Genomic DNA, 72,089 nt, shown 5'->3' on the forward strand with positions numbered 1-72,089 from the left:
TGCGTTGTTAGCAAATTAGTGGCTAGTGGATTTGAGATTCTTACCAAACGATCATTTGGCTATTAGGAACATTTTGGATTTAATGTACACAACTAGTTTTGTTAATGTTGGGATTTTTTTTGTACTTTCGATGGAGTCGCCACCAAACAAGTTTTCAGGTCTGGTTTGGAAAGACCATGTATGACTCCGGATAAGGCATAGGACTTGAAACCGTTAGAAACTCGGGTAAGGAAACAAGACACTTATTTGAGAAAAAATTGCAATTGGTTCAAATAATACAAGCATCATTTTCAGAGTAAAATCCTAACATGACACTAATATTTAGCGGGTGAGCATGCTTGATTAGAACCAATTTGCTAAGTTTGTAAGATGATCACTTTGCTTTAAGTCAAATTTAAGGGAACCTAAGCCGGTTTGTCCAAAAATTATATTTGTTAAGCGTGATTAGAACTTGTATTTTGTTGATTTAACATGTTAGGTGTGTTAGGTTATGAATAATACAATAATATAATTCATGCGGAAAAACCATAAAGCCAGAATCCAAATTAATTGTCACATAGTCAATTAGCATAATTTAGGTGACATACAATGTGATGCGTGCCTTCCCTAGCTGCTCCCGAACCGAACAAGAACAAGAACAAGTCTTTAGAGCCCCAAACGTTGCCCCTCCGTAGAAAGTCCACAACACGTTCGGATCCGCCTTAGGTTTAACCAACTAGGATTTTACTGAAGGTTTTATGTACTCGGGTTAGGCTTGTATTATGTTCTCCTTTGAACACAATGGGAATAAAGAATATGATTTCAATTCAATTGATGTGTATAATTATGAGGGCATAGCCTCATATTTATAATGTAGGAAATAAGGAATTTGAGTCTTGCAAGGAATAGAATTACCAACCCTTCTAGGATTGAAATTCTTATTCAATTAGAACTGCAATATTAATTAAACTCTTAATTATTTGAATTCTAATAAGACTAGGAATAATTAATCCAAGGTTACTTGGGAATTATGCAATCGGATATTTCTTGGAGCCCAAGACGAAACAACCCAACGCAGCCACAACGGGCCACGTTGTTGTGCTTGCTGCCTAGGCCCAATGCGGTGTGGGCCTCGCCTCGGTAGGCCTTGCACTCGCTGCTCGCTGGCTGGGCGGAGTCCATGAGCTGCTGCCTTGCCGCAGGCTTGGCGCGACCCTTGAGCTGCTACCTCGCTTGCTGCTTGGCGCGACCCATGGCTGCTGCCTTGCTCGTAGCATGGTGCGGCCCATGAGGCTGTTGCCATGCTTGTAGCTTGGAGCGGCCCATGGCTGATGCCTTGCTCGCAGGGCGCGCCCCATGGTGCTGCCTTGCTTGTCGAGCGATGGGCCGACTCGCTTGCCGTCTTGTCGCTCGTCGAGCTTCCGATTGTTTTGCGATTCCGGAATTCATTTTCATTTCGAACAAATATTTACGTTTCAGTTAATATTTCCAATTTCGGAAAAAAATTTGCTTTTCCAATAATATTTCCGATTCCGGTAATATTTCCGTTTCCGGCAATATTTCTAATTCCGTCATATTTCTACTTCCGATGATATTTTCCGATGCGAGTCATGTTTCCGTTTCCGGCAACATCTACGACTTGGATAATATTTATATTACCGTCATGAACCATATTTCCGTTTTCGGCAATATCATCATTTTCGGAGTATTCTTTATTTTGCCTTTTGACGATTTTAGCTCCCACTGGAACCGAGATCCATCGTTTTCGAAATGTTCACAAATGGAGTACTTAATGAATAATATATTCACTTAAATACTTGATCCGTTCACGTACTATTTGTGTGACCCTACGGGTTCAGTTAAGAGTAAGTTGTGGATTAATATTATTAATTCCACTTGAACTGAAGAGGCCTCTAGCTAGGCATTCAGTTCACTTGATCTCACCGAATTTATTAACTTGTTAATAAATACTGAACCGCATTTATTATACTTTGCTTTAAATGCATACTTAGACCAAGGGCATTGTTTCCTTCAGTCTCCCACTTGTCCTTAGGGACAAGTGTGCATTTCCTAATTCCTTTGTCGCTTGATGCATGCTCTTGAACATAACGTAACAGAAGTCATCCTTATTATGTCTAGAGGTATTTCTCGGTTTCAGAGTTCAACTGATCAAATAAACAGATAATCATAGCCTATGATTCATCTGAGCACGACCATGCATTTTTCAGTTTCTAGCTCCCTGAGTGGCCTTGTACAACTTTCGGCATCTCATCTCGATTTATGGGAGGACAATCCCAATTTTGTGATCTTGAGGTTAGACTTCGTTTGATAGGTGATTACCTGAGCGTTGCCGTTATAGTCTCCTTTTACGGTGCGATGCTTGACAACATCAAACTAACTAGTTCTCAAACAAGTAATCACAAATCACTCAGGTATTGAGGATTAGTGTCTAATAATGTAATGAAATTTACTTATGACAGATTTTCATCTCTTACAGTAAAGTTTCATAGGTCTGTCCGATACTAATCTTCTTAAGTAAGTATGTATGCAAATGATTGCGACATTGCCATGTCCACATAGTTTAAGAAACAAAACTACTAGTCATCTTGTATTCTAGTCGTCTAGCGTTTTCTATGCGTCCACCTTTATATAAAACTTCCGACCAGGGACCATTTTCAACTTTTAACATTCAAGTTCACTTGATAAGCATTTCTTAGTCACAGGACTGGTCCTGACAGTCTATCTTGAATATATCGTTAAATTGAAAGGACTCATCATTGAATAAAGCACAAAATTAAATGGAAAAATGAATTTCTATTCATTTATATGAATGGTTAACCAAAATATTTTTACAAAGTATTAAACTCTAAAACTTTAAAACATTTATTTAGGACATCAAAGCCATTTTCCAACATGCTTGATTCCCATAGCTGCATTGTGCGAGTTGTGCTTCGCTTGCGGCAGAGGTTTAGTCAATGGATCTGAGATGTTGTCGTCAGTTCCAATCTTGCTTATCTCGACTTCTTTTTCTTTCCACGAACTCTCGTAGAAGGTGAAACCTACGAAGTACATGCTTGACTCTCTGGTGGTGTCTAGGCTCCTTTGCCGGTGCAATAGCTCCATTATTGTCACAATATAGAGCTACTGGTCCTTTAATGGAGGGGACTATACCAATTTCACCTATAAAATTCCTTAGCCAAATAGCTTCCTTTGCTGCTTCATGCATAGTAATGTACTCCGCTTCAGTTGTAGAATCCGCAATGGTGCTCTATTTAGCACTTTTCCAGCTTACTGCACCTCCGTTGAGGCAGAAGACAAACCTAGACTGTGATCTGAATCATCTTTGTCGGTTTGGAAACTTGCGTCCGTATAGCTTTAACAATTAATTCATCATCTCCACCATAGACCAGGAAATCATCTTTGTGCCTTTTCAAGTACTTCAGAATATTTTTGGCAGCAGTCCAATGTGCCTCTTCTGGGTCTGACTGGTATCTGCTCGTAGCACTGAGTGCATACGCAACATCCGGGCGTGTACATATTAAAGCACACATTATTGAACCAATCAATGATGCATATGGAATCCCACTCATTCGTCTACGCTCATCCAGTGTTTTTGGGCACTGAGTCTTGCTTAGAGTCATTCCATGAGACATGGGTAGGTAGCCTCGCTTAAAGTCAGCCATATTGAACCTTTCAAGCACCTTATTGATATAAGTGCTTTGACTAAGTCCAATCATCTTTTTAGATCTATCTCTGTAGATCTTGATGCTCAGTATGTATTGTGATTCTCATTGATCCTTCATCGAAAAACATTTCCCAAGCCAAATCTTGACAGAGTTCAACATAGGAATGTCATTTCCGATAAGCAATATGTCGTCGACATATAACACTAAAAAAGCAGTTTTGCTCCCATTGACTTTCTTGTATACACAAGAGTCGTCTTCGTTCTTGACGAAGCCAAAGTCACTAACTGCTTGTTACAATCCATAAATGGATTTCTTAATCTTGCATACCTTTTTAGCATTACTTGGATCCCCAAAACCCTCAGGTTGTGCCATAAACACAGTTTCCGTTAAAACGCCGTTTAAGAAAGCGGTTTTGACATCCGGCCATCTGCCATATTTCGTAATCGTAATATGCAGCGATTGCTAATATTATCCGAATAGACTTTAGCATTGCAACTGGTGAAAAGGTTTCATCATAATCCACACCGTGGACTTGCCTGTATCCTTATGCAACCAATCTAGCTTTGAAAACTTTTAGTTTCCCATCCTTGTCCTTTTTCAGTTTGAAAACCCATTTGCTTCCCATGGCTTGGTAGCCATCTGGCAAATCGACTAAATCCCAAACTTGGTTTTCAGACATGGAGTCTAATTTAGATTGCATGGATTCTTGCCACTGCTTAGAGCTAGGGCTCGTCATAGCTTGTTTGTAAGTCGCAGGTTCGTCATAGCTTCTTTCCACTGCTTACAGCTAGGGCTCGTCATAGTAATAGAATTTCATGGCTCTCATTTGTGAAAATACCTATGTATCTTTCTGGTTGAGACCTATATCTCTGCGATCTACGCGGGGTTACATTTCTAGTTGGTTCTTGATTCTCACCAGATACTTCTAAAGATCTATGAGTTTCAACCTGAATGTCATCTTGAGCATTCTCTAGAGTTTGTTGTTCGACTCGAATTTCTTCGAGCTCTACTTTTCTCCCACTTGTCATTTTGGAAATATGATCTCTTTCCAAAAAGATACCATCTCGAGCAACAAACACCTTGTTCTCAGATGTATTGTAGAAGTAATACCCCTTTGTTTCCTTTGGGTAGCCCACAAGGATACATTTATCAGATTTCGGTTGAAGTTTGTCTGAAATTAATTGTTTGACGTATACTTCACATTCCCAAATCTTAAGAAAAGACACATAATGGAGTCTTTTCAACATCTTTAGACGGAGCTCTAATTAGTGTGAGTGCAACTGTGTTTAGTGCATGTCCCCTAAATTCTATTGGAAGTGGGCCTGACCCATCATTGATCGAACCATGTCTAGCAAGGTCTTGTTCGTCCATTCTGACACACCGTTCCATTGAGGTTTTACGGGAGGAGTCAATTCTGACAACATTCCACTTCTTTCAGATGGTCATCAAATTCATAGCTCAGATATTCACTGCCTCTATCAGACCGCAGTGCTTTAATCTTCTTGCCTAATTGATTCTCTACTTCACTCTGAAAATCCTTGAATTTGTCAAAGGATTCAGAGTTACGCTTCATTAGGTTGACATAACCATATCTACTGAAGTCATGAGTGAAAGTGATAAAGTAGCTGAAACCACCTCTAGAATTTGAACTCATTGGTCCACATACATCTGTATGGATTAAACCCAATAGATCAGTTGCTCTTTCTCCAACTTTAGAGAAAGGTTGCTTTGTCATTTTGCCAAGTAAGCATGATTCGCATTTACCATAATCCTCTAAGTCAAATGGTTCTAGAATTCCTTCCTTTTGAAGTTTTTCTATGCGTTTCATGTTAATATGGCCTAATCGACAATGCCACAGATAGGTGAGATCTGAATCATTCTTTTTGGCCTTGTTGGTATTTATGTTATAAACTTGTTTGTCATTATCTAGCACATAAAGTCCATTGACTAATTTAGCAGATCCATAAAACATCTCTTTAAAATAAAACGAGCAACTATTGTCTTTTATTAAAAAGATAAATCCCTTAGCATCTAAGCAAGAAATAGAAAAGATGTTTTCAGTAAGACTTGGAACATGGAAACACTCTTCCAGTTCCAAAACTAGCCAAGAGGGCAACGACAAATAATAAGTTCCTACAGCTAATGCAGCAATCATTCCTCTATTTCCCGCTCGTAGGTCGACTTCACCCGTGCTTAACCATCTACTTTTTCTAGTCCCCGTGATTCAGAACATAAGTGTGAGCCACAACCTGTATCTAATAATTAAGAAGTTGAATTTGCAAGTATACACTATAACGAAAATACCTGAAGATGGAATGACAGTTCCGTTCTTCTGATCTTCCTTATATTTGGGACATTCTCTTTTGTAATGGCCAATTCCATCACAATAAAGACATCTTGATGTGGACTTGTCCTGCTCTGTCTTCTTTCTGGGAACTGACTCAACATTTCCCTTGGACTTTCCACCTTTCTTGAAAGGTCTCCCTTTAGCCTTGAGTAAATCTTTGGCTTCACAGTCGAGTACTATTTCAGCATTTTTGACTAGCCGAATAAACTCACCGATTGTTTCTTCTCTTGGTTCACTCATGTAGTACTGCCTGAAGTGTCTAAAACCTTCATAAAGTTAATTGAGTAAGATGGAGACAATGATTCTTTCACTTATTGGTGAACCTAGCAGACTCAAGTGATCAAACAATGATAACATGTAGTTCACATGATCCCTAAGTGGTTTACCAACTCTTTGTTTAGAGCGAAGGACTTGAGCAAGTGTTTCTTGGACTTCTTGCCTAAAACATCTATTATGAAGATCAACCTTTAGCCCTTTCATTGATTCAATCAATTCATGGACATTAAGGTCTCTTTCTTCCGTGCTTCCACGACAGATATCCCTTAGATGCCCGAGAAGCATATATGGTTCGTAAGCTACAAACCTTCTGTGCCAATCGTCAGGGATGTTGCTCAGCACGAGACTCATGACTTTGTTGAGATCCGCTTCCCATGCGGCGTGTCTTTCAGGAGTCATGTCTCTTGCATAATATCTTGGAATGGGGTAGAACAGTGCATACTCAATTCCATTGAGGTTCACTACTTCAACTAGCTTATCTTGCCATTTAAGAAAATTTGTTAGGTTCAACTTGATCATAAGTTCAGAACCCTTGATGATGTTTTGATTGTTGTTTTCCATAGTTAAAACTACAATTGAAAAGAATAAATAAATAAATAACCATTCATAATTTCTCTTAATAAACTTAAGTTCTAACATACATGCATAATTAAATATTTATTAAGCATTTTATTCAAGTTTTTGTGTTCCGACAGGTGTGAATAAAATGAATCCAAGATCCTTAAATCATTAAAGAATTAAGCACATTATGTATTCTGACTAAATTCTAAAATATTTTAGGTAAGCAAATCCTTTGCTAATAGTCTAGAAGCTACTCTTGGTTGATAGGTACGTCTAAGAACTTATTGTAAACCTATCTCATTTTCCACGACATAAAAGGACTCCTTACTTATATCGTTGAGTTTTACCAAAACTAACATGTACTCACAATTCTTTGTGTACCTTACCCCTTTAGAATCACCAAGTAACACCTCACTATGGCGGAAAACTATTATTAAGATTGATGTAAAGGTTGTCCAAGTAAGCGGTATTTTGGAATGGCACCTTTTAACTCAATTTTTAAAGTTTGGAACTTAAGGCTCTACTATATTGGTTAGATTTTAAGTGAACTAAAATCCTTAATCATGCAACATAATCAAGCCATAATCTCATGCATTATTAAGACATATTTAAAGCAATAAATAACTTAAAGCATGCATAAGATTTAAATGTGATCTAGTATGGCCCGACTTCATCTTGAAGCTTCAACTTCAAAATCCGTCTTGAAAATGGATTGGAAACTCCGTCTTGAATTTCACCATGGGAGGCGCCATTTTCTTCAAATAGGATATGCTAGAATTAAAACTAATAACAACTATTTGGTGGTACAAACTTTGGTGCATAAGACCAATTTTACATTCAAATTAATGGTACGCAGACCATATTTACTATCCTATTTGGGCCATACTAGTCACTTTCCATAACCTGCAAAACAGTACATTTACAATATACCATTCATCCATTCATTTATCAATGAATGGCCCACATAGCAAGTTAGTAGAAAAATCATGCATCACATAAACATTTGCAGCAACTAATTAAGGTTCCAACAATCTGCAAATTATTCAACCTTATTAGTTTTAATCGAGTTGTTTTAAAGGAATAAAGACCTAATCAAGAGCTTAATGACTAAAAGCTCCCACCAAAACCAAGAATTTACATGCTTTACAAGTTTTAAACATAAAATTGTATTTCCTAATCCAACCGGAAACTTACAAATTTAATTAAAATTTAAAGCTCATATAAAATAATTTTTAAATCCCTCAATATTATTTTTAGTTGATTAAAATTAATTAATTATAATTTTACCAAGGTTTTAATTTTATTAAAATCATTAGTATAAAATAATTTATAATACTTAAATTAATCAAAATTAAATTCCGAGAAAAATTAAAATTATGAAATTTAATTAAAATCGACGCTTAACCGAAAATCACATAAACGACCCAATGTGCCAAGGCAAGGCCGTAGGCCAAAACCCACGCCTCGCCTAAGCAAGCCACACCGCAGCGCCTATGGGCCGCGTGCACAAGTGCAGCACCCATGGCCTGCTTGTCGTTGGCCGAGTGACGCATCACAGCGAGCAGCGCAACATCCCACGCTGTGCTTGCTGCTGTGCGATGGGCAGGGGGCTTGGCGCAACGACGCGCGAGCTCCCTTGCTCGTTGTGTTGTTGCCCTGCCTCTTGCCTTGCGCTTTGACGCTTGTCGCCTTGCTCGATCACATTGCAAAAAACACACCGCACAAGCCCGTGCCCGCGCGCGCGTGCTCGTGCTTGCTCGCTGCCTAGTGCATGCCCGCACTATGCAACACCCCTTAAGGGTAACACTTAGCTTCCATTGCTTCGTGCGTGCAAGTTTGTGAACGATTTATAAAAATAAAAACTTTTATATTTAAATTTAACGACAAATTAATAATCCATAATAATTTCACTAAATTTAGGCGAAAAATCAAAAATTTATTATTCAAATTAATTCCCGATTACATATTTTCTTAGGAATTAAAATCTAGGTCATAAAATTTTAAAACTTTTCAATTTTTATAAATTTTATGGTGGTTTTTAATCATAGGATCCTAATTAAATTATCAATTAATTATGAAAATCAAAACAAATTCTAAATTATTTGAAATTCAACAAATTAATTATAATTACAAATTAGGTTGTATAATTAACAAAATTAGACCTTAAAATTGTGAAACATATACAGTATGTCAATCATGGATTCAAGATTTACATACAAGATTCGCAAATATTTAATTTAACATCATACAAATTACAAATTTTGCATTCGAAAAACGAAAACCTCTAAAAAGTCATAGTTAGGCTTCGAATTTGGGATTTTTGGTTTCGGCGTCAAAGCTCTGATTTTTATCAAAATTTTAAAACGTCGTTTACATGCAAAATTCTCTATAAAAACATAAAATTTCGACCATTATTGACAAAACTGCCGAAAAATCCTGCGAACATATAATAAAATGATCATAAGAATTTGCAATCAATTACATTCGCGAAATTAATCACCCCTTTAATTCATTGCAAAATTTAATACATGTTAACTATAATTGAATATCGAATTAATTAGAGGCTCATGATACCACTGTTAGGTTATGAATAATACAACAATATAATTCATGCGGAAAAACCATAAAGCCAGAATCCAAATTAATTGCCACATAGTAAATTAGCATAATTTAGGTGACATATAATGTGATGCGTGCCTTCCCTAGCTGCTCCCGAACCGAACAAGAACAAGTCTTTAGAGCCCCAAACGTCGCCCCTCCGTAGAAATTCCACAACACGTTCGGATCCGCCTTAGGTTTAACCAACTAGGATTTTACTTAAGGTTTTATGTATTCAGGTTAGGCTTGTATTCTGTTCTCCCTTGAACACAATGGGAATAAAGAATATGATTTAAATTCAATTGATGTGTATAATTATGAGGACCTAGCCTCATATTTTTAGTGTAGGAAATAAGGAATTCGAGTCTTGCTAGGAATAGAATTACCAACCCTTCTAGGATTGAAATTTTATTAAATTAGAATTGCAATATTAATTTAACTCTTAATTATTTTAATTCTAGTAAGACTAGGAATACTTAATCCAAGGTTACTTGGGAATCAAGCAATTGGATATTTCTTTGAGCCCAAGACGAAACAACCCAACGCAGCCACAACGAGCCACGTTGGTGTGCGTGCTGCCTAGGCCCAGGGCGCTGTGGCCCTCGCCTCGGTAGGCCTTGCACTCGATGCTCGGTGGCTGCGCGCAGCACATGAGGTGCTGCCTTGCCGCAGGTTTGGCGCGGCCCATGAGCTGCTGCATTGCTTGCAGCTTGGCGCGGCCCATGGCAGCTGCCTTGCTCAAAGCTTCTGCCTTGCTTGTAGCTTGGTGCGGCCAATGGCTGCTGCCTTGCTCGCAGGGCGCGGCCCATGGTGCTGCCTTGCTTGTAGAGCGATGGGCATACTCGCTTGTCGGCTTGTCGCTCGTCGAGCTTCCGATTCGTTTTCTGATTCCGGAATTCATTTCCGTTTCGAACAAATATTAACGTTTCGGTTAATATTTCCGATTCCATAAATAATTTCCTTTTCCGACAATATTTCCGATTCCGGTAATATTTCCGTTTCCGGCAATATTTCCGATTCCGGCAATATTTATATTTCCTATAATATTTTCCGATGCGAGCCATGTTTCCGTTTCCGGCAACATCTTCGACTTGGATAATATTTATATTTCCGTCATGAACCATATTTCCGTTTCCAGCAATATCATCATTTTCGGAGTATTCTTTATTTTGCTTTTTGACGATTTCAGCTCCCATTGGAACCGAGATCCGTTGTTTCCGAATGTTCATAAATGGAGTACTTGATGAATAATATATTCACTTAGATACTTGATCCGTTCACGTACTATTTGTGTGACCCTACGGTTTTAGTCAAGAGTAAGTTGTGGATTAATATTATTAATTCCACTTGAACTGAAGCGGCCTCTAGCTAGGCATTCAGTTCACTTGATCTCACTGAATTTATTAACTTGTTAATTAATACTGAACCGCATTTATTAGACTTTGCATTAAATGCATACTTGGATCAAGGGCATTATTTCCTTCAAGGTGATGAAAGCAATAAACAAGTAAAGCATCATCACAACATAAATTTAAAGTTCGGAGTTAGTAAAGATTATACAACACTTAGAAAAAGGACTAGGTGTAAACCACATTGCCTAGAAGGACTAGACAAGTAAAGTTGCATAAATAGTAAGTGAAAAATTGAAAGTTGCAATGTTTAAAGGTGCGGAATTCAAATAAGCAATAAATAAGCAATAAAACATTGGACTTGTATGATAGAAATTGCGTAACTTGAATATTGAAAATTCGATTGAGGAACACTTGCTCAAAAGTTATTTGGCTCCCCATCAAATCCAATCGTGTAAAACAATCTCACTTTAAAATGAGTTGCTCATTAAAAAGTATCATCGATTTTGTATATTGAATATTTAAATAGAACTTGAATATAGATCTTGAATAATGAAATTGGGAGGTTTTTATTCTCAAAGGCCAAGATTTTATGTAAAGGCTCCACCTTTTGAAAGCTCCATACTTGTATTTGATTCTAGTTTGAAGGGAAATGGTTCCCAATAAAACATCATCGAATATTTGAACTTTAAAAATGGCATCTGTACATGAAGTTAAATGATTTATGTGTTATGACTTAAAGAAGCCGTTGCACTTCTTTAAATATCATAGAACTTGTATAAAGATTGAAGCTTTTTGAAAACTTGAGTCATGGTTGATAGAAGGAGTATTTACAATCATGAAAACCTCACTTTCTTAACCAAGTTTTATAGAAAATAATGCATAAAGATTGAATTATGAACTTGAAATGGGGTTTGGAAGATCATTTGAGCGGGGTTTCAAGTATAAAATCCCCTCAAAGATTACCCCTTTATCACATAACCTAGTTCAAATGAGTATGAACATCATATCATATGAACATCCTTGGCTTTTAGAAATTAGCAACTAGATTAGAAAAATAGTAGATTAGAAGGGCCTCGGATTACCTAAGTAGGCTAGATTGATTTCTCCAAGGTGATTTCCCAATTGCAAGGTATTAGAAGAACTTGTATTTTTAGATTTTTTAGGATTTTGAGAGGACTTATTAATTATAGAATTATTTTGGCATTACGACGTTGTGGTCCATTTTTTATTTTCTGTCCCCAATGCTGGAAAATGAGGGTTTATATAGAAATGCGGCTGAAAAGCCGACAAAAGGATCACTAGTGCAAAAACGTTTAATTGCATCGCTGCATTTGCATCGCCAATCTAAACATGTGACGCAAATGATAAATTTTAGCATAAAATTTAGTCATTTGCGTCGCAGCTTTATTAAACAGCGAGGCAAATGACTCTAAAATGCTCCCAGAGTCATTTGCGTCGCAGATTAGTAAAACAGCGACGCAATTTAATCAATCAAGTGCGTCGCAGTTTTATTAATCTGCGACGCAAATGACTCTGAGAACATCTTAGAGTCATTTGCCTCGCAGTTTAATAAAGCTGCGACGCACAGCTGCGACGCAATTGTTTTCTTCAATATTCTGACTTGCTCCAAATGACCTAAATCTATCGAAACCAGTTAAGCCCAAAACATCCGTTCTCACCGGCTTCACCCTTCCGTTTACCAGCTTCACTGCCGTCGTCTTCCCTCCTTCTGCGTCGTTCTCTCCTTCCCCTGCGCCGTTCAACTTGTTGTTCGTTCTCCTCTTCAACCTGCTGCTCGTTCTCTTCTTCCCCTGCGTCGTTCAACTCAAACTAATCAGTGTCGCTGCTCCGTGTTAACGCCGCCTTCCACGGCAGCCGCCCACGCCGCCGCCCACTCCTCCGCTCCTGGTCACTGTCTTCTCTCCTCTCCTAGGTATATTTAAAGATTGAATTTTAATTTTGATATTAAGATTGAATTTTTGTGGATATTGAATTTTAATTGTTCATTTTAATTTGAATTGTGCATTGTCTCTTGACTGTTAAGGTTTTGAGTTCGTTTGATTTTTGACGGAAAAATGCACTGATAATTCTTAGAATTTCGTTGTTTAGAATTTTACTTTTTTGGCATTGGACTACTATTCTGTAGGTTTTAGGCACGGAATTGCTATTATTTTGTGAGATTTGGATGTATTTGGGAGAAATGTGTTATGATTTTGATTGTTGTTTAAATTAATTTTCAGCTTTACCCTTATATCCTCGTAGTATTGGTCTTCTGACTTGTATTGGTCTGGTTTCCTGAAAAAATCAAAATGTTGAGGGTGAAGTGCAATTTCTCTTGCTGCAATATATTTTTTATATCATCAAATGTATGGATAATATTAATGCAATTTGCCAAATTCGGTTGCTCTCATTTTTGTACTCCATGTTTTAATTGGGAACTTGTGAAGAAACCCTTTCGTTGGCAACTTGGCATTATTTTCTTTATTTTTCTTTCAGGTAAAGAGCTTCACTATTATTTTCTGTTATGTTAAATACTAGATGTTGTTAAGGTCCCGTAAGGATTTTCATGTGGTTGCCACAGAAGCTGTTTGGTAATATGTGCTTGAATATTACGTATACTACCTCCGTAGATGCTGAAGATAACATACAAGAGTTGTTTGTGTTAGGTGTAGAAGCAATCCCGGATTGACAGAGGTTTCCTCTAGTTCTGTTGGCTTCTCCTTTTTGTGTTCTTGTTTTATTTATTTTCTTCAAATTTTGTGAAGACTTAACAAAAGATAGTTGTCGAACACTTGCATATCATTGCATTGAACATGATCGAACACTGTAATTTTCAATTGTTGTTGGTAATTAGATCACGAAACTGGTGATTTGGCAATTAGACATGTAACCAATGTATAAATTTCGTAGTTATGAAGTGGACTCGGAGCAGTTGTCTTGGCATATGCTCCTTTTGGTGATTAAAGTTTCTACACGACCTTTCTTTCTGTGGCAATTTGGAATTACTTATTAGTTACAATCGTTGTCAGAAACTCTGTGGAGTTGGATGTTTTAATAGTGATTTATCGCTTTTTAAATTGGAGTTCACTCTTTGAATAATCTATAATATGTAGACAGGGCACTGACGTGTCTCTGAAGGATCTTGACTACCTTTTGTCTCTACTTGAGGAAAAGAAGAGAAAGATGGCCGGAGCAAGAAGAAGCTAGGGTTTGAAGCCAGTAAACTCGCTAAGAATACAAGGAAATGGTTAAGATTGAAGCCAGTAAACTCGCTAAGAAGCATCCACGTGTCTTGCAGATGGAATGAGCTACTAGGACGGTGGTTGACTGGTACTTTCATTCCGGCAGAAATATTAAAAGTACAAGAGGTTGTGTCAATGAGATCAATCAGTATATTTCGCAACATAATCAGCTTTTGTTGGATCACATAACTGACCTTTGGAGCTCTCTGATGCCCAGTTTGTGTTCTGTGATGTTTACCAAGGCTTCATGCGTATCTTGTCCAACCCTAAACACTATGGTAAGCACTTTCATTACATTACATTGGTGGAACTGTTTTTAACCTATGATCTTGTAACAATGCTGGTTATAATGTTGTACAATACTTAGTGTTACTTATGCAGTTATATATGCATAATTATGTCTCTAAGCTGATTCTGTTGTGATGTTGGTAGTGATGGTATGTGAATTTTTGGGTGGTAGGCATCAAGGAAACAAGAGGAGCATGTTGTGGAATAGGGTGGCATGGAGCAGCATCGGGGTGCGACACCATGGAGATGGTTTGCAACCAAAGTACAGCTCATGTAATCCTTCTAAGGCCGTCAATTATCTGCTGGCCGACTCTGCCTGGTTCGGTCATCCATTGGGTGACATCTTTCATCCCTTGAGCGTCCGAGCACTGGTGAACATAGCTTCAGCAGCAGCAGCAGCAGCAGCAGGTGTTCTGGCAACAACAGTTATCGATTACAAGCTAGAAGCAGCAGCAGCAGTTCTGGCAGAAGTAGAAAGCAGCAATTCTGGCAGCAGCCAGTTGAAACAAGAACAAAACCAAGCCAGCCTAAAGAGTGTTTATTTTCACCAGTTGCTGGACTTTCTTGAAGTTCTCTGCCTTAACTGTGACTATCACCGTTGGTAATGCATCCCATCTTTGTATTGAAAGTCATATCTTGATTTGTCATAGATTTGATTTCTAACATCTTCCATTTTTATATCCAGGATAGAGATATTTACTTAAACTTTTATGTTTAAAGTGTAGTTAGGTTATCAACATGTTGGTTGATCTATGGTGAATTTGCCTTTTATTGGGTTGTAAACTGTTTTGACAGGTATATATTAATGTATTATAACATTCCCGGTATTGGGGAGGGTCAAATTACAAAGGAAATATTGTCAAAATTTTCACCTAGTTTACTTTTATTTTTATGCTCTGAATATACTAGTACGGAAAGCTGCTTATTTTATTTAATCTATGGATTAAATAAAATCAGCAGCTCATTTTTTTTAGAATATCCAAAAGTCATTTGCGTCGCACATTTAGCTAATGTGCGTTGCAAATGACATTTTTTTAACATATTGAAAAGTCATTTGCGTCGCACATTTAGCTAATGTGCGTTGCAAATGACATTTTTGAAAAGTCATTTGCGTCGCACATTTAGCTAATGTGCGTTGCAAATGACATTTTTTTTAACATATTGAAAAGTCATTTGCGTCGCACATTTAGCTAATGTGCGTTGCAAATGACTTTTCAGCACCATGCCTGAAAAGTTATTTGCGTCGCACATTAGCTAATTGTGCGACGCAAATAAGGTTCATTTGCGTCGCACAAATGTGCGACGCAAATGACTTTTAGTCATTTGCGTCGAGAGCTTTTGCCACGCACGATGTGCGACGCAAATGTGCTTAAAAGTGCGATGCAAATGACCCTTTTTCCACTAGCGATGACGCCAGGTGCTGGTGCTGAGCTGGGATCTGATGGTAGTAGACGCTGAAAAAAAAGGACGATGACACCATCCTTTTGAGGCGCGTTATTGGCACGTTGTACCTTTTTGTATTATAGTGGGGGAGGCTTGCTTAAGGAGGTTGATTTGCTTGTTTTTAGACGCAAACCTCTTGAACATTTGTACAGTTTGAATCCAGTTTTATTGGTCGGTGCCCGGGATGCTCGGTTTTGTGGGTCGGCGCCCGAATTCGGATTGCTTAGTGTCATTTTGACTAGAAATATGGCTCGGAGACCAATGGAGGGGTCCGTTTTGAGAGTTTGTATTTGTAATTTTGAATTTGTGTTTAGGAATTGAATTTTGTACCAAGTTCAGGATTGGGAACTGACTTGGGGATTGGTTTTTGGATTTTGGACTTGGAATATTTTAGCAATTGGGACTTCCACTCGAAGTTTTACCAATCTTGGCGCTTGGCTAATGGTTTCTTCATCGTTCCTAAAGGGGAGACACAAATTTGGTGTCTACAGAAGCCCCCACTTTGACTGAGCGTTCTGCAAGGAAAGCGAAAGTCAAAGTATTTGAAATAGGAAGGAGAACGTTCAAGATGTTCTGCAATTGAGACCATTCTTTGCTTGTGGGTACCTGCATAATACAAGCGTTAGGAAAAAGGTCGAGTCTACCTCAGGTTGGTTTTGACAACTCGACTTTTTACTGTTTGAACGTCCCCGACCCTAGCTTGAGACGGAGCTTGGCATAGAAAATTTTGAATTTTGAATGTTGAATAAGCCGTTTGAGTTTTTCCCGGCTTGATCTCAAAATTTTGAATTTTGAGTTATGAGTATGCCGTCTGAGTTTTACCCGACTTGATTCAATAGGGAGTGATTTTTAAAGTTTCCGCTGGGGACAAGAGCATTGGAGCACAATATTTTTTTACTATCCCGGAGCATAAGTCCGTTAGGAGTGCCTTGACCAATCATGCATATTTTTTGGAGCTTGGATACTTGATATACTTATATGTTGTTGTAGCCGAAATAGACGTATACCGCATTTGTTGGAAAAGAATCTTAATTTGATGTTTGATGCTTGGCGCAGAAAATCGTAGCAACAAAGTACGTATAAGCAGTACGAAGGACCGTGCGGATATTCCCTCATGCGCCAACAGTGGCACGCAAGCGCCTAGCGCCGGCCCAACGTCTGGCGCAGGGCTGGTGTATATATAGCCCCTCCTCCGTGAGCTGACTTGCTCACTCTTGCTCATTTGCTTCTCAAATTTTGCTCGTGTTCTTGCTCTTGCTCGAGGTTTGTTCTTTGCTTCCCCTACCTCAACCAATGTAAGTATTTCAAGTTTGCTTTTGAAATTACCTTAGGTGCATGTGTAGGATATTTTCTTGTATTTTGAATTGCTTTTGTATGTATGAGGCCTAGAAATGTTGCTCCCTTGGGTATATATGATGAAGGGCTCTTGAATTTGTGTGTAGAATTGGGAAACGTTAAAATTTTGACCACTTTTGGTAGGAGACCACCCACACCTACAGGATAGGTATATTGGAAAGGGGGGTGATGGTATCTTGTATTTTTGAATGTTGGCTCATTGATGGTAGTAGGTGCTAGGTTTTTGTACTTGTATTGGAAATTGCTTGGTAGCCATCTTTGAACATGAACTTTTTGGAACTTGGGACTTGAAATTTCGTACTTTATATTTGAATTTCGTATAGGGAATTCGTAGATGCCTTTCTTGATATACTCCTGTAGGAATCTTGTACGTGGGCCCTGGGTGGTTGTTTTTTGGAAATAAACCTTGAGGAGTCTTGAAGAGTTTAGATAGCCTAGGCGTTGATGTAGACTCGGAACAACTGTTTAGGCACGGATATCCTAGACGTTGGTGTAGAATTTGAACATTTGTATGAGGATCCATGGCTGTACTTGTAAGGCCACTGGGGATATTGGTCTTAGGAACTTTGTAGGAGATAGTCCCGCAATATTAAACGTTGACTTTGTACTTGAATATTTTAGTATGCCTCTTCGTCGTACTCGGAGGAATATTGTCGAGAGCTATCCAAGTTGAGCTGTCGAGGACGATGCCTCCGATGTGGAAGTTGGGGAGCTGGAGGATGTAGAGGTTGGTGGTTTGGTCCAACAAGAGAAAACTGCCTTTGACAATAGTGGCTGGAGGCCGGAAGATTTGGTTTTCAACTGGATTCATCACTTGTCTCATCTGCCATCTATGGGCGTGGTATAATTATTGTATTTTGCCTAGATTTTCTTTTTCCCCTTTTGATCATGCTTATTTGTATTGACTTGTCCTTGTTCGTAGACCGAGGCTACGGGTGTAGACACCTACTTTTGTCCCCGTTCCCGCAAGGGAAAGGTTCGATGATGAAAGCATAAAAACTCCACTTGACAACGCATCTCCTATAAAATAAACGAATCTCGATTCCCCCCTTTACCCGAAACCTGCTATTTATGGAAACCCGCTAAAAATAGTAACTGCCGTAAAAGGTAGCTTCTAAAAGTGGCAAATCATAAAAGATAGAAACCTGTCAGAATTAGGTGTTGCATTCCAACATAAATCCTAAATGAGATAGAAAACCGCGAGAATCCTATTCCTAATAGGATTCGGAAATAAGAGTTACGTATTAATTAAAATCCTAAGGAGCCTAGAGTTCGTAACGGGCCCAGACGCATTCCGTCATGAAATTGATACGCGCTAAAAGACTCGAATTAATCTCAAACTCTACGGATTTTAGGAATCCGAATCTGACTAAACAAAATTGCCCAGACCCTATTTTCAACGCCTGGCTCTGGGCGCCGAAATCTGGCTCTGGGCGCTGAAAATACCTGGGTACGTTTCTTTTCCTAATTCTTTGCGGATTAGAACTCTGCAATTCTATCTTTCCACGAACTCTTCCCTATAAATAGGCCCCTAGTTTCGACGTGAAAACAGACAACAACACATAATATATTCTGAGTATTGACTCTAAACCCCTTAGCCTAAGCCTCTCGCTGCGAAACTGTTCACGCGTTCTGTCGCAATCGATCCATAAATCGAACAGAACGTATCCTGTCCCATAATCGAGATTCGTTAAAAAAAAAGGAGAAATAGCAAAGTCAAAGTGGTTAGTTTTCTGAGAACCGTGACGCACCTCTCAAGGGTACGTCGTAATGTGTCCCTTTTCGATGATTTAACCGCTTTCCTCGCCCTTTTTATGAACTGTTAAACTAACCTAATTTGAATGTTCTATCACGCCTAACAAATATAATATTTTTGGGAAATCGGATTATCATGCTAGGTCCCTTAATGTTATTTAAATCAGATAATCACGATCGAATTAGTATTATATGTTGCATATTGCTAAAATCAATTCAGATTAGTTTAATAGTTAACGCATGTCCCTTCAATTATTTATGCTGAGCTAGTAAGGATATCCTGCCTCTGGAGTTATCGACGAGCGAATTACTCCTCTCGGTAGTTACAGTCCCCCGAACCCTCAATCTCTACCTTGCGGGTGTATATTGAGAGATCCCCACACCAGGGATCACAAGGTAACCTACGGCCGTCGTGGTCAAACATAATTGCACTCCCTTTATGTCACGATAACCGGGTTTTGTCAGTTTTTCTCATTGTCGTTAAAAACTGAATGGCGACTCCTATATTACTAGTCAATTGGGTGTATACTCACAGGAAATCCAATTACACTTGATTGAATAAAAAGAATCGTCACACCCACGAGGGACAAGGTCACGCATTAGCCTCGCGCTTTTTCGACCCCCTCACAATGTCGACTCCACTGGGGATGGTGAAGGAAATACTCGTGCTTGTAGGTAATCAAAATAGCCGAAGGGTGAAACGATCCTACCCCGCGTTTATTTCCCCATCAAGTTGGGACGACCAGAAAATCAGCATATTAATGTGAACGGGCAGAACATCATAACGAATCTCGGCTCCGTCGGGAGTTGGGACTAAGGATACCTTTTTTCGCCAATAGGGGGGTGCATACGCCGCGCATGTTTCCCACTCGGTACTTGCGCAGGTAGTACACCTATCCCGAACCCAATCGCTCGCCCATTAGGTCCCTCTCGCCTGCATGCCCCCTTGGCTTGCACTTGCGGGTTGGCCTCTTGAGCGAAATTCGTCTGTTGAAGACACTACCTCGACCGGGGCATGTGTTGGATCTACGATAGAAGCGGTACCAAGCCAGGCGCAGACAAACTACCCATAGAAGCCTATCATAAACTACATGGCATATTTAATTTTCAAATCCATGTTTGTAATGTAGTTATGTGTAGCGAAATATGTGATTGTGTGTGACAAACTATTCTAGAAAACCAACGACCTTAAAAACTGACCAAACATTCATAGACTAATTTGCCAAAGAGTTATACCGAAACACGTGTTCCGCTAACCCGAATGATCGCCACAAAATAAGCGACGCTCGGGATGGCCTGTAACGAATCCCACAAACGCTGTTACGCGTAAAGGACGTTATTAGGCAAGCACGCAAGTCGAAGTCGCATAAACAGAAGACAGAAAACGAGAACCAGCCGGGGACGCATTTTCAACGCCCCTGGCTGGGCGCCAGAATTTCTCACGCCCCTAGCTGGGCGCTGAAGTTGCTGCTTGGCCGTCTGGTCAGGCGCAGCAGCTTCGGTGCCCGCACGAAAGGAAAATACGTAGCAAAAATTATTCATAAAAAAGAATTGCTACGAGGGCGTAAGAAAAGCACTCGATTTCAAAAGCGACTCGCGAAAAACTAATAACTCTTTGCGTCGTTGTTAGGCCTCCTACGACGGTAATGCTCGACACTAAAAGTCGACCATGCAAATAATCATGAATGTCACACGGGCAGAGATTTTCAAAAACATAAAGCGTTCAAAGTGCACACATAACAGTCTAAATATACTAGTCCGACTTAAGGGTAGCCATAGAATGCCTAAAAAACCGACTCACGAAACAAACTAATGTGTCTCCTACTCCACAACAATAGTGCAGGGCCCCTGAGTACTTGCCCGTGATAGCCATCAAGAAACGCGATGGAAGAAGCATATCCCGAACATCTGTACTTAGAGGTCGCACAAACCCAAGAGATGCATGCTCTGGGACACGACCCTTTACGTTCTCAAAGGCCACTCGTCCTAAAGAACCATGCTATGCCAAAAACGCTCCCCAACTCACATGCTTTCGGGCTATTGTTTGGGTTAGAAAAGAAAAGAGCGAAGAAAGAAACAGAAATTATGGCACTAGCTCTCCAAGATGAAGTGTTCGATCCTACTAAATTGATCGTTCCATCACCCTCAAAAGATGAACAAATCCAACGAGGGTGGCGCAAGACTTTCAAATGGACTAATGCTCGTGGGATGAAGTTCAAGATATCTGCGGGAGAGGGTCCGATGTACGAAGAATTAGAGTCTGAATCCGAGTCCGAACCTAGCAAAATTGTAACCCCTCCCAAAAATAGTTTAGACCCGGAAATCTCTACTCCGGGAGATCTTTTTGATGTAATGCTTCATGACTTTAATAAGATAAACAAAACTTTTGAGTATGTGCCGCTTAAAAATCAGAGTAATAATGCAGAATGTCTCGCCACTAATGAGCACGAAAAAGAGCCAGAAGAGGAATATACCGAACTAATAAAAGCTGTAAATGAACAAGAAATCAAAACTCCTATAATTGAGGACACAGAATTGGTAAATATTGGAACAGAAGAAAATCCTAAAATTGTTAAAATTGGCCTAACCTTAACTCCCACTGAAAAAGCCGATCTAATCTCCACTTTGCGGGAATTCGAGGGTGTCTTTGCTTGGTCCTACAAAGACATGCCGGGAATAGATCGAGAAATCGCTGAGCATAAAATTCCGCTAGATCCCAAAATGACGCCAGTAAAACAAAAGCTCCGGCGGCTCAAACCAGAGATAGCCTTGAAAATAAAAGAAGAAGTCACTAAACAATTAGACGCCGGCTTTATAAAAGTCTCCAACTACCCAGAATGGGTGGCCAATATTGTCCCTGTAGCTAAAAAAGATGGACGAGTGCGAATGTGCGTAGACTTTCGAGACCTCAACAAAGCCAGTCCTAAAGATGACTTTCCCCTACCTCACATTGACATACTAGTAGACAATACCGCAGAACACGCGCTCCTCTCCTTTATGGACGGGTACGCCGGATATAACCAAATACTCATGGCAGAAGAAGACATGGAAAAAAAAACTTTCATTACCCCTTGGGGAACATATTGTTACACTGTAATGCCTTTTGGTTTGAAAAACGCGGGGGCCACCTATCAAAGAACAGCCACCACGTTACTCCATGACATGATACATAAAGAAATCGAGGTCTACGTGGACGACATGATCGTCAAATCTAAAGACCGGCACGGTCACCTCCCGGCACTTAAAAAATTCTTCACCCGAATCTTGAAATATAACATGAGACTAAATCCACAAAAATGCGTGTTCGGGGTAACCTTGGGAAAATTGCTAGGATATGTTGTTAGTACGCGAGGAATCGAGATTGACCCATCTAAGATCAAAGCCATTACCGAAATGCCCCCACCAAAAACTGAAAAGCAGATAAGGGGCTTCCTAGGAAAGCTGCAATACATTAGTAGGTTCATTTCCAAGCTTACTATGACTTGTGAGCCAATATTCAAAAAATTAAGAAAAGAAGAAAAGGCCGAATGGGATGAACAATGCCAAACCGCCTTCGATAAAATCAAAGAATACCTAAGCAAGCCACCCGTCCTCTCCCCGCCTTTTCCTGTAATCCCTTTACGCCTATACCTAACCGTCACGGATACTGCAGCAGGGGCTATGCTCTCATAGTGTGTACATGGATCCGAGCGGGCCATTTACTATTTGAGCAAGAAGTTCATACAGTACGAGACGAGATACACAGAACTTGAGAAAACCTGTCTCGCCCTCGTCTTGGCATCCAAAAAACTCAGACATTACCTATTGGCCCACACTGTTCATATAGTGTCACAACTAGATCCCTTAAAATACGTGTTCGAAAAGCCCGCCCTGAGTGGTCGCCTGTCCAGGTGGCTAGTCATGCTCTCAGAATTCGACCTAAAATTCATGCCAGAAAAAACAATCAAAGGAAGAGCGGTAGCCGAATTCCTGGCCGAGCATGCCACGAATGAGGAAACCCCAGAAGCTTACCTCCTCCCCGACGAGGAACTTCTGATGATACAAGACGACTATTGGACACTATACTTCGATGGCGCGTCCAACCAAAAAGGATGCGGCGTCGGAGTTCTCCTAGTCAGTCCCGAAGGAGCCCATATACCAATTTCCGTCAAACTTGACTTCGAGGCCACAAACAATGCCGCCGAATACGAGGCCTGCATAGTCGGGCTAGAGGCCGCAGTTAGCCTCGGAGTCAAATACCTACAAGTCTTCGGGGATTCTTCCCTAATAATCAACCATATATCCAAAAGATGGAAGGTCCGAAGCACTAGTCTCTCAAAATATCAAGCTCACTTGGACCAAATAGTCGAGCAATTTGAAAAAATCGAGTATACGTACTTGCCAAGAGACGACAACCAATTCGCGGATGCACTAGCGAAGCTAGCTTCAATGCTCAACATCCCGAATGAATGGGACGGAATGACCCTTCGGGTCGAGCGAAGGAAAGAGCCGGCTTATTGTTGTGCCATAGACTCCGAACCTGAAAGCACCGAAGAAGAGCCATGGTACATGGACATCCTTCGTTACAAAACAAGTGGGGAATTCCCCCCAAACACTTCCCCGCGAGCACAAAAGGCCCTACGCCTCCTCGCTTCACAATATAGCATAATTCTGGGAGAACTGTACAAATACACGCCGAATAGAATCAAGTTACTTTGTGTCCATCAAAACCAAGCCCAAAGACTAATGGAAGAATACCATAACGACGTGTGCGGACCCCATATGAACGGAAAAATGGTATCCCGAAAAATATCCCGCTCAGGGTACTATTGGACCACTATGGAAACCGATTGCCATCACTTTGTAAAAACTTGCCCAAAATGCCAAATCTTCAGTAACCTTAACCATTTGCCTCCCTCAGAACTATACACCTTCACTTCTCCATGGCCCTTTTCCACCTGGGGTATAGATATAATCGGCAAGGTAACACCAACAGGCGTAGGGGGACACGAGTACGTTTTAGTTGCAATTGATTACTTCACTAAATGGGTAGAGGCAGTCTCCTATGCAAAGTTAACAACCAAACATGTCGCTCGATTCCTAGAAAGGAACATATTCTGTCGATACGGGGTTCCACATGAAATCATAAGTGCCCAAGGTTCCCACTTCAGGGCCGAAGTCCAAGACCTGCTCAAAAAATATCATGTCAAACACCATAAATCCTCTCCCTACAGGCCGCAAATGAACGGCGCGGTAGAGGCGGCCAACAAAAATATTAAAGTCATAATCGAAAAAATGGCCGAAAATTATAAGGATTGGCCCAATAAATTACACTTCGCATTATGGGGCTATCGAACCTCAATCCGCACCTCCATTGGAGTAACACCCTACTCCTTGGTATACGGAATGGAAGCAGTCCAACCGGTCGAGTTGGAAATTCCCTCCCTCCGGATCGTCCTAGAAAGCAAGCTACCCGAAGCTGATTGGGTTCAAGCTAGGTACGACGAACTCGTCCTTTTAGACGAACGGAGGTTGAGAGCTCTACATCACGTGCAAGTGTATCAAAAGCGCATCGCAAGGCAATTCAACAAAAGAGTCAAACCTCGAAACATCAAAGAAGGCGATTTTGTTTTAAAAGAAGTCCGCGCACCTACTACGGACCCTCGAGGAAAATTCCGGCCTAAGTGGACAGGACCATATTTTGTAAAGACCATCCTACCTGGCGGAGCAGTCCAACTAGCCGACATAGATGGAGCGGAATTCGCTAACCTCACGAACTTAGACCAATTGAAAAAGTACTATATTTAATAAAATTCGGTCCGGAGTTAAGGCATCTAATAAACATAGTAAGACTCATAAGCCAACATTCTGCGCATTACTCTAAACAAACGACATAAAACTCGATAAAGTAGAAAAAGCGAAGGACAAAACTTCAACGCCCAGGACTGGGCGCTGTTATTTCTCACGCCCAGGACTGGGCGCCGATATTTCCCTCGCCCTAAATCGGGCGTCGTTCTCTCTTGCCACCTACCCTCCCGCTTCTACAAAGTGTTCATACTCCTTTTTCTAACCCTCAAAAGAACCACGAACACTTGGGGGGGAAGCAGACGAGTAATGAACACCCTTTCAAAAAGTTTTTTTTCAAAAAAGCTAGAACTACGCGCGACCTGATTCTGACAAGATACGTAGGCAATCCTTCTCAAGGATTCGGTCCAATAAAAAATTAAAAAATAATAAAGTCATGCAACGCATCAAGAAGAAAAGATATTGCAAAGGGCACTCTACCCTAACCCATGCACGGGCAAGACCAAATAAAATTAAAAAGCCACAAGGGTTTCCGAGAACAAGCCCAACAAAGAAGTATGACACGAGTCGGCAAAAAACAAAAAAATAGTGACCATGCATATGTAATACCCCAAGTAGTCGGTTAGTCTAAAAATATATGTGCACTCTTATATGAACTCATTATTTTTACGAAAGTCTTTTCCTTTACGAAATCCGTCGTTGGTTTAGGAAGCTAATATTGCTATAATATGTTAAAACAAAGCCCACGGAAGGCTCAAAACATTCTTGCACCAAAAATCGCAAAAAATATATATATACATGCGGAACACAAGAATGAATATGTATAAAACAGGAGGTAAGCCTAAGACTCGTCATCGGATCCATGTCTCCAAGCCTCGCCGGTCCATCCACTCCACTCCCCGTGGTATGAGGGACCCCAGCCAGAGTCACCCCAAAAATGAGGTTGCGACTGCAACTCGGGGCTAGGCTCTCGGGCCACCGACACGGAACGCCGCCTACGCTCCGGCTCGGACCTCTCCCCGGAAGAACTCACCCCCGCGTCAGAACGGCGATGCCGTAGGGGCGAGTGCCGTGCTCTCTCTCTCTCGCGATGACCGTGTCCCCCGCCCGAGGGACCCGCGTCGTCGGCCCCAGCACGCCCAGTAGCCGTCTGCAAAAAGGGACAAAAAAGAGAGTGAATAACCGAAAGCCAAACCAAAGGTACGGATCAAAAGAAAAAAGAGAGGGCACATTACCCGAATAGAGTGGGGGCTCCTGCAGGAAAGTGCAGACCGAGATCGAACCAACGCGAACTTCAACCGGTTGATCACCCCCACCATCGCATTGGCCGTACGGGCCGGAACCTAAAACAAAAATGTCAGTAAAAAAGAAAGAAAAAATATAAAGAAGAGTACACAGATAAAAGGTGCATACCGCCTCTACTCCCTCAGGGAGCGGAGCATGGAAAACCCGGTCTTCCGGGAAAGTCTCCACAATCTCGGATCCACTCTCTCCGGTATACGAGATCCGAGCATCGGGAAGCACCCATCCCCCCAACAAAGGGTCAGGACCCTCCTGCATAAAACACAGTAGGCATAAACACATGGGCACGAACATGAAAACACTAAAATCAATACAAAGAGAGGAGCAACTTACAGCGCCAGGCTCCGGGAGACGAAGAGAATCCTGGATAAACTGGTAATAGCTAGCTCCCTCTATCACCAACTCTGTGGCCGGCACACCAGTCCTCGAGTGGACCCTCCACGACTCGCCTATCGAGCGAGTAGACAGCATGGTCGCAGGCGGAGGCCTGGGCACCGAAAAAACCCCGACCGTCTGCATACGTACCCGCTCTCCCAGGTACCAGACAGAGTCCCGGCGGCCAACGAGCAAGACCCGCATCTGGCTCAGGGCATAACTCTCCCTGACCGAAGCATGGGTACCCCTAAAAGAGAGCCATGGGGTCCAAACCACCTGTTTTCGTACAAAACGCAGTCAGATCTCGAAAATGAAAAAATGACGAAATACGAGATAGAGGATAAGATTCTGTACATGCTCAGGGTTCCCGTCCCGGATAAGATCCCACACGGTATCGGGCGGTGGACGCACTGTCAGCTTCTTCTTCCAACCCCAACGGCGACCGGCAGGGAACTCCAAAGGCCTCCGCCCCTTTCGGGGAGCCAGCCAGGGTAAGTGCTCAAAGGCCCACAGCTGCAAAAAGAAAAGGATAATAAAACGTAAAAAAAAAGGGGGCCGGGTAAAAGCGAGAAAAACAAAAGAAAGTCTAGGCACATACCTCGATCAAACGCGGCACTCCCGCTAATGTAATCACAAAGTGACGTATACTTGGGTCCGAGACGGGCACCGACAAACTCATCTGGCCGACAAGCGTCGCATAGCCGAAATTGCCCCAGCGATAGTCACCCAGTGTAGACACGTCCTCCACCATGCCTATCCACCTCGGGTCAAAGGTGTCAGTCGGACCCGATAGAAAAGTGGAAGTAATAAAATGGAGGTAGAACAGCCGAGTCTGTCTCGAAGGCGACTCCTCTACCCCGTGCTCCAAAGCCCATATCAGGTCAGCGAAAGGTATCCCACGGGGCTGGTACGAAGGTAACCTACTACCCATCCACGAGCCCAGGAGCCTGGTATCCTCAGCAACAGTCGGCGATGGGCCGTCCGACCTCAGACGGACGGGGTTCCCTGTAAAGGTCAAACCCGTCAAAGCTGTGTAGTCCTCAGGAGTGATCGTCATCTCGCCCCAAGGAAAATGGAAGGTGTTGGTGGTATCCCACCACCACCTCAGGAACGACCGCAGAAAGGACAGGGAGATGTTGAGCCGCAGTATCTCCCAGAAGGTCTCAACCACCGGAAACAGTGAGCTCGCCCTCACCAAGGCCTGGGCGTCCGAGCTCAGATAGCTAAAAACGGTCTCACTCGTCGCGGCGCCATAGCCGCGAACCGTAGTCTCTCTCCTCGCGTGAAGGCGGGAAGTCACATGGTGATCTAGGTCGTAGTGCAGATCACGACCATCGTAAAGCTCAGGGCCCACCCATAGGGGACCCGGGCCAGTCGACTGACGCGTCATGCCACGCACCTCGTGGCCACCAGGAGGGGGTAACGACTCGTCAGACATGCTGATCAACAATACAACAAGGCATTATACCTTTGACAAAATCGGCACTCATACCGATCCCTAAAAAGAGTGCATTTCACTCATGAAATGGAGTCATACAATTTTTGTTCCCTAAAAAACATGATACTAAGTTCATACTTAGCAAAATTCCCTAAGTAAAAATTAACTCCAGCAAAATCAAAATTCTCCCATAATTTGTCATTCATGAATTATGAGGAACGCAAGCAATATACCAAGAACACCTACATTATAAGAAAATACTAGATTCGTAGGTATACTTGGGGGCTAGCATGAAAATGCCCAAATTCAGCAAAAATCAACATACTTGCAAAAATTAACATGCACAAACTAATTAACATGTTATGTGGAATATTTCCAACTATCTAATTGAAGAAAAGGGGCACAAAATAAAAAACCCCCAAATCAATTTCATGCACGAAAATACTTGACAAAAATACTGAAATTGACAAAAAAGCTCAAAATTATTGAAAATTACTTACATTGGGAAGATTGGGAAGTAATTTGGAGTAGAACTCGTGAAGCAAAGTGAAGAAAACGAGCAAAAATCAGTAGAGAGAAGTGTAGAAGTTTGAGCGAAAATGGTGGAAATGGGAAAGGAAGGAGACGGTCCGCGAATTTAAAGACCAGCCCCCCCCCCTTCGCATTTTCAACGCCCAGCTCGGACGGGGGGGTCCACCCTCAGCGGACAGGTTCGCCATCTTCAGCCGGCGGGGTCTACGTCACAAACTGCGTAGGTCCTTATTTTCAAAAAAACATCAAAACAGATTCGTCCACTTCTATCGGACGGGGGGTCCACCCTCAGCGGACAAGCTCGCCCACCTTCAGCGGGCGGGGTCTGCGTCACTAACAGCGCAGGTCCTTAGTCGTTGCAGCGATAACTTTTATCGGTTTTCCCTTTTTTCCGAAAATCAAAGGATCGGTTTTCCCTTTTTCCGAAAATCAAAGAATCGGTTTTCCCTTTTTCCGAAAATCAAAGGATCGATTTTCCCTTTTTCCGAAAATCAAAGGATCGGTTTTCCCTTTTTCCGAAAATCAAAGGATCGGTTTTCCCTTTTTCCGAAAATCAAATGATCGGTTTTCCCTTTTTCCGAAAAAATCAAAGGATCGGTTTTCCCTTTTTCCGAAAATCAAAGGATCGGTTTTCCCTTTTTTCGAAAGTTAAAGGATTGGTTTTCCCTTTTTCCAAAAATTAAAGGATTTGTTTTTCGTTTTTCCAAAAAAGAGCGATGTGTTGGATTTTCCTTCGTTTTACGTCCTATAAAAACAAGGGGGTTTTCTCGTTTAGCTAGCCCTGAAAATGAGAATCTTTAAAAACGTTTTACCTCGTGATTGGGCTTGGCCAGGCCCAATTACACTTTACAACTTTAATTTCGAAAACATTTGTAGCTACTCCCAATGACAAAGTGAGGGAGTTTCTACGCATCCTAAGATCCTTCCAATGACAAAGTGAGGAAGTTTCTATACTATCAGTTGACAAATCCCAATGACACGTAAGGGATATGTCGACACTTCAAGTGATGACACTTAAGTCAAATGTTATCACTCGGGGGCTCGTGAGACCCTCGCAAAACAGGTCACATACACCATGGCTTGTGTGACGCACTCCATCTAATACTTTGACCATTGTCTTACTCCAAGACTCAGTCAAAGTGGGGGCTAACTGTAGACACCTACTTTTGTCCCCGTTCCCGCAAGGGAAAGGTTCGATGATGAAAGCATAAAAACTCCACTTGACAACGCATCTCCTATAAAATAAACGAATCTCGATTCCCCATTTTACCCGAAACCTGCTATTTATGGAAACCCGCTAAAAATAGTAAGTGCCGTAAAAGGTAGATTCTAAAAGTGGCAAATCATAAAAGATAGAAACCTATCAGAATTAGGTGTTGCATTCCAACATAAATCCTAAATGAGATAGAAAACCGCGAGAATCCTATTCCTAATAGGATTCGGAAATAAGAGTTACGTATTAATTAAAATCCTAACGAGCCTAGAGTTCGTAACGGGCCCAGACGCATACCGTCATGAAATTGATACGCGCTAAAAGACTCGAATTAATCTTAAACTCTACGGATTTTAGGAATCCGAATCTGACTAAACAAAATTGCCCACACCCTATTTTCAACGCCTGGCTCTAGGCGCCGAAATCTTCGGCGCCCAGGCCTGGGCGCTGAAAATACCTGGGTACGTTTCTTTTCCTAATTCTTTGCGGATTAGAACTCTGCAATTCTATCTTTCCATGAACTCTTCCCTATAAATAGGCCCCTAGTTTCGACGTGAAAACAGACAACAACACATAATATATTCTGAGTATTGACTCTAAACCCCTTAGCCTAAGCCTCTCGCTGCGAAACTGTTCACGCGTTCTGTCGCAATCGATCCATAAATCGAACAGAACGTATCATGTCCCATAATCGAGATTCGTTAAAAAAAAAGGAGAAATAGCAAAGTCAAAGTGGTTAGTTTTCTGAGAACCGTGACGCACCTCTCAAGGGTACGTCGTAATGTGTCCCTTTTCGATGATTTAACCGCTTTTCTCGCCCTTTTTATGAACTGTTAAACTAACCTAATTTGAATGTTCTATCACGCCTAACAAATATAATATTTTTGGGAAATCGGATTATCATGCTAGGTCCCTTAATGTTATTTAAATCAGATAATCACGATCGAATTAGTATTATATGTTGCATATTGCTAAAATCAATTCAGATTAGTTTAATAGTTAACGCATGTCCCTTCAATTATTTATGCTGAGCTAGTAAGGATATCCTGCCTCTGGAGTTATCGACGAGCGAATTACTCCTCTCGGTAGTTACAGTCCCCCGAACCCTCAATCTCTACCTTGCGGGTGTATATTGAGAGATCCCCACACCAGGGATCACAAGGGAACCTACGGCCGTCGTGGTCAAACATAATTGCACTCCCTTTATGTCACTATAACCGGGTTTTGTCAGTTTTTCTCATTGTCGTTAAAAACTGAATGGCGACTCCTATATTACTACTCAATTGGGTGTATACTCACAGGAAATCCAATTACACTTGATTGAATAAAAAGAATCGTCACACCCACGAGGGACAAGGTCACGCATTAGCCTCGCGCTTTTTCGACCCCCTCACAACGGGTATCCGTGTATTCTGGTCTCGGAGAGAGCTTGCGAGGTCTTTCAGGCATATCCAGGCTCATAAGGATACAAGGGTCCTGTGGGAGCAGTCGGGCTTTACCCCGTTCTGGGACACGGTCTAAGGTTTTGAGGATGTCACTGGCGTCAAGGCCAGGACAAGGGTGCTTTTGGAGTGGTGGTGGGAGACTACCAACTCATTCCACATGCGCTGGAGGGAGATTACGATCACCCCTCTTGATTTTTCCATGATAAGTGGACTCCCTTTTTCTTAGAGGAAGGTTGTATTTAACCAAAACTTGAAGTGGGGCAGTCCGGGTGTTAGAGATTTACTAGGGCCTGTTGAAGGGATATTGCAGCGAGAAGGTAACTCATGCCTCTTGTCGCATATTCTGGCTGGTATTGAGTTGCTTGGAGAAACCACAAAATAGAGGGTGCGCATCTTCCTGCTAGTGCTCGTTTGTCGGATGATTGTACCTTGTAGGAACAGTCACCTATTGGTACGCTACTTGGAGCCTTTGAGGGATTTGAGATCTGTTTCTGGACTCAATTGGGGGAGCTTGACGTATGACCACCTTTTGCATGAGATGAAGAATGCTTCATGGACTGCCTTTTCTTACCCGATTGCCATGGTTGCCTTATGGAGAGTGTTGGAGGTATTGATGAATCCCTTTGTACTTTGCATTTTGTATTTGTAGGCTTGATTGAACTTTTATTTGTTTTTTAGATTTGGGCATATGAGAATTTCCCCAGCTTGGTTCCTGCTCGCCCTCATGGTGCATCTTACCCGTTTGCAGCTTCTTGGCGGGTAGCGGAGCGCACTCAGGATACCATGCAGACATTCTACAAGACTTTGCGGATTATACCCATTGAGGAGGTATGATTATATTTGAAGAGTTTTGAACCTTGCCATCTATTGTATGCCAACTGAATTTGTTGCTTTGCAGGTGGCGTTTTGCCTATTTGAGGGGGTACCTATGCTTGAGTCGGCAATTCGTGCTAATTTCCTGACTAGGAGGAGGGTGTTGATCCCGGGGCTTTACCGCCCTATGTGGTACCTGGGTGAGCGAGTTGCTATTCAACATAGTTCTGTATCTCAGCTGGTTCCTTTCGATCCTCCGGAGTCCATGATGCCGAGTGACCAGGTTGTGGTCGTGTTTTATAGGACAAACTTGGATCAAGGCCATCTGCTTCGCCGTGTCTTCCCAAACGGGACTTTATAAAATAAGAGTTTTACCTAATATCTTGAGTCCTCCGATAAGGAATTACACCATTTCAGTTGTAAAGGCGGTGAACTGTTTTAAACTAGTTTGATGTTACGTTCCCTTGTATGTCTTGTGTATTAGTGGTTTCTAGCTCTATCCCGTAATGACCATGGTTGAAGGAAGCAACATTGCAATTGGTCAACAATTCTACTTTTTCATTGTATGTCCAAAGCTGTAATTTTCTATCTTATAAAGAAGCACTTCAAATTTAAATAGATTTCTATGGAGTATTATATTTTATTTTCATGCTTATATAGGATCTATACTTATTTTTTTTCTTTCCTATAGAGTTATAGGTAGTGCCTTTTGTAGACGCCAACATTTGTCCCTAGGGCCGAAGCGGTGGGTTCGATGATGAACCAAACTGCTTGTCTATGCCTTTCTAAGTATGCGACGAACGACCTTTGACTGACTAACAATCCCAAAAGCCATATTTCTATTTTTAGTTACTGCTATTTAGTATTTGTCATGCTTAACCCCTACCCAGAATAGTAACTGTATAAGATAGATTTCAAGTGATTGCATTGCAGTACGATTGATACTTGATAAGAAAATACAAGAGTTGCACTCTAGCTAGTATTCTTAAAGGAGATAAAACCGTGAATGAGATAAAAAGTTGGAATAAAACCGGAAAAGTTTGATAAAGTAGAAGTGAAACACCAACGTCAGATATTTCTAGTGCTTGGCATGCCAGTTCTACATTTTTCCAGCGCACCAAAGAGAGCGCAAGAATATTTAGGCGCTACAGTTTGGTTCTCACCCAATCACGACCAAGATAAGATTTCAAGACAGCTGTCAATGACTCATCTGGCGCATACCTTATATGCATTAGAAAAATCCAACGCACAAAATGAGTGCCCTAAAATATTATAGCTCTGCTAGTTAACTTACAGTGAAATTCAATCTCTTCAAACGTCTATCCTATTTCGACCTGTTACACTATAAATGTGATCCTCTGAAATCTGGAAACGACACCAATTATGAATTACCAAACACCTAAAAAGCTTGATTATTGACCGAAGCTTCAAACCGTCCATATCTGCAAACTGTCTGTCGTATTAACACACTGCTAAGTAGACCCTGCCCGTATAATCTCTCTAACCAGCCCTAATCATACCGAAGCTCTGGCCAAATCCTAAGTCTAAACTTTGGAAGAATCCCACCCTACAGTCAGTTAGTAGTTACCAGGAATTTGGAAACAAAAAAGGAAGGCTAGCAAAGACAAGTGGTTAGTGTTCCTGAGATCCGCAGTATAGCCTACCCTATACTGTAATCTGACTATATTTTATTGCTTTCATCACCTCTATAAATATGTTCACTTCATCTGCTATATTACTCACACCTAATAAGATAATCTCTCGACAAACTAGTATTGCTAAGCACCTTTAATTAATCTAAATCACTATTTTGACGCTCGTTAGTTAATTACTTGTGCATTAAAACCAACTCAGATTAGTAATGTAGTATTACGCATGTCCCTTTTGTCGTCACGTCGAATTAGTAAGGACCGCCGCATGGGCTAAAGTTGGGCACTCCCATGTGTTAGTAAACGTCCCCCGAACTTTCAATCTCTACTTCGCTGCATGTACGTTGAGCGATCTCCATAATAGGGATCACAAGGGAACCTATGGCCGCTATGAGTCAAATATGTTTGCCCTTCGGACAAATAACGATAAACGGGTTTTGTCAGTTTTATTCAATGTAGTTGTAAAACTGAATGGCGACTCCTATATACTAGTAAAAAGAGGCTGACGCCAACAGTTAGTTCCTATTTACTTGATATGATTTCCACCTCCCGAAGGGAAAGTCGTTCGGGCCATTTTCTTATGCCTGTCCTATTTTCTGACCCCCTCACAGTTGCGACTCCTCTGGGCACAATATTGAAATAATTTGTGCAAGTAGTTCGTCGGTGAGGAAGCCGTATAGCAGAAATTGAACGCTACGCCGCTTTTTTTTCCTTATTAAGTTGGGATGACCTGAATATTCAATGTGACGAAAGATCGCGATAGAACCGCATTACAATCTTGGCTACCTTGGCATGTTACATTTCAGAAGTTGGGAATAAGGACACCTATAAGCCCCGGTGGGTGCACGCACTTCGAATGTTGTCAACTCGGCACATTCCTAATGTATCAAACCCACCCAAATCAAACCGTTTATCTCCTAGGTCCATTCTCGGTGTATGCCACTCCAGTGTATACCGGATAGGCTTTGATGTCGTTCATGAACCAGGGTACTTTTACAAAGGCCTATTGGGGAATTGTCGATAGACTTGGTACACTTTTAACACTCAACCTATCATACTTTAGAGGCTCAGCATAAAACTAAATGCACATCTGTATCTGATATCCATTCTTAATGCTAGTTTCGTGTACAAATCTTATGTGCTATGTGAACTAACTAACCAGACATAGAGTTTAAGGTCAACAACGTCATTAAAGTCAACAAAAACGCTTGAAAATATCAAAAGGTGATTAAAACCTACAAATTGTACAATCGGAACTACACATTCCGCAGCCCTGGAATAAGCGCTCGAAATATAGCAGTGCTTAAGAGAGCAGCGTTACAAAATTCCAGTGCGCCTCTGACGAGCGCCAGAAAATTGTAGCGGCATACCGCAAGGGAATAATAAAGCAAACGCGGAAAGGCGCCGGAAAATAACAGCGCCTTTGCTTTGCGCGCAACAAATTATTAGTGATGTTTACAGCAGGGCTATTATATTTCATCGCTCGCCCTGCTTATTCCTTGTAATTAAAGTCAGTAAATCAGGAGCTAAAAAAAGTTAAAGTTGGATATTCGTGCATCTCATCCATAAGACTAAAAAACGCTTGTGCCTTAAAAGCATTACTTAAGTCTGGCTCAAAAATACCCACCATACAAAATGCGCATATTCGAAACTGCACCAAAGGTATTTTCACGAAATTAAGATCAATCGAGTACAGTCATGGAAATCTTAACCAAAATTAGCATTTACGAATCAATCCCCAAAGGCTAGTACGCACGAATTCATTATCGTGCCGGAATGTTGAATGTTTGAGTGCACAGACGCTCAAACAAAGGGCTTAGAACAGTGAAATTAAAGTTGTTGGCGATTCCGACTGACCAAAAACCAACTACACGAACAAACCTCAAAAGAACTTGTAAGCGCAAGAAATAACTAGCGCACAACAAGTCTGCGCTAGAATATTCCAGCGCTGCTCTTCTGAGCACTAGAATATTCTGGCTCTTAAGGGTCTAGTTCTTGTCAATAGCTTCTAAATATTGTTGACTAAAAACGATTCGTAAAATAAGTTATTGGTCTTCTAAATAACACTTATGTTTGGCATAACACCATTCAGGCTAAAATAGTTTTGACGTTCACCTAAGCTACATTTTCAAAAATCACTTTTATGAAAATTAAATCATTTCGAATCAGTACCGAAATTCTGTCCAAAAAAAAACTGTCATCCTGAAATAGTTGTCTTATACATAGGACCGGTTCCACTGCTTGGCGCCGGGTTAAAGGTCAACAATTAACTATTTCAAATCCTCCACCCTAGAATCACTATCATGATTGCAGAAATAATAATTCATATCGCTCTCTTTTTTCGCCATTCCAAGACTCCGTCAAGTAAATGGCTACCATCGAGGAACAACTATCTGCAAAAATTTAGTTCCTAATCATGGCTCGAGCCATGCCTGCTGTGACCTATCAGGGCCAAAAGCAATCACACTCAGGACGAAAACTTCTCCTGACTGTGACACGTTAGACAACGAATGCCTAAACCAGCACGCCTTTGGGGTACTGTTCGGGTTAGAAAGGAACCTATCCGAAGACTCTAGCTCTACAACACGGGGAATTTGGTCCTGCCAAATTAATCTCTCCTTCCCCGACCCCGGCGGGACAATTCGACCGTGGCTAGCGCCAAACTATCACATGGACCAACACGAAGGGAGTCAATTTTGAAATGACCATCGGAGAGGGACCCAAATCACTCGCAAATGAACCTGCACCACAGCCATAACCCCGGGTCTAATATAAGCCCAGGGTAGCTGTCACCTAGGCCCATTTAGTTTGCTTTAAAAACATCCTGGAAGAAGTTCCCAGGTAACTTTAGATTGATACACTTTCATTTTCCTTTGTCTGTTTTTTTTTTAAAATTTCAATAAATGCCAACACCTTTGAGTCCACATTATATGACAAAGAACAAAAATTAAGAAAAAACTTTGCGAATAAAATAAGGGCCCACTTTAGGCCCAATGCACGGAAACTCACTCAGTCAAGCCGTAAGTAACTTAAGACGGATAATTATTAAGCAGACATTCATTTGGTGTGAATGGACAAGCGGTGAAAAAATAATAAATAAACAATCATCTTTAAGAAATAGCGGACACGCACTCGCCCGATATTTATATATAAATACCAACATCTTGCCCATACGAGCACCACTCACAAAACCGTCTTAAGTCACAAATAAAAAATCAATTAATGGGTAATTAAGTATTTCGCGTTCCAGACCCAAAAACTTAGCAAAGCATACTTAATTATAGTTTAAAATCCTCTAGTGCACGACCAAAATTGCAAATTACGTACACAGAAAACAACACGAATTATGCGCGCAACTACTCTTAGAGCGCTAGAATTTTTTGGCGCACAAACTTAAGTGTCTCGAACTTTTTCTCCACCTTCACAGAAAAACTCCGAACACTTGGGGGGTATATATGTACCGTAATTCCAGTTCTTCTAGTTCTTGTTTTTTTTTCGTGTAATAAATTTTAGCTAAGTTCAAAACGAATAATGTCTCACTCAAGCTTATTCGCTCAAATTTAGCCGCTAGAAATTACTCTAGCCAGAACTATGCGCGACCTGATTCTAAACTAAGTTTACTTAGGGAAGATACGTAGGAAATCCTAAAAATGGATTCGGTTCAAATAATTTGCAAAAAACATAGGCTTATAAGATTACTCAATCAAAAATACTTTATTAAAATTAAAAGTTTAAATACTCGCATTATGAGCTTAAATAAAAATACAAAAGGGAAAACAAGGGAAAAGTACTACATTAAAACTAAAGCAAAAATAAAAAGTGGCATAAGAACCCCATGTACGACCTAGAGCACTATTCTAACTCTTCAGCATCACCACACAAAGCTTTGCGTGAAGGTCGGCACACGCTTGATTTACACTAACGGACTCTTTCACCACCACCACATCAAGATCCATAGAAGCATTTGGCTTAGGTAGACCTACTTCCATGGACGCCAAGGTCTCAATCATCTTCTCAGCATCTATGTCAATCAACGCACCAAGAGATACCACTACTTCAACAGGTGCACTAACACTAGGGGTTTCGACTGCTACACTTTTAGGAACATGAGTCTTCTTAGTCCACGCCTGCTTTTTACCTTTTTCACGACGACGACCCTTAACCTGGTCTATTGCCATAGCCTTCTTGGGCACAACAACACTACGCTCAACAGGCTTCCTGGGAGACCTAGTATCAGCATAAGGATGATAAGTTTTGCACTTCCAGTCTATCTGCCTCCTCTGAGGTCTAGCACTAGCATCACGAGGTCTTGAAACCATTTCCCACTCATAGTTAGGCCTATTTCGCGACTGCGACATCTTATTCGGTTCAACATTACGAGCCTTAGTCCTCTCCTCAACATCATTTGAACTCATCCAAAGCTTTTAATTATCAGCAAGGCAATATTCGGTTCCTCGGTAACATCCCAACGGGGCAGACTATCATAGTATACCGCCCACCCTAGGGTGCGGTGCCGCGGGAAAAAGTTGTGCTTAGTGGAGTGGTATCCGAAAAAGGGATAGTCTGCCGCATACCGTACCCTTATAACCCGGTACGGAAACAAATAGGTGGGATGAGTCAACCCTACAAGTCTTGTGAAAACAATACATTCGCCCCCACCTATCATTGATTGTAGACCCCAGCACTGGATCACCCACTGAATAGAACAAAGACAGTGAGTAAAGTAGGAGGTCCACTCGGCCTCATTCTCTCCGTGGTGCAGATATTTTCTGTTACCCAAAGCAGTGGGACATTAAGTCCTAAGATCAGATGGGGACTCCAAGAGTCTTAGCCGCTCCATGAGCCAAATCTGAGGAAACAAAACATGAATCAGTCGTACGACACTCGCAAATAAATCGCATAATTAAAACGCGAACAAAACGAGCAAAAGGAAATAAGCGCTGGAAAATTCTAGCACACAAGGGGGAAGCGCAAGAATATTCTAGCGCTTCACACTGGTGCGATGGTCTCTCCCAGCATCTGAAATATTTTCCAGCAACATCAGCGCTATAAAATTGCAGCGCGTAGTTTTATGCGCCACAATTTTCTAACGCTCATCCAGCAGTAAGCAGTTTTTACAAAAAAAAAAAATATATGTATAAAACGTGCATACAATTACGCTACGGCTGATTACCTGCAACAACAGAGGACTGCAACCAAAGGTCTCGAACTTTGCATTCTTCTTCAGCGCATCCGCACAAAGTATAGTCTCGGCAACGACCATGGGCATCATAGATTACCGACCTTCCATCAGACTAACAATTGGCATTAACTTTAAATCTCCAAATATACTGTCATTGTTATAGAATAAATAACAGTTCAACAAAAAGAAGCAAAGATCCCTAACGCTACGCTTTTGTTCAGTTATATTAACATTAGAGATCCTAAAAAATTATTGAGCATTGACAGATCAACAATATCCCCAATTAACATCTCATTAACCGCATCATCAGTCAAGCCAAGGAATTTCCCCATCATTTTCCTTCTCTCGTCAACAGTACTAGGAGTAGCATAAAGTGCATTAACAGGATAGCCAAAGATAGCAGCAAATTCTTCAGGCAAGGGGACAATCTCACTATTACGGAAAACAAACACGCGATGGTCGGGATCCCAAAAATTCAGGGCAGCATGAATAAAATTAAAGTCGATTTTTATTTGTTGTAAACCTAAGAAAGCATCTAAAGCATATTTTTTTAGCAATATCTTTTCGGTTGGGGTAAGTGAATGGAGCCACTTGCTAACAGCAGATTTCAAGTAAGCAAAGGGAACGGGGGTCGACATGATGGAAATCAAAAGCAATAAAGACTCAGGAAATACTTAAACAATCAACAACAATGCGGGATGAAGATTAACGAGCATTATGGGCCTTTATTTATAGCTACCCCAAGACGAATTCGAGACAGTTTGAAACAGATGCATAATTTTTATTTCTGCTAAGATAGGGAAACCAGTGGTAGAAAATTTATAGCGCTTAGTTTAGTGCCCCAGAAAATTCTAGTGATCGAGAGTGGTGCTCTAGAAAATACTGGCGCTTGTGGTTCAGTTCCCAGCAATCTCTCTAGGCTAATACGGGTTCTACAAGAATTTGATTTCTAATATATTTCTTGATCCAATGTAAACTATGACGTAATCAGCTATTCCAAGACAGTTAAGATTCGATCTCTTTCATAGGATTTGTAATTCTACTCGGATTCGATTTCTGAATAAAAATTTTCAATTCGAATATGACTCTGAAAACGGTTGTTGACCCTGAAACTTGAAATGTGTCTTTTTCTTTTATGCTTTTTTTATTTTTAAGAGAGTCGGTATACCTTCAAGAAAGGAAATACCTCCGATTAAAGCAAGGAACTGGAAAAATGACCATATTTTTTGCAAAATGGATTCAATGCCCAAACAGACAAGATAAAAAAGGAGCTAAATATATGCAAATGTCTGACAAAGTGCGAATACCAAAACGAAAAACAATACATGGTCAACTAATACATGTGAATAATCTAAGCTTGGGGCTCACTAAACCCATGGGGATAAGGGCTCATCCTCGTCATTCGGAGCACCTCTACTCGGACCCTCGCCGATAAATAAGGCATCAAACGGAGAGGACCTCCAACTCTACGACTCTCCAACAGACTAAGGCTGCGACTGAGTAGTCTTCTTGGGCATCCATCTGGTGTCGAATAGCGGTGGTTTCCACCCATGCTGTGACGGCTGCTGAAACGGTTGAGGCTGCCAACTAGCCTGGAACGATTGAAAAGGCGGGGGCTGCCAACCCATCTGAGACACCAGCACACCAAACGAACCAACATGACTCCTCCTAGGCTCCACCTGCTGTCGTTGGGACCTCTCACCCGACCAAACGTCACACATACGAGGCCTAGCCTGTGGGCCCGAGACGACACGACCACCCTCAAAGGAATGGGGGTCTCTCCGAGTAGCCCGCGCCGGCTCCTGTTCAGGGGCCTTTGGCGCCCCAGCCTGCAAAATACAGATAACATGTCAGAATACGAACAACCACTAGTAGCTAAACATAAAATGATCAGGTACGCTACCTAAGTCGAACCCGGGGTACGACAAGAAATAGCCGCCCGAGTCGTTGCTAATGCGCCCTTCACCCGGTTAACCACCCTCACTACCATGTTCACTAGACTAACGGATATCCGAAAAGAGCTAAACGCATTAACGAGCATACAAATAAATAAAATTTCTACAAACTACTAAGTAAGTAAACCTATACCAGACGGGTACCCTCGCGGACCAGAGGATGAAAACCTTGCACATTAAAAACAGTAGGAACCTCCTCTGTCATCCTAGAGCTTCCCTATGTAGTATAGCTGATAAGACAGTCACGCGGCACCCAACCGTCATGCTTAGTAGGCTCAGGCTGCAATATGAACAACCTATTAAGTCAAAACACAATAAAACAAAACACGTGCATATCAACAAAATCAAGGATTACACGTACCTCGACGATCGAAGGAAGCAAGATCTGGTCCTGATGAAGTCCGAATAGCTTGCATCCACAACCACCAGTTGGCCCGCAGTTACACCATGTCGCAGCGCCGCACGACGGTTAGGAGTCACACCCATAGGGCGCATTTTTCTGGTCGGGGGCGACTGAGGCAACCGCGTAAGGCGTATCACTGTCGGAGCACTCGCTCCACAAGGAACCAGGCCGGACCTCTCGGACCCTGATATAGGATCCGACACAGAGACTAGCGTCGAGCCTCCGCCAACTCCTCCGTGTTACCCAGATGCTCCAACCAGGACCAACCCACCTGTTAGTCAAAGTCAATAAACACAAACAGATCAGGAAACTCGCATAAAATGAGTCAGTATAAAAAAAAAAAAAAAAAATCAGCCATACTTACCAAATCAGGATGCACTGTCATAATCTTGTCTCTAAACCTCGACATGGTAGGCCTCTTCTTCTTCTTCCCGGCTCACCCCAAAAGTTGGCTATGGGGGTAGCCCCTATCCTGCCTGCAATGTCGAGGAGCAAAAAACGGCAAGCGCTCGAAAGGCCATAGCTGCAAAAGAAAAAGTATGACAGTATGAAAAGACTGGGATATAACCTTCCATCTATTTAGCATTCCTAAAACAACTAACAAATGAAGAACGTACCTCAATAAGTCACGGTAGAGCGCATAGAAAGATAGAAGTCATCCTCCTATCAGTACTGTCAAGGACTCTCACAGCTAGACTCATGTGGCTGATCAAGTTCGAATAAGCTCGCTCACCCCAGCAAAACGAACCCATCTCAGAAGGATTCCGCACTAACGGAATCAGCCACGGGTCACACTTTCAGAACGGTTCGACAAAATCGTCGAACTCAGGAACAACAAATAGAATATGCAGGCATATAACTCCGAAGAAGCACTAGAGGGGCGGCACTCTGACAATTTTGTCACCAATAAGGAGTAAGGCATCCCCTTTCCTCCATATCTTTTCACCCGAGCGGCCAGCTCCACACCGATGCACTCTGTAACCATACTCTCCGAAGGCAACTCATTGTCCTTAGGGAGGAAAACCGAAGTACCCATGAAGGACAGACCAGTGAGAGAAGTGTAGTCCTCAGGGGTAATAATCATTTCACCCCAAGGAAAGTGGAAAGTGTTGGTAATATCCCACCACCACTCCATAATAAACTGCAGAAACTGCCTAGAAGCATTAGGGCACACCAACTCCCTAATGACCAGCACGGTCTGATATAGCGGGCAAGCCTCCACTATCCTCCGTATCCTCCTATCTAGCTTGTCCAAAAGGACATGAAATATGGACCCACCAAAACACAGACAAGCAGTGTCTGTCTCTGCTCTACCAACCCGGACTCGAGACACCACATGGTGCCCCAAATCATAATGGAGGCCGACTCCATCAAACTCGAGCGGACCCAACCAAGCTGGCTCCTCCTCAGGGTCCGACTCGCCTCCTCCGGCAGTCACTGCCTGAGAAGTAGAAGTACTGCCAGCAACCCTCCGGGAAGCTCTAGTAGCATGACATGTAGGCTCACGCCCCATCGGTCGAGGGGCATGTATTGGGCGCTACTACGTAGTCTAAAGCGTCCCCCTCCTCGGAAGAGGATGTACGCTCACCCGACATGCTAATTTTGCAAGGAAACACGAAAATTATAAGGCATCATACCCCTTAAACCCAGCAAATACCACATACTATTTTAAACATTTCGAGCATTCAAAGATTCACAACAAGCTAGTGATATCAAACAATTTTATTCCTTAAGTATGGGCATGCTATTAGAGTTCGAAAATTGGTAGTAAACGCATACATACAAAATTGACCGTAAAAACGTCGAATACAAAATTTGTGCATTCCCTATCATCCATAAACCATGTAAACCGCAAGGAGCACACCAAGAACACCTACATTGTGTCCCAATACCAATTCGTAGGCACACTTGGGGGCTAATTTTGAGCAAGCCCAAAATTACCTAAAAACAATGTAATTACAAAATTTAACATGCTGAGGCACTTACACATGTTATAAACATCACATAAAAGTACAAAATTGTAAGAAATTGGGGCAAAATCAAGAAATCCCAATTCAATTTGAGCATAATCCAATCCCAAAATTTACTCATAATTGAGCCAAAACTCAAGTTAAAAACGAACATACTTACATATTGATGGTTTAGGACAACTTTGGAATTATTTTGGTGAAACAAACAACAAATTTTGAGCAGAAATGATCAAGAACCGAGAGAGAAAATCGAAAAAGAAGCAACAGTAGCAGCAAACACAAAAATGGCGAAATTTCTCTTGGTGCTCGTATTTAAAGAAGTACAACGCTAAAATTTTTTAGCGCATAAAGTCAAGCGCTAGAAAATTCTAGCACACTGAAGACACGGGCCAGAATATTCTATTCCGCAGTTATTCCTGGCGAAAAAATTTCGGGCCACTTTGCCCTTCGTATACCGCAAATAACCATTAATCCTACACTATTTACTTCCCACGAAAAGAGCAACGGTATTTCACAAAAAAATTATTAATTCAAAAATAATAATACATCATTTAGTTGGTCCATTACAGAAAGACATTTCAAGATATAACCATTTTAGGGATTTACAGTTACATACATAACATGATAGCGGAATAACCCCAAAGCCAAGAAATATGTATAAATTGCAAATTACGCAATACATAAGTTTGTAGCGTATTTTCCTCTTATGTCTACGAACACAAACAAGAACTCCAGTCGTAGTTCCTGCACTTGGTTCACCGACAGTGCAAATCCGCCTTGATGATTGATAGCTTAGATCTTAATCAAGGTTTTTTAGACTTTTGAAAAGAATACTCTAATGGAGGCAGAATGATAATTAGGGTTCTCATACTCTCTCTAGGGTTAGAATGAAAAAATCAGTTAAATGGAAAAACATAGTGTATAGGTTATTAAAATAACCTATTATTTACACAAAGCCGACCCGGCCAAAACCATAGGGCTTCCACCGGCCAGCTCGGCCCAAGCAACCAAACAACACGAAGCCAGGGCCGCGAGCCACAACATTGCTGCTGCTGAACTTCCGCGCGCGAGCCTAGGAATCAAGGCCATGGGCCAGCATCACCCGCTTGCGCGCTGCGCCCATGGGCCTTGCGCTTCATGCGCTCGGCTCATGGGTTGCTTTGGTTTTGCGATGAAATTATCCTTCGACTATTTATTTATCGTATTGTAGTTCACGATCTAATGTCATGCGATACGATTATTCGTTTCGCCTAGCTTACGAATATACGCAATATGATATACGATTTCACGATCCAATGTTAAATCGTATAATTATGTTTTCTAAACTAATTTCCCGAAAAACCATTAAATGAATTTCAAATTAATTTAATCCGGCGTTATGTTTCTTGTCACTAGTGTGACCTTGTAGGTTCAGTAAAGAGTAAGTTGTGAGCCTAATAAGGATTAGAACTCACTGATCGGAAACATTTCTCCAGCTAGCTGTTCCGATCAATTGATCTTACTGAATTAATTATTCGTAACTAATCTGAACCTTGGTCTTAGACTAATGTACATTGGGTGAAGGGCACATTTCCTTCAATCTCCCACTTGTCCTTCAGACAAGTGTATATTCGCATTCTTTGTCACTTAGTGTTACTTGCTGAACCTAAGGTAACATCAAAGCCATCCTTATTAGGTCAAGAAGTGTTTCTTGGATTTGTGAGTTCAATTGTTAAACTTTTATAGAAGGTTAAGCCTTAACCATTCTGAGCACGGCCATGCATTTTCACAGTATCTAACTCTCCAAGAGGCCTTGTTACACAACAACACCATATCTTGTAATCTTGTAATCTAAGAATACTCACTTTTTGATTCATAATACACCTAAATACTGCTTTTATAATCTCCTTTTACGGTGCGCCGTTAGCGATCGTCAAAGCGAAATCTTCAAACGAGTAACCATAATTACTCATGTTTTAAGGAATGATTCTAATCACTATTTATGAGAGCAACTTATGACATGACTTTAATCTCTTTAAGTGTTCTCATGGGCAATCGGATACGAGATCCACAACTATCTATGCAAAACATTTCTGACATACCATGTCCATCTAGTTCAACAAAATGATCTATAAATCTTCTTGCAATCTAATATTTATTAGTCATGGGTCGCCCAACCTTTTAATGACCTGGATTAAGGATCCTTTTGTGACTTAAATATTCAAGTTGACTTATGGGTGTTTCTTTGTCGAAGAATCTTTCTTGACATCCCATTGGAATGTTTTGAATCACTTGGACTTTTATCATTTAATACTAAACCAAAATTAAATGAATATGAAATAAATAATTTCATAAAAATGAAATGGTTAAACCAATTTTTTTAATGGTAGATCGAACAAATGTTCTAAAACAAAACATAGAAAATCAAAGCCATTCTCCAACATGCTTGATTCCCATGGTTGCTACATGTGCGTTGTGTTTCACTTGTGGCAACGGTCTAGTCAATGGATCCCCAACGTTGTCGTCATTTCCAACCTTGTGAGTCTCGATTTCTTTTCCTTCAACGATTTCTCGAAGTTTGTGAAATTGCCGCAGTACGTGCTTGGACTTCTGGTGGCTCCCAGGCTCCTTTGCTTGTGCAATAGCTCCACCAGTATCGCAATATAAATCCTTTGGTCCCTTTGTGGAGGGGACAACCCCAAGTTCTTCAATGAACTTCTAAATCCAAACGGCTCCGTTTGCTGCTTCTGAGGCAGCAATGTACTCCGCTTCAGTTGTAGAATCTGAAATAGTGCTTTGCTTAGGACTTTTCCAGCTTACTGCTCCGCCATTAAGGAAGAACACAAAACCAGACTGTGATCTTAAATCATATATGTCGATTTGAAAGCTTGCGTCCGTATATCCCTTAACAATCAACTCATATGTACCACTATAGACCAGAATTTGATCCTTTGTCCTTTTCAAGTACTTTAAGATATTATTGGCAGCAGCCCAATGCGCCTCTCCTGGGTCTGACTGGTACCTGCTCGTTGCACTGAGTGCGAACGAAACATCTGGCCTTGTACAAATAATAGTATACATGATAGATCCAATAGCACAAGCATATGCAATCTTACTCATCTTTCTAAGCTCATTGGATGTCTTGGGACACTGAGTCTTGCTTAGATATATGCAACGTGACATGGGTAGATGTCCTCTCTTGGCTTCCATTATATTGAACCTAGCTAGCACTTTGTCAATGTAAGTGCTTTGGCTTAGTTCAATCATCCTCTTAGATCTATCCCTATAGATCTTGATGCCCAGTATGTATTGTGCCTCTCCTAATGCCTTCATTGAGAAAAACTTTCCAATCCAAGTCTTTAAAGACTCCAGGATAGGATTTTCGTTTCCAATAAGTAGTATGTCGTCAACATACAAGACTAGGAATGTAGTTTAACTCCCACTAAATTTCTTGTATACACAAGATTCATCCCGATTCATGATGAAGCCAAATTCATTGACTGCTTCATCAAATCATATGTTCCAACTCCTAGATGCTTGCTTTAATCCATAAATGGATTTCTTAAGCTTGCATACCTTTCCTTGATTCTTTAGATCAACAAAACCCTTCGGCTGCGTCATAAACACAGTCTCTTCAATAACACCATTCAAGAAAGCAACTTTGACATCCATTTGCAATATTTCATAGTCATGAAATGCGGCAATCGAAAGGATTATCCGAATAGACTTAAGCATTGCAACTGGAGAAAAGGTTTTATCGCAGTCAACGTTGTGAACTTGTCTGTAACCTTTTGCTACCAATCTAGATTTGTATATGTATATAATTCCATATTTGTCTCTCTTCAATTTGAAGACCCATTCGGCAAATCAACCAGACCCTAGACTTGATTTTCAGAAATGGAGTCTGTGAGGGGGTCGAAAAAGCACGAGGCTGATGCGTGACCTCATCCCTCGTGGGCGTGAGATTGTCAGATCAAGTGTAATTGGATACCTTGTGAGTTTACACCCAATCGACTAGTAATATAGGAGTCGCCATTCAGTTTTTAACGACAATGAGAAAAACTGACAAAACCCGGTTATCGTGATATAAAGGGAGTGCAATTATGTTCGACCACGACGGCCATAGGTTCCCTTGTGATCCCTGGTGTGGGGATCGCTCAACGTACACTCGCAGGGCAGAGATTGAGAGTTCGGGGGACTGTAACTACCGAGAGGAGTGCTCATCGATAACTCCAGAGGCAGGTTATCCTTACTAGCTCAGCATAAATAATTGAAGGGACATGCGTTAAACTATTAAACTATTCTGAATTGATTTTAGCAATATGCAACACATAACACTAAATCGATCGTGATTATCTTATTTAGATTGATTTAAGTTACCTAGCATGATAATTCAATTGTCCAAGGTATTATCTTATTAGGCGTGATAGATCAATCAAGTTAATAGTTTGACAATTTTATAAAAGGGTGATGAAAGCGATTAAATCATATGAGGGACACATTACAACACACTCATGAGAGGTGCGTTACGATTCTCAGAAAACTAACCACTTGGCTTTGCTATTTCTCCTTTTATTTAACGAATCTCGGGTTTCCAAGCAATGTTCCAGTATTTAGGCTTAATTCATCAGCTACAAGGGGCAGGATGCGTTCTGTTCGACTTTTGGGTGTATTGCGACAGAACGCCGGATCAATTTCACAGCGTGAGGCTAGGCTTAAGGCTAGAGTCAATACTCAGGTTGTGGAATTGTGTGTTCTCTTCACGCCGGTTTTGAGGTTGTATTTATAGGAAAAGGGTATGTGGAAAGATAGATTTTAAGATACGGATCCAAAAAGAATCCTGAGATAAAACGGCCCCATGCATTTTCAGCGCCCAGGGCTGGGCGCCGAAGATTTCGACGCCCAGATCCAGGCGTTGAAAATGGGATCTGGGCCGAGTTCTTTGTCAGATTTGGACTCTTAGAATACGGAGCTTTTGAGATTTATCCGAGTCTTTTAGTGCGTATTAACTTATGACGGAATGCGTCTGGGCCCGTTACGAACTCTAGGTTCGTTAGGAATTTAGTTCATATGTGACTCTAATCTTCAAATTATACCAGGAATGCAAATTCTATCTCTTTTAGGATTTATGTTGGAGTGCAACACCTAATTCTTACAGGTTTCTATCTTTTATGACTTTGCCACTTTTAACAACTATCTTTTACGGCAGTTACTATTCTTAGCAGGTTTCTATAAATAGCAGTTTTGGCTGAAATGAAAGGGTGATTGGGATTCGTTATTTTACAGGAGATGCGTTGCCAAGTGGAGATTTATGTTCTCATCATCGAACCTTCCCTTTCGGGAATGGGGACAAAAGTAGGTGTCTACAGTTAGCCCCCACTTTGACTGAGTATCGAGATGAGACGATGGTCAAAGTACTAGATGGAGTGCGTCATACAAGCCATGGTGTATGTGACCTATTTTGCGAGGGTCTCACGAGCCCCCTAGTGATAACATTTGACTTAAGGGTCATCACTTGAAGTGTTAACGCATTCCGCACGTGTCATTGGAATTTGTTAACTGATAGTATAGAAAACTCCCTCACTTTGTCATTGGAAGTATCTAAAGATGTTTTCGAAATCAAAGCTATAAAGTATAACTAGGCCTGGCCAAGCCCAATCACGAGGTAAAACATTTTAAAAGATTCTCATTTTTAAGGTTAGCTAAACGAGAAAACTCCCTTGTTTTTATAGGACGTAAAACGAAGGAAAATCCAGCACGTCGCTTTTTTGGAAAAACGGAAAACCAATCCTTTGATTTTTGGAAAAGGGAAACCAGAAAAAGTTATCGTTGCAGCGACTAAGGACCTGCGCGGTTAGTGACGCAGACCCCGCCCGCTGAAGGTGGGCGAGCCTGTCCGCTAAGGGTGGATGCCCCGTCCGATAGAAGTGGACGAATCTGTTTTGATGTTTTGAAAATAAGGACCTACGCGGTTTGTGACATAGACCCCGCCGGCTGAAGATGGCGAGCCTGATTTCGTCTTTTCGATTTGGGACCCGCGCGGTTTGTGGCGCGATATTGCCCGATTGAGGTGGGCAAGTCCCTATTTTATTTGTTCTTGGGATTTCTTTTGAGAATTTCTTTTTATTCATTCTTGTAAGAGCGAATTCTTTCGAGGGATGCTCGGATTTAGTTGCAACCTGAATGTGGGTTGACAACGTGCTTAGACGGACCATTGTCTCGTGGTTATCATCTTTCATTGTTTTGAGCTAGTCTTTACGGCTCAATTCTGCCACTACCTGGGTCCTTGATTAGGGGACTATGTATAAGTATCAACAGCGACCTTTGTCTTGAGGTCGTAATCCGGTTTTATCTTTTGAGAATATCCAAACACGGGACTTCGTACAGCATAGTCTGGGAATATTGTTTTATCTTTGCATACTCTCTCTTTTGAAATATATATTTTCTTTCGAGCCCCCAAGCATTCGTTCTTGACGGTCGTTTCTTGTCAAAGAGGTTCCTTGGGGATACGCATTTTGTAATGTCCTTGATCGTGTTTGGAATCGTGCTCGTAAGTGCAAGCGATCTGTGTAGTGGTGTGCTACTCTTAACAATGCCGTGAGGTGCGACTTTCAGTAAAGAAATCGGCAATTTTCGAGTCGAATGGATACGGCAGGGCCCTATAGAAGTCAGGTCCTCTTCGGGCTCATTTTCGGCGCCCAGGCCTGGGCGTTGAAATAATTCACGCCCAAGTGGGGCGTTGAAAATATTCTTTGGGCTGGTCTTTTGATGACACAGTTGGCCTCTTGTTCGTTCGTTTATTTCACTTGGAAATTCTACGTATTCTCTTCTCTTTTGTTTTTCTTTATTTTTGGAACGTAGAATTTTATTAGTGATCGTGATGATTTCTCGAGAAGCCGTAGCCGATTGGTGGACTACGATGTTTGTCTCTTTGGGGCGATTATTTAAAGGAACTGTCGCTCTTAAGGCTTACAGTTATTGCAATAGTTGGGCGAGTCTATATGGCCCGAGGAACATACCTTGAGGCGTAAGACTTTAATCGCTCTTGTTGTTGTATATTTTTTTCTGTTGAACGTGTTCGTGAATGTTTGATACTTAGAATGTATGTGCGAACGAGCGTTCATAGAACGGCCGTTGCGTGCGGTCCATTAATCAGTTCGCTTGAATCAATTTTTTTTGGAGCAATGACTGATGTTAAATAGTTTTCTTAGAAGCTTGATAGGGTTCAGGTCCATTCATGAAGTGGGCTCAAGCATCGTGCCCTTTTGATCTTTCAAATATTTGCTTTGAGACTTTTTTTTTATTTTGCTATGGTCGTTTCGTAGCTTGGAGCCCCCAAGTATGCATGTTGGGATGCTTCCTTTTGGCGTACGATTTTTGTAGGTTCTTTAGAGAAAGATGCCTTGGGGTTCCGCTCGTGTAGGTGCGAGCTGTCCCTTCTGTGGTAGGTAATGTTTTGCTACCTTTAATCCTTAATGTAGAAGTCGCGTGGCTTGCATTTTAAATTTGGGCGATAAGAAGTCTTTGCCTCTTTTGCACATGCTCTTGGTCGTGCCCGCATTAGTGCAATATGCCTTACTCTCTTTTTTTTTTAGACTTGTAACGTGGGATGGTTGAACTTACGGTGCGACATAGGCTTGTGTGGCCTAACAGCGTGTCTTAGAACATTCCTCCAGGTGTTGGGGTATCATTATTATTTTTTGCATTAGAGTACTTCATCACGCCTCGTTCAGGTGCTCGAACAAGTGTAGCACCTTCTGCGTGGGTGTGCACGGCTTATTACTTCGTTCGATGCGAGGATTCATAGATGTTTCTTTCTTGTTTTTATCCTTGATTTTTCTTTCGCTTTTGCTTTGGAACGACGTAGACTGTGTAACGGGCGCTTGTAGGGCGAGCGTTATGTGCAGTAATTTGATCGGAGTTTTGGTGACTCGCGATGTTTAGTTACCCTTGTTAGTGGGGTGACTTTATATATTCTAAGTAGCGCTTAGAATTTGGGAGGGGTTGTAGCCATACTAAGGTTCGTTTTACACGATCAAACCTTAGGATTGTGCCCCTATGACGTCATTTCGAGCATTTTTAGAGTGTTTTCTCAAGCCCCCAATTGTAGCTACGGGATTGGCTTGGTGCTATAATGCTTGGCATACGTTTTTATGCATTCATGGTGACATGGATCATGAATAGTTTGAACCATACTCGTTTAGTGCGAGGTACGTTCGAGTAGTGATTTGCTACTTCTCTTGTAAATGTCGTATTGTGCGACATTGCCATGGTCAAGGTAGTCACATGTTGAAGTGTGCCTTGACCAAAAGCTAGGTGCCTTTCTTTACCCATAATCATATTTAGAAATCTTTTTGACTCACTTGCAACATCGAGGTAAACGCATACTTAGCTTAAACCAGCGACACTTTATTATGTTCGAAGAAGCCTTTGAAAATCATTTGAAATCCGAGTCCTACTGTGTACAATCCGAGGTGTCCTAAGTAAGTTGACTTACAGAAGGGTTCGTACAGGATTACATGAGTGAATAAAAATACTGTTACGATTGCTGTCTAAGGATTTGCTGGAAGCCAGGGGGCAGGCGTCAAGATATTACTTGTGCCCGTGTGGCACATGCTTTAGGCTTTTAGGGCCATCTTTTCCAGAATTGCGAGAATATAAACCGTTTTCAAATTGACTTAGATTTACTTGGTGTATGTCTGCACAAAAGGTCAAGGTATACTTAGTTCTTTCCCTAGCTCTTTCATTTCAATTCTTAGCCCCCAGTTGCTATTATGTCTTCTCATTAATGATGCTTTCAGACTTCGATTTTAGATGCCCGTGTCATATGTCTGAGTAGGGTGAGCCTTGGTTAAGTGCCAAGTCCTATTGACAATGTCTGATTTTTCAATGGGGATTCGCAAGCATTTGAATTACCATGAACGGGTGCCCTGAGTTCGAAGGAACGATGGGGCGATGCCGTAGAACAATCCTCTTTTTTGCAAGCTTACTGCCTTTACTACTTGTTGGCGATTATGACTGTGTCTAGTGGTGAAAGAAGGTCTTAAGTGAGTTACTTTGCTTTAGGGAGGGTCAAGTCGAGTACTTTAGAGGTCATGGACGCTCGCGCTAGCCCCCATTCAATTGAGGCAAAGCGATCTTTTGAGTATTGGCTAAGTGCCTAGGAGTGTGAGTGCTCCTTCTGGCAAGGGTACGTGCCCTTATTATTTTTCGATGTGTGCTCATTTTGGCATCTTGATGACTTGGATTCTTCCTTTGACTTAAATTTTTCTTTCGACTTGGATTGCAAGTAATTAAATTTCAATAAGGGACTCTATTTTTTATTCTTGTTATTCTATAGGCTTTAACATTTTTGCAAATTGGTTGGACCGAATCATGGATTGCCTACGTATCCGCCTTAAATAGATTTAATTTGGAATCAGGTCTTGCGTAGTTCTTAGCCAGAAAATGGTCTCTTAGAATGTTGATTTTAAACAAGTACGTTCGAGTGGAATCGTAATGTTTGAAATAGGGTGAAATAAGTGTACGAAAATTTTGGAGCACGCTTATTTTGCGTATTTTATACGATCTTCTACCCCCCAAGTGTTCGTTATTCTTCCGCATGTATATAGGAAAATATACGAACACTTTTAGGAATTGGGAGTTGAAAGGGATAAGCAAGAACGGCGCCCAGGGATGGGCGTTATTATATTTGCCGCCCAGGGCTGGGCGTTGAAATCGTGTTCTGGGCTGCCTTTTTGCGCTGCTCCTTTTCGTTTTCTGTCAAATATTTGCGAATCTTTTTTGTGTGCTAAATGCTTCTTTTTCCTTTTTTTTAGACGAACTTTAAAGACGCTTTGCAAAGTTTCTTTTTTATTATTTATTTATTTTTTACGTTAAGCGTAGAATGTACTTTTCATTTGTCTTTTTTTTTATTCGTGACTCAAGACGGCTTGAAAGATGGGTTGAACGAGATAGGATAATTTGTATTAGTCAAGCATGAGGATTGGAAAGGGTAGAAGATCGTAGAACCTTTATGTAGTTTTGTGGTATGATTTGGATTGGTTGACTCAATTATTTTCCTTCGTTTACTTGGGTAAATTTCGCACTTTGGGAGGTACGGGCTAAGTATTTCATGGCTCGCTCTTTTCGCTCTCCCTTTTCTCTTTCTCTTTTTTCTTTATTTTTGCTTGGGATTTCTCCCCCCTTTTTATTTTGGGATAAAAGGTAGATGGTTGTGGTCTTTGAGTCACGAGGCGAGACTGAGTGAGCCTCGTTTGGTAGGCCTATAGTGGACCTTTAATTTTAGTAGGCCTAGGGTGGACCTTTAAATTGTCTTACTTTGCAAGGGTATTTAGTCGTTTCTTAAAATGTGCAAATGGCGTAGATTCAAAATGTTGTTTTTACTTTATTGAAATTTAACGAAAGAATTACATCGAAATATTTTTTTTTTGCTTCTTTTCAGATTCCGGGATTTTAATAGGAAGTTGTGATTTAGACTCGAACTTTCATTAATTTTTCTGATTATAACCCGTGTATGAATACAAGGAGGTGTCCTAGACTCAAAATAATGACGTGGCGTAAGCCTATAATACTTGACCAAGCGACTTTCAGACTTAGGCTAATTGGACCATAACTTTCGTTGGTTGACACTTTAGATTTTAACCCTTGGGTGTTCATTTGTCATGCGCCATTTTGCTTAATGTTGGCAAGGTAGTTAGTTGGGGAGATCAAATTTTCATTTTTGCAAGACTAGAATCATTAGTGCGGCTTCCCTCTTAGTGTGTATTGCTTTACCCCAATGGTAGCCTTATGGCATGCCGACTTGGGTATTTTCATGGTTCGTCATGTTGCATTCATGGAAAATCTTTTAGTCCGTACTTAGGAGTACTTCAAGGAGCGAGTGGTTCGAGAGGACTATGATAGTCGTGACCCAATGTGATCATAAGCCTTGAGGCCATTAATTTTTTTGTTGCCAATGGTATGACACCTTAGGCTCACTTTGGGGGTTGTGCGACTATGGAAGAATGATTTTCAGAATGTGACTGTTTCCATTTTGCAAATACTTGAATTACATAATATATTCTTTTTATTGGTGAGAGAGAGTATTGAGGCCGTAGATTCTTAGCAAGGGATGACAATGACATATGGGTGCTTATTGATTTAAATGTTAGGAAGGGATACTCAATATGGTTTAACCTTTTAATTTGCAGAACGACACCAAGCATTAGGACCGATTCTATGTATAAGACAACTAAGACTTAGGATTTAGATTGTACTTTGGCATAGCTTAGTCTAGACTCGGTTTTATTTATTTTTTATTCGAACATTATTTTTCCTTGGAAACTTTATTTGAACATCATTTTTTGAATACTTTGCCCATGTGACATTCAAGGGCATTCAATCAGCGTGCTCGGTTTAGTGCCGAACATAGTCGTCATAGGAGGCCTAGTGACGACACAAGGAGTTATTTATTTTATAAGTCGTTCTTAGAATCGAGTGCCTTTTTTCATACGTCCTCGTAGCAAATTTGTTACGAATTTTTTTTTTGCTACGTACACTTTATGCGCGGGTACCGAGGCTGATGTGCCTGATCAAAAGGCCAGGCAGCAACTTCGGCGCCCAGGCTAGGCGTGTAAAATGATTGGCGCCCAGCCAGGGGCGCTGAAAATGCGTCTCTGACTGGTACTCGTATTCTGTTCGCGTATCCTTTTTTCGTATATACGACTTATTTTTGCGTGTTCGCCCAATAACGTCCTTTACGCGTTGTGCAGCGTTGTGGGATCCGTTACGGGCTGTCCTGGGAGTCGCTTATTTTTGTGGCGATCGCCCGGGGCTACGGAACACGTATTTTGGTATAACTCTTTGGCCAATTGGTGTTTATGAATGTTTGGGCAATTTTTAGGGTCGTTGGTTTTCTAGTATTATTTGTCACACACAATCTCAACACAATCACATAATTCGCTACACATAACTAGCATTACAACATGAAGCAAGAATAATATGTCACGTAGTTTATGATAGGCTTTTATCGGTAATATTTGCGCCGGCTTGGAACCGCTTCTATCGTAGATCCAACACATGCCCCGGTTGAGGTAGTGCATTCAACAGACGAATTTCGTCCCAAGAGGCCAATCACGATGTAAGCCAAGGGGGCATGCACCAATGAGGGGACCTAGTGGGCGAGTGATTGGGTTTGGGACAGGTGTACTACTAGAGAAAGTGCCGAGTGGACAACATTCGAAGCGTATGCACCCCCCGAGTGGCGATGGGTATCCTTAGTCCCAACTCCCGAGATGAAACACACTAAGGGAGCCAAGATTCGTTATGCGGTTCTGTCCGTTCACATTAATATGCTGATTTTCAGGTCGTCCCAACTTGATAAGGAAATAAACACGGAGTAGGATCGTTTCACCCTTCGGCTATTTTGATTACCTACGAGCACGAGTATTTCATTAACGTTCCCCGGCAGAGTCGCCACTGTGAGGGGGTCGAAAAAGCACGAGGCTGATGCGTAACCTCATCCCTCGTGGGCGTGACGTTGTCAGATCAAGTGTAATTGGATTACCTGTGAGTTTACACCCAATCGACTAGTAATATAGGATTCGCCATTCAGTTTTTAACGACAATGAGAAAAACTGACAAAACCCGGTTATCGTTACATAAAGGGAGTGCAATTATGTTCGACCACGATGGCCATAGGTTCCCTTGTGATCCCTGGTGTGGGGATCGCTCAACGTACACTCGCAGGGCAGAGATTGAGAGTTCGGGGGACTGTAACTACCGAGAGGAGTGCTCATCGATAACTCCAGAGGCAGGTTATCCTTACTAGCTCAGCATAAATAATTGAAGGGACATGCGTTAAACTATTAAACTATTCTGAATTGATTTTAGCAATATGCAACACATAACACTAAATCAATTGTGATTATCTTATTTAGATTGATTTAAGGTACCTAGCATGATAATTCAATTGTCCAAGGTATTATCTTATTAGGCGTGATAGATCAATCAAGTTAATAGTTTGGCAATTTTATAAAAGGGTGATGAAAGCGATTAAATCATATGAGGGACACATTAGAACGCACCCTTGAGAGGTGCGTTACGGTTCTCAGAAAACTAACCACTTGGCTTTGCTATTTCTCCTTTTATTTCACGAATCTCGGGTTTCCAAGCAATTTTCCTGTATTTAGGCTTAATTCATCAGCTACAAGGGACAGGATGCGCTCTGTTCGACTTTTGGGTCGATTGCGACAGAACGTCGGATCAATTTCGCAGCGTGAGGCTAGGCTTAAGGCTAGAGTCAAAACTCAGGTTATGGAATTGTGTGTTCTCTTCACGTCGGTTTTGAGGCTGTATTTATAGGAAAAGGGTGTGTGGAAAGATATATTTTAAGATACGGATCCAAAAAGAATCCTGAGATAAAACGGCCCCATGCATTTTCAGCGCCCAAGGCTGGGCGCCGAAGATTTCGGCGCCCAGATCCAGTCGTTGAAAATGGGATCTGGGCCGAGTTCTTTGTCAGATTTGGACTCTTAGAATACGGAGCTTTTGAGATTTATCCGAGTCTTTTTAGTGCGTATTAACTTATTACGGAATGCGTCTGGGCCCGTTACGAACTCTAGGTTCGTTAGGAATTTAGTTCATACGTGACTCTAATCTTCGAATTATACCAGGAATGCAAATTCTATCTCTTTTAGGATTTATGTTGGATTACAACACCTAATTCTGACAGGTTTCTATCTTTTATGACTTTGCCACTTTTAACAACTATCTTTTACGGCAGTTACTATTCTTAGCAGGTTTCTATAAATAGCAGTTTTGGCTGAAATGAAAGGGTGATTGAGATTCGTTATTTTATATGAGATGCGTTGCCAAGTGGAGATTTATGTTCTCATCATCGAACCTTCCCTTTCGGGAATGGGGACAAAAGTAGGTGTCTACAGAGTCTATTTCAGATTTCATGGCCTCTAACGATTTTGTGGAGCTCGGGCTCATCATATCTTGCTTGTAGGACATAGCTTCATCACTACACAATACGATAACTTCTAAGTTTACAGTCAATAAGACACATGTCCATCTATCCAACTGAACGTTAGTTCTATGTGATCTACGAGGGGATCAACGCCTTGAGGAACTACTCCTACTGGCTCTTCCAAAGGCCTTGGAGGTTATTCATCGTGAACTTATTCTAAAGAGTTCTTGATTCGTTGTTCGTCTCAAATCTCTTCGAGGTCTATTATTCTCCCACTTGTCAATTTGGAAATGTGATTTCTTTCGAAAAAGACATCGTCGCGAGCAACGAATACTTTATTCTCTGACTTGATGTAGAAGTAATACCCCTTAGTTTCTTTTGGATACCCAACAAAGAATTTTTTTTCATATTTTTGTGCTAGCTTTTCCAAAATTAATCGCTTCACATATGCTTCGCAACCCCAAATCTTGAGAAAATACAACTTTGGAAGTTTCCCAGTCCATAATTCATATGGAGTCTTTTCAATAGCTTTTGACGGAGCACGATTCAGTGTGAGTACTGTTGTTTGCAATGAATCTACCCAAAATTTTAAAGGAAGTTCGGCTTGACCCATCATTGTGCTGACCATATCTAGTAAGGTCTTGTTTCTCCGTTCCGACACTCCATTCCATTGAGGTGTCCCCGGAGCAGCCAATTCAAAAAGAATACCACATTCTTTTAGATGGTCATCAAACTCGTAGCTAAGATATTCACCTACTCGATCTGATCTTCGAGCTTTGATTTTCTTTCCATGTTGATTCTCTACTTCATTTTGAAATTCCCGGAATTTCTCAAACGATTCAGACTGGTGTTTCATTAAGTAAATATAGTCATATCTATTGAAATTGTCAGTAAATGTTATGAAATAGTTGAAATCACCTATAGCTTCCATACTCATGGGCCCACATACGTCCGTATGTGTTATCCCTAGTAGTTCGCTTGCTCTTTCTCCCACTTATTAGATAGGTCGCTTTGTTATTTTCCAAGTAAATAATATTCGCATTGATAAATCTTCTCTAAGTTGAATGATTTTAGATTTTATTACTTTGGAGTCTTTCCATGCGCTTTATATTTATATGGCATAATCGACAATGCCACGGTTATGTGAGATTCGAATCACTAGTTTTAGCCTTTTTGGTATTAATGTTATAGATTTGTTTTCATGTATCTAGCACATATTGACCATTTTCTTGTTGTGCTGAACCATAAAACATTCCATTCAAAGAAAAAGAGAAACTTTTGTCTTTAAATTGAAAACTAAAACCATTAGAATCCAAACTTGAAATGGAAATGATGTTTCTGGTGATACTAGGAACATAGTAAAGTTTTCTAGTTCCAAAACCAAACCACTAGGCAAAGATATAAATAAGATCTTACAGCTAATACAACAATCCGTGCTCCATTTCCCACGCGTAGATCCATCTCGCTTTTATCAAGCTTTCTATTTATCCTTAGTCCCTGTGGATTGGAACATAATTATGAGCCACAACCAGTATCTAATACCCAAGAAGTAGAATTAGCAAGATTAAAATGTATAACATACATACCTGAAGAAGAAGCAATGTTTCCGTCCTTCTCTTCTTCCTCTTTCTTAGGAAAATGTCTCTTGTAATGACCAATTTAATTACAATAGAAGCATTGCACCGTGGAAGGAGAAGTATTCTTCTTCATCTTTCTCTTAGAAGGCGCCTCTTGCCCTCCGAGAGTGGAAGAAGATGCAGCCTGCCTTTCTTCCCCTTGCTTACTTTCTTGAATTTCTTGCACCTCACATTCAATAGGTCATGTTTGAACCTTAGGATTTTCTCGAATTTCTCAAGCATTTCCATAAGCTCACTGAATGTGTTCTCTTACTGGTTAAAGAGATAATGCATCTTGAATCTCTCATAATCCTTATGAAGAGAGTTTAGCACAAGGGCTATAGCTATTGGCTCTTTGACGGAACCACCAAATCTCTTAATTGTGAAGAATAATCCAATCATCGTCTTCACATGAGACCGAATTGGTGTATCATCCATCTTAGCCTTTTAAATGTTCTTTTGGGCCTCTAGAATCTCAACTTCCAGACACGATTCAGGTGGGGTAATGATTTTGAGATTACTCATTGAATTAGCCAATTCATCAACCTTGTTGCCAACAGATTGACCATTGGGTTGATACCTCACCAACACCTATCCCTTAGTTTACTTGTGAGGAGTTCATGAGGCTCATAGGTAATGAACCTCCCTCTCCAATTTTCAGGGATAGATTTTAGGATAAGTTCCGAGACAAGGTACTGGTGAAGAGCCCAACTTCTGTACCTTTTTGGAGTCATATCCTTCGCATAATAGCTAGGGAAATGATGCTTGACAGCATAGCCCATCTCGTTAGCATTTAAAACCTTGATAAGTTTCCTTCCCATTCAAGAAAGTTAGTCAAGTTCAACTCGACATCCATAATTTCTAACGATTTGATTGTTATTTTAGACATTCTACAATTGAAAAGAATTTGCAATAAATAATCATTCTAATCCTTTAATAACTTTGAAACAAAAGCAACTATGCAATCATTAAAGCTATTAAACATTTCATTCATGCATAATAAAACATGGTCCATAATGAATGAAACGAATCCAAGACCCTAAAAGTCTCTAAGTCTTAAGCATGCTTTGGCTTGTCTTAAGTCTTTTAAGATTTTAGGTAAGAAAAAGCCAATTGCTAGTAATATCCAAACTACTATTGGTTAATAAATTAATGCCATAATTTATTCCATTGCCACAACATATATCGATATTGTTTGAGTTGAAACCACAATCAACATGTTCCATTGGGATACCTTACCATCTAGGAATACTAAAATAGCACCTCGCTTTGGCGGAAACCTACTATCTTAGGTTCGAAGATTTTTGTAAAGTGCTTGATTTGGAAGGCAATTTTAAACTTAATATTCCTTGGACCTAGTTGTTTCTATGTTGGATTGATTATTCAATGAACTAAATCCTTAATCAAACATACAAACAATGCATTCATGCATAATATACATATATCAATATATAATAGCATAAAAAAGTTTGGTGAAATAGTATGGCCAAAAATCTTAGTCTTGAAGCATCCAATCTTCCATTCACCTGGTTAGATTGGTACCATCTTAAATTCCATTCAAAAAGCTAATTTTTAATTTTAAATAAACTAGAATAATTTGAACTTAATAAATCTAATTATTACTGAAGGAAATGTATCCTTCACCCAAGGTGCATTAGTCTAATACCAAGGTTAAGATTAATTACGAACAATTAATTCAGTGAGATCAAGTGATCGGAACAGCGAGCAGGAGCAATGCTTCCGATCAATGAGTTTTAATCTATATTAGGCTCACAGCTTACTCTTGACTGAACCTATAAGGTCACACCAATGGCATGTAACAGATCACCGTATTAAATGAATCGGAAATTCATTTAATAGCTTTTCGGGAATTAGTTCGGAAAAACATAATATACGATATGACGTTGGATCGGAATCGTATATCGTATCACAAATATTCGTAAGCTATGCAAAACGAATAATCTTATTGTACGACGGTGATTCGTCGAGTACGATACGATAAATTATAGTTGTGAGGAGTTAGTTGCAAATACGAGCCGTAACGGAGCTACCGCCCCGTCGAGCCAAGGGCGCATGCGCGCATGGCTCAACGAGCCACAACTCGCGTACAGCAAACAGCCAGCCCGCAGGCACGAGTCTGCGCACAGCGATGGGCAGCAGTGCAGCGAGCAAAGCAGCGAGGCCCAAGCCCACGGCTGCGATGCTCGGCTGTTGTGTGGGCTTCTGCTGCTATGTGGCTTCGGTGAGTGTGGGAAAGTGTGGCCGGTTAAGGCCTTTTGCCTTGGCCGGTTACACAATATAACCTAAGGTTATATTCCGCACTCCCCCCCAAGTTTTTCCAACCCTAACCTAATTCAAAACATTATGTACGTTCAGTTTTTGCCTCCGCTCTAAACTGTTCTTCCCAAAAGCAAAACACTATTGAGCATTGTCTAAGCTACGAATCTCAAGACGGATCTGAACGTGTCGGTGAACCAAATAGAGGAACGAATATTGGAGTTCTTTGTTCGTGTTTGTGAATCATAAACTCGGGAAAACACACTTTGAATGTAAGTTTGCTTAATATGTGCTTTATACATGTTTCCTGGCTTTAGGGATTGTTTCGCACATGTTATATGTATTTAACTGTATTCCCCTACAGTGATATCATGAGCCTTATGTATTAAAGTACTTTTTAGCATGAATTATATGTTTTTGTATGCTGTCGAATTTTTCGGATTTTTGTTGAATTTTACGAAATATTGTGGATTATTGGATGAATCGTATAATATGTTCCGAATTCAAAAAGTGTTGAAATTTCGATTTTTATGACCCTAATCTGATTGAAAACGATTTTCTAAGATCAAATCATGAGAACAGAATCACAAAAACAGGCCTCGAAGTATGCGTTTTTGGGCGTTTTTGTTAATTAACAAATTAAAATTAACATATTCGGCAAGTATTTCAATTAATTGGTCGACCTAAACTACTCGGAATTAATTGAAATTTTCCCCACTGTTCTTGGGTATATTTTAAAATTATGGTAAAATTTTCTTCCATAAATGGTAAGTATAAACCCTAATTTCACTTTCCCCAAATTTGTATTTTTTAGATCGCAAATTAATTTTTTAAATAATTTAGATCTGGAAATTTGGTTAATTGGAAAGGGAATATAATTACATATAAAGTGGTCGTTTTTAAAAATTATTGGATTAAAATTTTGATTAGATTCGTTAATTTTAATCGTCACTTAAACCAAATTGGTAAAAATCTGAATTTTGAATGTTTAGAACGATTTAAAATTTTGGATTCGATTATCAAAATGTTCAAATTTTTGTTGACATTGTTCGTAAATTTTATTATTGTTATCCTAGATTTAATAAATTTTGCAAAATTGGATTGTTGTAAAAGTTAATTAAATCGTAAACTTGTTATTTTTCGAAAATAAAAACGATTAATTTTGTTATATGAAAAATAATTAATGCAAATATGGTTTTGTGAAATTGAATTTTTTTTAATTAGTTGGTTCATATGGCACGAACCAAAGGCACGAGACAAAGGGGTATGCAGTGCGTGTGGCTCGGCTTAACCCATGCGCGCTGCCTCCCCGCAGCACAGGCGCAACGACGCGGGCAACCAGCAAGCGAGCTGGCGTGCCAGCGCGCGCTAGCCTACCGAGCGAGGAAGGCAGGCCACTGCCTTGGCTTGCGAGCTGGGAGCAAGCAAGGGGCATGGTTGCCTTTCCTTGCGCGCAGCGACGAGCAGCACAAGCACATCGACGAGCCACGATTAGCGATGGCTGCGATGGTGTGCAATCTTGCGAGGCATGTGCGATGGGCTCGTGGCCTCGTACAGCCACATCGCACATGGCATTGCTGGACTGGGCGCAAGCCTAGCCCGCATTGCACAATATTTGGCAAATTTTGTTTGCTGGGCTTTAAAATTAATATTTGCATTAAAATGGCTAACGGGGATAATTAATTAATTATTTTATTTAACTTGGGCCGGGCCGTGATTTTAGTTAAATATTTAATATTAAATTATCCGAAATAATATATTGGTTTGAGTTGGAGCCGCTTAATGAAATTAAAATGAAATAATAATTTTAATTATTTTCGTAGGGCACTTTATTTTAAATAAATTAAATTTTGATTAGAATAAATTCTAAGATTTAATAATTCGGAATTGATTAATCTTTTAGGAGGTGTTTATGTGAACGTGATTTTTAAGAAATACTTGCGTAATTTAATTGGGCCATTCATTTTAGGACACGAATGGATGAATGCGTAGAATGTATATTTTATGTAATGCAGGTACTCTAAGTGACTAGTATGGCCAATTTAGGGTAGTTAAATACGGTATGCGAACCATTTTATCTTTGAAGGTAATGTTTTAAATATGGTCTGCGCAGCATTGAAATTTTGATGTAATTTTTAATTATTTCAAATATTTCTAGTTTAGAACTTTAAGTTAGCATTGAATGAAGTTCAAGACGATGCCAAGCTAACAAGGTGGTGAAGAAGATTGGATGCTTCAAGAAAAAAGTTTTGGGCCATACTAGTTCACCAAGTTTATTTATGCACTATATATTGTGAATGTATGAATATATTATGCATGAATGTTGTTTGTATGTTCGGATAGATTTAGTTCACTAAATAATCGAACCAACGTAGAAACAACTAGGTCCAAAATAATATTGAGTTTAAAAATTGCCTTCCAAATCAAGCACTTACAAAAATGTAAGGATCTAAGTAGTAGGTTTCCGCCAAAAAGAGGTGCTATTTTAGTTGACTTAGATGGTAAGGTATCCCAAAGGAACACGTTGATTGTGGTTTTAACTCAAACAACAATAGAATATGTTGTGGCAATAGGATAAATTATGGTATTAATTTATTAAACAAGAGTAATTTTGAGATTACTAGCAATAGGATTTGCTTATTTAGAATCTTAAAAGACTGAAGACATGCCAAAGCTGCTTAAGGATTTAGGACATTTAGGGTCTTGGAATCGTTTCATTCATTTTTGGACCATGTTTTGCTTTTGCATGAATGAAATGTTTAATAGCTTTAATGATTGCATGTTAGCATTTATTTTAAAGTTATTAAGTTATGAATGGTTATTTATTGCAAATTGTTTTCAAATGTAGTAATCAAATGGCTGCAATCAAAACAACAATCAAATCATCGGAAATTCTGGATGTCGAGTTAAACTTGACTAACTTTCTTGAATGGGAAAAGAAACTTATCGAAGTTTTAAATGTTAACGACATGCGCTATGTCATCGAACAACCTTTTCCTAGCTATTATGTGCAGGGTATGACTCTAGAAAGGTACAGAAATTGGTCACTTCACAAGTACTTTGTCTCGGATTTTATCCTAAAGTCTATTCCCGAATATTGGAGAGGGAGGTTCATTACTTTTGAGCCTCATGCTCTCCCGGGTCAACTTAGGGATAGATGTCGTGTGAGGTATCAACCCAAGGGCCAAACTGGTGGCAACGGGGTTGATGAATTGGCTAATTCAATGAGCAATCTCGAAATCATTACCCCACACAAGTCATGTCTGTAGAACGAGCTTCTAGAGGCACAAAAGCGCATTTACTCAACTAAGATGGACAGAAACACACCAATTCGGTCTCATGTGAATATGATGACTGGATTATTTTTCACAATTGAGAGACATGGTGGTTCGATTAGAGAGTCAATAGCTATTGCACTTGTTCTGAATTCTCTTCATAGGGATTATGAGGGGTTTAAGATGCAATATCTCTTTAACCAGATAGAGAACACAATCAGTGTACTTATGGTATTGCTCGAGAAATTCGAGAGAATCCTTAAGTTCAAGCAAGACCCTTTGAATGTGAAGTGCACTAAATTCAAGAAAGTGTGCAAGGGGAAGAAAACCAAGCCTGCATCCACTCCCGGAGGGCGAATGGCGCCTTCCAAGAGCAAGATGAGGAAGAACGCTTCTCCTTCAACATCGCAATGCTTCAATTGTAATGAAATTGGTCATTACATACGAGATTTCCCTAAACTAAAGGAAGAGAAGAAGGACAGAAACATTGCTCCTCCTTCAGGTATGTATGTTATACATTGTAATCTTGCTAATTCTACTTCTTGGGTATTAGATACTGGTTGTAGCTCAGACTTATGTTCCAATTCGCAGGGACTAAGGAGAACTAGAAAGCTTGATAAAGGCGAGATGGATCTACGCATGGGAAATAGAGCACGGATTGCTGCATTAGCCGTAGGATCTTATTTTATTTCTTTGCCTAGTGGTTTTGTTTTGGAACTAGAAAACTGTTACTATGTTCCTAGTATAACTTGAAACATCATTTCCGTTTCAAGTTTGGATTCTAAAAGGTTTTAGTTTTCAATTTAAAGAAAATAGTTCTTTTTCTTTGAATGGAATGTTTTATGGTTCAGCACAACAAGAAAATGGTCTATATGTGCTAGATACGAGCAAACACATTTATAACATAAACACCAAAAAGGCTAAAACTGGTGATTCCGATCTCACATATCTGTGGCATTGTCGATTAGGCCTATAAACAAAAAACGCATGGAAAGACTTCAAAGGAAGGGCATTCTAGAATCATTCGACTTAGAGAAGATTGATCAATGCGAATCTTGTTTACTTGGCAAAATGACAAAGCGACCTTTCTCAAAAGTGGGAGAAACAGCAAGCGAACTAATAGGGCTAATACATACGGACGTATGTGGGCCTATGAGTACGAAAGCTAGAGGTGATTTCAGCTATTTCAAAACGTTTACGGACGATTTCAGTAGATATGGCTATATTTACTTAATGAAACACAAGTCTGAATCGTTTGAGAAATTCAGAGAATTTCAAAATGAAGTAGAGAATCAACATGACAAGAAAATCAAAGCTCTAAGATCAGATCGAGGAGGTGAATATCTTAGCCACGAGTTTGATGACCATCTAAAAGAATGCGGTATTCTTTCTTAATTGACAGCTCCGGGGACACCTCAATGGAATGGAGTGTCGGAACGGAGAAACAGGACCTTACTCGATATGTTCAGGTCAATGATGGGTCAAGTCAAACTTCCTTTACAATTTTGGGGACATGCGTTGCAAACAGCAGTACTCAAAATGAATTGTGCTCCGTCAAAAGCTGTTGAAAAGACTCCGTACGAATTATGGACTGGGAAACTTCCAAAGTTGTCTTTTCTAAAGATTTGGGGTTGCGAAGCATATGTCAAGCGATTAATTTCGAACAAGCTCGAACCAAAATCTGACAAACACGTCTTCGTTTGGTATCCAAAAGAAACAAAGGGGTATTACTTCTACAACAAGTCAGAGAACAAAGTATTCGTTGCTCGTGACGGTGTCTTTTTGGAAAGAAATCATATTTCCAAATTGACAAGTGGGAGAATAATAGACCTCGAAGAGATTCGAGACAAAAAACGAACTAAGAACTCTTTAGAAGCCGTTCAAGGTGAAGAACCTCCAAGGCCTTTAGAAGATCTAGTGGGAGTAGTTCCTCAAGTCATTGTTGCCCCTCGTAGGTCACATAGAACTAAGGTTCAGCCAGACAGATGGACGGACGTCCTCTTGACTGAAAACCTAGATGTTCTCATATTAGATAGTGATGAACCTATGACTTACAAGCAAGCTATGATGAGCCCAAGCTCCACTAAATGGTTAGAGGCCATGAAATCTGAGATAGACTCCATGTTTGAAAATCAAGTCTAGGATTTGGTAGATTTGCCGAATGGGAAACTGGTCTTCAAATTGAAGAAAGAAAAAGATGGAATTGTATACATATACAAGGCTAGATTGGTAGCAAAAGGTTACAGGCAAGCTCACGGCGTTGACTACGATGAAACCTTTTCTCCAGTCGCTATGCTTAAGTCTATTCGGATAATCCTTGCGATTGCCGCGTTTCATGACTATGAAATATGGAAAATGGATGTCAAAACAGCCTTCTTGAATGGTGTTCTTGAATAGACTGTGTTTATGACACAGCCGGAGGGTTTTATCGATCAAAAGAATCAAGGAAAGGTATCCAAGGTTAAGAAATCCATTTATGGATTAAAGTAGGCATCAAGGAGCTGGAATAAAACATTTGATGAAGAAGTCAATAAGTTTGGCTTCATCAAGAATCAGGATAAATCTTGCGTATACAAGAAAGTCATTGGGAGTAAAATTGCATTCCTAGTCTTGTATGTATATGACATACTACTTATTGGAAAGGACATTCCTATGCTGGAGTCTGTAAAGACTTGGCTTGGAAAGTGTTTCTCAATGAAGGACTTAGGAGAGGCACAGTACATATTGGGCATCAAGATCTATAGGGATATGATAGATCTAAAAGGATGATTGGACTAAGCCAGAGCACTTACATTGACAAAGTGCTAGCTAGGTTCAATATGATGGAAGCCAAGAGAGGCCATCTACCCATGACACATGGCACATATCTAAGCAATACTTAGTGTCCCAAGAAATCTGATGAGCATAGAAAGATGAGTGGAATTCCATACGCTTCGGCTATTGGATCCATTATGTATGTTATGATTTGTACAAGGCCGGATATTTCGTTCGCACTCAGTGCAACTATCAGGTACCAGTCAGAACCAGGTGAGGCGCATTGGACTGCTGCCAAGAATATCCTAAAGTACCTGAAAAGGACTAAGGATTAGTTTCTGGTCTATGGTGGTACATATGAGTTGATTGTTAGAGGCTATATGGATGCAGGCTTTCAAACCGACAAAGATGATTTCAGATCATAGTCCAATTTTGTGTTCTGCCTCAATGGCGTAGAAGTAAGCTGGAAAAGTGCTAAGAAAAACACTATTGCGGATTCTACAACTGAAGCCGAGTACATTGCTGCCTCAGAAGCATCAAAGGAAGCTGTTTGGATTCAGAAGTTCATCGAAGAACTTGGGGTTGTTCCCTCCATTAAAGGACCAATTGGCTTTGTATTGCGACAATAGGGGAGCCATTGCCCAGGCAAAGGAGCCTAGGAGCCACCAGAAGTCCAAACACGTACTGCGGCGATTTCACATACTTCGAGAAGTCGTTGAAAGGAAAGAAATCGAGATTCGCAAGGTTGGAACTAATGACAACGTCGCGGATCCATTGACTAAACCGTTCCCACAAGTGAAGCACAACACACATGTAGCAACCATGGGAATTAAGCATATTAGAGAATGGCTTTGATTTTCTAAGTTTTGTTTTAGAACATCGGTTAGATATCTGTTTAAAACAATTGGTTTAACCATTTCATATTTATGAAATATCTTTATTCATATTCATTTAATTTGGTTTAGTATTAAATGAAAAGTCCATGTGATTCAAAGCATTCAAATGGGATGTCAAGATGGATTCTTCGACAAAGAAACACACAGAAGTGAACTTTAATATTGAAGTCACAAAGGATCCCTAATCCAGGTCATTGAAAGGTGGATGACAAATGACTAATGAAGATTAGATAGCAAGTAGATTCGTAGTTCGGTTTCTTGAACTAGATTGACTGGATGTCAGAATCTTTTGCATAGATATTTATTGGATCTTGTATCGGATTGACCATGAGAACACTTTAAGAGATTAAATTCATGTCATAAGCAGTTCTCATTAATGGTGATTAGAACCATTCCTCAGAACATGAGTAATTATGATTGCTCGTTTGAGAATTAGTTCGCTCTAATGCTGGCAAAACGTCGCACCGTAAAAGGAGGCTATAAAAGCCAGTTATTAGGCGTACTATGAATCAAAGTGAGTATTCATAGATTGCAAGAATGGATTGTCCTGGTACTTTTGATAGGATATGGTGTTGTTGTGTAATAAGGCCTCTCGGAGAGTTAGATACTTTGAAAATGCATGGTCGTGCTCAGAATGGTTAAGGCTTAACCTTCTGTAAAAGTTTAACAGTTGAACTAGGTAATTCGAGAAACACTTCTGGACCTAATAGGGATGGCTTGGATCTTACCTTATGTTCAGAAGGTAACACTAAGCGACAAAGGAATGTGAATGTACACTTTTCTTAATGACAAGTGGGAGACTGAAGGAAATGTGTCCTTCACCGAAGGTGCATTAGTCTAATACCAAGGTTCAGTTTATTTACGAACAATTAATTCAGTGAGATCAAGTGATCGGAACAGCTAGCTGGAGCAATACTTCCGATCAGTGAGTTCTAATCTATATTAGGCTCACAGCTTACTCTTGACTGAACCTATAAGGTCACACCAATGGCATGTAACAGATCACCGGATTAAATGAATCGGAAATTCATTTAATAGCTTTTGGGATTAGTTCGGAAAAACATAATATACGATATGACGTTGGATCCGAATCGTATATCGTATCGCGAATATTCGTAAGCTAGGCGAAACGAATAATCATATCGTACGACGGTGATTCGTCGAGTATGATACGATAAATCATATCCGTAAGGCGTTAGTCGCGAATACGAGCCACAACTGAGCTAACGGCCCGTCGAGCCTAGAGCGCATGCGCGCAAGGCCCAACGAACCAGCAGCTCGCGTGCAGCAAGCAGTCAGCCCGCAGGCACACGTGTGCGCGCAGCGGTGGGCAGTAGTGCAGCGAGCAAAGCAGCGAGGCCCAAACCCACGGCTGCGAGGCTCGGCTGCTATGTGAGCTTCAGCTTCTATGTGGCTTCGGAGAGTGTGGGCAAGTGTGGCCGGTTAAGGCCTTGTTCCTTGTCTGGTTACACAATATAACCTAAGGTTATATTCCACACTCCACCCAAGTTTTTCCAACCCTAACCTAATTCAGAAAATTACGTACGTTAAGTTTTTGCCTCCGTTCTAAACTGTTCTTCCCAAAAGCAAAACACTCTTGAGCATTTTCTAAGCTACGAATCTCAAGACGGTTCTAAACGTGTCGGTGAACCAAATAGAGGAACGACGATTGGAGTTCTTTGTTCGTGTTCGTGAATCATAAACTCGGGAAAACACGCTTCGAATGTAAGTTTGCTTAAACTGTGCTTTATACATGATTCCTGACTTTGGGGATTGTTCTACACATGTTATATGTATTTAACAGTATTCCCCTACAATTACATCAAAACATCATGGTACGCAGACCATATTTAAAACTTTACCTTCAAAGATAAAACGGTACGCAGACCGTATTTAACTATCCAAGTTGGGCCATACTAGTCACCTGCATCACCTGCAATACATAATAATAATATCTACGAGATTGTAGTATTTCGATCGCCATTTTCGCGTTGATGTTGTTGCGTCTTCTTCAATTCTCTCTCACGGTTCTTAGTCATTACTGCTCGGATCTTGTTGTTTGCCTCACCAAAATCATTCCCAAGTTGTTCTAAACCATGGATATGTAAGTAGTTTTTATTTTAACTTGAGTTTTGGTTCGAATTTTGAGCAAATTTCATGTGGAAAGTATACTCAAATTGAATTGGGGTTTTTCAATTTTGGCCCAATTTCTTGCAATTGTTTGCTTGTATATGGTGTTTGCAAATTTATAAGTGTTCTAGCATGTTGATTTTCACAAGTTTGATGATTTTGGGTAATATGAGCTTGCTAAAAATTATCCCCCGAGTGTGCCTACGAATTGGTGTTGGGACACAGTGTAGGTGTTCCTGACTGGTTGCTTGTGGTTTATATGGTCTATGAATGATAGAAAATGCTTGAATTTTGAATTCGGAGCTTTTATGACCAATTGTGCATGTATGATTTTGCTACATTTTTTTTGACTTAGTAGCATGTTCATACATAGGGAACAAAATTGTTTGATTCTACTGAAATGAGTTTATTTTGAATCTGAGTGCTCGAAATTTTATGAATACTATATGTTATTAGTTGGGTTAAGGTATGATGCCTTATAGTTGTTTTTCGTGCTTTTGCAAAATTAACATGTCGGATGGGCATATGTCTTCCTGTGAGGAGAGGGACGCCTCAGGCTACGTAGTAGAGCCCGGGGCGTGTATTCTGCGTCGTATGGGGTGAGAGTGTTAGGTTATGATACATATAAATCATATATATATTTCATGCGGAAAAACCATAAATCCAGGAATCCAAATTAATTGGCACATAACAATTAACATACTTTAGGATACATACTTATGAAGCGTGCCTTCCCTAGCTGCTCCCAAACCGAACAAGAACAAGTTTAGGACTCCAAGTGTCGTCCCTCCGTAGATAGTCCACAGCACGTTCGGATCCGCCTTAGATTTAATTAACTAGAATTGCACCTAAGGTTTTATTTTTATTCTAATAATTTGAGGCAAAATTATCATTAGTTTTAATCCTTAAAACTATGTGAATACTTGAAATTATGTGTTCATAAATTGTGAATGCCATCACATATTTATAGGGTTTGAGTAATGGAATTAGAAGTCTACTAGGTTTCAATTAATCTAATCCTAGCTATTAGAATTAGACATTAATTAAAACTCTAGTAACCTTAGGAAATTAATCTTTTAATCTAATGCTAATTTCTTAAGGATTCGATGCATGCACGAACTTCAACACACACACACGCACGACCCACAAGGGGCGCTAGCCATGCGCGCGCGCGGAGAAGCCCACAGCGCTGCAGCCCATGAGTTTTGGGCGCGCCTGTTTGAAGGAAATAATGCCCTTGGTCCAAGTATGCAATGATAAAGTCTAATAAATGCGGTTCAGTATTAATTAACAAGTTAATAATTCAGTGAGATCAAGTGAGCTGAATGCCTAGCTAGAGGCCGCTTCAGTTCAAGTGTAATTAATGATATTAATCCACAGCTTACTCTTGACTGAACCCGTAGGGTCACACAAATAGTACGTAAACGGATCAAGTATTTAATGGCATTAAATACTCTATCTATGGATATTCGGAATCGACGGATCTTGGTTTCAGTGGGAGCTGAGATCGTCACAAGCAAGTGAATACTCCGGAAACGATGATATTGCCGGAAACGGAAATATGGATCGTATCGGAAATATAAATATTATCCAAGTCGTAGATGTTGCCGAAAACGGAAACATGGTACGTATCGGAAAATATTATTGGAAATGGAAATATTGCCGGAATCGGAAATATTGCCGGAAACGGAAATATTGTCAGAATCGGAAATATTATCGGAATCGGAAAATAGTTCCGGAAACGGAAATATTAAATATTTGTTCGAAACGGAAATTAATTCCGGAATCGGAAATATTAAATATTGTTCGTATCGGAAATGAATTCCGGAACCGGGAATTTAATCGGAAGCGTATCGTACGAATAAGCATCGGACGAGGCCTGCCGGACGAAGGCCCAACACGAAGCCAGGCCATCGCCCAGCAAGCAAGACGCGCGCCAACGCCCAGCCCAAGGCAGCGCCAGGCCCACCGCAAGGCAGGCCCAGCGCGCCAAGGCGAGGCTGCGCAGCGTGGGCTGCGTGGGCCGAGCGCACGCGTGCGGGCGCCCTCGTGGCTCCGTGCGTGTGTGTGTTTGTGTTCATGCACAATTCCTAAATCTATTAGGATTTGGTGTATGATTAAATTCCTATTCCTAAAAGGATTATTTAATTAATTAGAGTCCTTGTAGGATTCTAAGTTTAATTGAATCGTATCCTACTAGGATTCCAATTCCCTTTCCAAACCTCTATAAATAAGGGCCTAGGGTCATAATTTATGGACATGGGA

At 40.7% G+C, this 72,089-nt stretch overlaps 1 protein-coding gene and 1 long non-coding RNA gene across 5 annotated transcripts; one reads left to right on the forward strand and one right to left on the reverse strand.

Annotated features, from left to right (window-relative positions):
- Positions 1 to 12,368: 12,368 nt before the first annotated feature.
- On the forward strand, positions 12,369 to 15,224 carry LOC130472579 (uncharacterized). 4 transcript variants are annotated; one of them, XR_008918335.1, is made up of 4 exons: positions 12,369 to 12,732; positions 13,296 to 14,167; positions 14,259 to 14,319; positions 14,502 to 15,224. XR_008918335.1 is itself a non-coding variant. In XM_056843953.1 (4 exons), exons 3-4 carry the CDS (start codon positions 14,524 to 14,526, stop codon positions 15,031 to 15,033), a joined length of 426 nt encoding a protein of 141 aa, XP_056699931.1. In that variant the 5' UTR covers positions 12,386 to 12,732; positions 13,913 to 14,319; positions 14,502 to 14,523; the 3' UTR covers positions 15,034 to 15,224. The 4 variants fall into 4 exon arrangements, 2 of the variants coding, with proteins under 2 accessions (XP_056699931.1, XP_056699932.1); XM_056843953.1 differs by having other exon boundaries at positions 12,386 to 12,732; positions 13,913 to 14,319; positions 14,502 to 14,930; positions 15,015 to 15,224; XR_008918334.1 differs by having other exon boundaries at positions 12,376 to 12,732; positions 13,296 to 14,319.
- A 10,771-nt stretch (positions 15,225 to 25,995) lies between these two features.
- On the reverse strand, positions 25,996 to 26,360 carry LOC130459813 (uncharacterized). Its single transcript, XR_008919453.1, has 3 exons — positions 26,303 to 26,360; positions 26,081 to 26,221; positions 25,996 to 26,010 (listed from the first exon to the last, which is right to left on the reverse strand). It is a non-coding gene; the product is annotated as an uncharacterized lncRNA (long non-coding RNA).
- Positions 26,361 to 72,089: the final 45,729 nt, after the last annotated feature.

This window comes from Spinacia oleracea, chromosome 4, assembly GCF_020520425.1.
Source record: "Spinacia oleracea cultivar Varoflay chromosome 4, BTI_SOV_V1, whole genome shotgun sequence".
Taxonomy (NCBI): Eukaryota; Viridiplantae; Streptophyta; class Magnoliopsida; order Caryophyllales; family Amaranthaceae; genus Spinacia; species Spinacia oleracea.

Bases quoted from the DNA above. Each gene is read 5' to 3' on its own strand.
- LOC130472579 (XM_056843953.1), top strand. From the start codon at position 14,524: ATGTTGTGGAATAGGGTGGCATGGAGCAGCATCGGGGTGCGACACCAT.